We start from the raw sequence: 72,089 nt of genomic DNA, 5'->3' as shown, positions 1-72,089 counted from the left end.
TAATTATGTTGCAATAATACACATCACTGGAAATAAATTTGAACTTAGATCATTTAATACAAGCTTCAACCCTACATTTAATTAATGTTATACTTTAATTTTTACGAACTACCTCTGATGATGTTCCGGCATACATCCGAGGTTGTTTTGGATAAAAATGGCCGAGGAGTTCCGATTGACCTATCATGTTACCATTTAGAGCACCTTGTCCATTTTCATCAAAAACAAAATCGGTTGTATACCAGTGCAGTAGAAATTCGTAAAATTAATAATAATAATAATAATAATAATGATAGTAATAATAATAATAATAATAATAGTAATAATAATAATAATAATAATAATAATAATAATAATAATAATAATAATAATAGTAATAATAATAATGATAATAATAATAATATTGAAAAATGAATATGAACATTTTCATGTTACGGATATGGCAATAACTTAAAAGTGTATTTACTTCAGAGGTGATCACACTGGAGAGGACGATGTGATTGCTGGACAGACGGTGATCGCAAAGACGTGGGATTGTGATCCAGCCACGCCCCACTTCCTCTATTGTGGGAATAAGGGATACAACTATGATAGTCAATCGTGTACAAAAGTCGTAACTGTCGAATGTCGAATATAATTTATAAGATATTTTGATAATGCCACAGTAACCACGCCCAAGAACCTGTTTTATGTGAAATACTTACTAGGTACCATCGTGTACAAACGTACCAAAATATAGATACAAAAGATAGTTTACGTAACTTTTCTTCACTTCTATAACACATAATATATTATAGTAAACACGCAAGGGCAATATTTCCGGTTATCACCCTGTGCCGCACTATTACCCTCTGACGTCATGAAAGTTTTTGTTCCTTATAAAAAAAATAGATATTGACTGCCTTGAGGGTGACAGTTCATATTATTATACCTCACTTTTGTCTACAATGATAAAATTCCATTACTCGAAAAATAGATATTGTGTCTGTCAGATACATTTTCAACCTTTTTGACTCGTGACCAAGCGAAAATTCACTGTCAGGTCATGTGACCGCAGTGATATTTTGAACGCCATATAAGGGCAAATAACTGCTGAAATATTTTAGCTAAATCATGACGTGATTGCCTCCATTACATACAGCAGTGACGTCACTATTCAATGTGTACACAAAAAGAGACTACAGGAACTGTCAGCAAGTAAAAATGTCTCGATTTGCAAGTACTTCTTTCTTATGTACTTATTTTTTTTGGGTATGATACGCATCGGGTGACATTCTGCTCTCTGGTTGACTCTATCAATGTCACACAAGCTGCCATATGATATTTTTAGATTCATTGTCAATCTTTGGAAAATACTGTCAACTTCGCCTCGGTCGCCTCGGTCGACAGTATTGACCTCAGGTTGACAATATGCACTGCCACCCTCAAGGAAGTCAATATTTATATAATACCTTTTGAACGGGGGTTTTCATATTAACACAACAACCATTGCACAGTGTCAGAACAAGCTATACTTTACTATAACCAAGTGTACAAAAAACTTTCAGATGTGAATTATCATAATTAATGACTGATTGGACATCCAAAGAGCGGCTAAATTATCACGGGGTCTAATGTCAGCGCAATGTTTCTACAATAAAAGCTGCGATTTGATACTGCTATGCACCGCATCCGCTGGAATAAATCATTGTTTCCATGAATTTGTACTCTGTGGAGTTAATGTATACTTCTAAAGCAACGCACACGAAGTCTCCATTATCAGCCTTGAATTGAAATGTATAATTCTATACGAACGCGCAAAGCTCCAATTCTCAGTCTGGAATCAAAGTATACCTCTAAAGGAACGCGCATAGTCTCAATTGTCAGTCTGGAATCAATGTATACTTCTATAGGAACGCGCAAAGTCTCAATTGTCAGTCTGGAATCAATGTATACTTCTATAGGAACGCACAAAGTCTCAATTGTCAGTCTGGAATCAATGTATACCTCTAAAGGAACGCGCAAAGTCTCAATTGTCAGTCTGGAATCAATGTATACTTCTACAGGAACGCGCAAAGTCTCAATTGTCAGTCTGGAATTAATGTATATTTCTATAGGAACGCGCAAAGTCTCAATTGTCAGTCGGGAATCAATGTATACCTCTAAAGGAACGCGCAAAGTCTCAATTGTCAATCTGGAATCAATGTATACTTCTAAAGGAACGCACAAGGTCTAAATTGTCAGTCTGAAATCAATGTATACTTCTATAGGAACGCGCAAAGCTCCAGTTGTCAGTCTTGAATCAATGTATACTTCTATAGGAACGCGAAAAGTCTCAATTGTCAGTCTGGAATCAATGTATACCTATAAAGGAACGCGCAAAGTCTCAATTGTCAGTCTGAAATCAATGTATACCTCTAAAGAAACGCGCAAAGTCTCAATTGTCAGTCTGGAATTAATGTATACCTCTATAGGAACGCGCAAAGTCTCAATTGTCAGTCTGGAATCAATGTATACCTCTAAAGGAAAGCGCAAAGTCTCAATTGTCAGTCTGGAATCAATGTATACTTCTATAGGAACTCGCAAAGTCGCAATTGTCAGTCTGGAATTAATGTATACTTCTATAGGAACGCGCAAAGTCTCAAGTGTCAGTCTGGAATCAATGTATACCTCTAAAGGAACGCGCAAAGTCTCAATTGTCAATCTGGAATCAATGTATACCTCTAAAGGAACGCACAAGGTCTAAATTGTCAGTCTGAAATCAATGTATACTTCTATACGAACGCGCAAAGCTCCAGTTGTCAGTCTTGAATCAATGTATACTTCTATAGGAACGCGAAAAGTCTCAATTGTCAGTCTGGAATCAATGTATACTTCTATAGGAACGCGAAAAGCTCCAGTTGTCAGTCTTGAATCCACGTATACCTATAAAGGAACGCGCAAAGTCTCAATTGTCAGTCTGAAATCAATGTATACCTCTAAAGGAACGCGCAAAGTCTCAATTGTCAGTCTGGAATTAATGTATACTACTATAGGAACGCGCAAAGTCTCAATTGTCAGTCTTGAATCAATGTATACTTCTATAGGAACGCGAAAAGTCTCAATTGTCAGTCTGGAATCAATGTATTCCTATAAAGGAACGCGCAAAGTCTCAATTGTCTGTCTGGATTAAATGAATACCTCTTAAGGAACGCGCAAAAAGTCTCAATTGTCAGTCTGAAATCAATGTATACCTTAAAAGGAATGCACAAAGTCTCAATTTTCAGTCTGGAATCAATTTATACTTCTAAAGCAACGCGGAAAGTCTCAATTGTCAGTCTTGAATCAATGTATACTTCTATAGGAACGCGCAAAGTCTCAATTGTCAGTCTGGAATCAATGTATTCCTATAAAGGAACGCGCAAAGTCTCAATTGTCTGTCTGGATTAAATGAATACCTCTAAAGGAACGCGCAAAAAGTCTCAATTGTCAGTCTTGAATCAATGTATACCGCTATAGGAACGCGCAAAGTCTCAATTGTCAGTCTGAAATCAATGTATACCTCTAAAGGAACGCGCAAAGTCTCAATTGTCAGTCTGGAATTAATGTATACTACTATAGGAACGCGCAAAGTCTCAATTGTCAGTCTTAAATCAATGTATACTTCTATAGGAATGCGAAAAGTCTCAATTGACAGTCTGGAATCAATGTATACTTCTATAGGAACGCGAAAAGCTCCAGTTGTCAGTCTTGAATCAATGTATACCTATAAAGGAACGCGCAAAGTCTCAATTGTCAGTCTGAAATCAATGTATACCTTAAAAGGAATGCACAAAGTCTCAATTTTCAGTCTGGAATCAATTTATACTTCTAAAGCAACGCGGAAAGTCTCAATTGTCAGTCTGGAATCAATGTATACGTCTATAGGAACGCGCAAAGTCTCAATTGTCAGTCTGGAATCAATGTATTCCTATAAAGGAACGCGCAAAGTCTCAATTGTCTGTCTGGATTAAATGAATACCTCTAAAGGAACGCGCAAAAAGTCTCAATTGTCAGTCTTGAATCAATGTATACCGCTATAGGAACGCGCAAAGTCTCAATTGTCAGTCATGAACCAATGTATACTTCTAAAGGAACGCACATGGTCTCAATTGTCAATTTGGAATCAATGTATACTTCTATAGGAACGCGCAAAGTCTCAATTGTCAGTCTCGAATCAATGTATACTTCTATAGTAACGCGCAAAGTCTCAATTGTCAGTCTGGAATCAATGTTTACCTCTATATTAACGCACAAAGTCTCAATTGACAGTCTTGAATCAATGTTTACCTATAAAGGAACGCACAAAGTCTCAATTGTCAGTCTAGAATCAATGTATACTTCTATAGTAACGCGCAATGTCTCAGTTGTCAGTCTGAAATCAATGTATACTTCTAGAGTAACGCGCAATGTCTCAATTGTCAGTCTTTTATCAATGCTCAATTCATGTGATTATGCACTCAATTTAATAGGGACTTGAAACAAGAACGTCATTTTGTTTTCTGGACATATTGATAATGTAGAAATACAGTCAAAACTTGCTATGTCGAACTTTGTTATCTCAATGTTCTGGTTATGTCGAACCCTTTTGACTGTTGTTCTTTTAAATTTTGCACTTGTTGTATTTCGTTTATTTTCCAATGTCCCCACGACTCCGTATTAGCGATTTTCAACTGTATGCTTAGATGTTCTTATTATGTAATCACACGTTTATCGACCATAGTTAATTGATATGTGGTAGAGTGTTTACTAATGACTGTCATATTTCTAATCATATTCTTTGATAGTTTGTATTGGTTACGCATGAAGATTGTTCGATATGCATTTGTCTTATTACAAATAGAGGTGATTGTTTGTTTCAACGTAGGATCGCAATTTATTTCACCGATTGAGTACAAGAAGCTATATTTCACAAGTAAATAAGGCACGAGTGAAATATTTACTTTTGGTGTTCATGAGATGGACAAAATGTTGAGGTATTGTCGTAGCCTTGGTTCTGTCGTCCGCGTCATTGTGTACAAACTTTAACCTTATCTGTCACTCAAATCCTTTTTAATATATTCAAATTGATCTTTATCCTGATGATTTCAGAGACAATACGCGGGCCTTACCATAACTCTGGCGTAAATTCTTGTCGAGTTATTTCCCTTGTTGGACTTGGGGAAAACATCAGACGAACATCAGCTACGCGACGCTTTGTTAAATGTTATATTTATGATGAAACTGAAATTGTTCAGAGAAAAAAACAACAACTTTCACGTGCTTGATATAAGATGCCGACATTTAATGACCAAGACGTTTTTAGGTCTTCGAGCGTTGGTATTGCTTGATAAATTGCCTTTATATCATTGTTATTAGCTCTACTGGAACAAAGCTCAGTTTCTTTCAAAAACCAGCCATATCCGCGTATGTATGATTGGATTATGACCATGGAAAGTATCAAAATCGCCAAGACCGAGATTACAGTCTAAGGGAGACAACCTGTTTTTAGAATGTGCAGGTGTTTTTGGTTTTACTTTCCCTTGCCTTTGCTAAAGCGATACAATATAAAGGTCAAGAGGGTTGTTTGACTTCAAGCTTTACTGGCCAAAGGCTTATTGGATGGCGCAGTAACTATCGTTCGTGCGTCCGTCTGTACACAATTGCTTGAGAAATGTATCTGATGTCAAAGCTGGCCACACCCCGGGGGTTACACGTTTACTTTAGACTTACGAAAGTGAATAGAGAAATCGTTGAAAATACTTTTGTCGAAAATCGCGAGGACCAGACCTGTATTGTATGTAGCATCATGTAGTGATCCTCTACCATGATTGGTCAAACTGTGCCCATTGCATCAAAACTGGCCCGGCCCCAGGGAGTTTCCTATAAACTTGCATTAGAACAACTTTCAAAATCTTCTAGTCTCAAAACACAAGGCCAAGACCTTTGATATGTGTTTTTAGCATCATATGATAAACCTCTACCTTGTTTGTTTGTTTTTTTTTTCAAATAATGCACCTGGAGTAAATGCTTACCCCACCCCTTCTTTTCATTTTTGAAGCTACAGAAGCACCAAAAGGCATAGAGGGTTGATGTGTAACATTGTCTAGTGTTAGCAAAGGTTTAAAACTTTCACTCGGGTGTACTATTTAGGGTCATCATGGCACTGTATCTTTTCTATCTAATTCATTTTGGAAACAAGACAGACTTATTCTGGTCTATGGCCCTTGAAATTGTATAGCCTTATTAAAGTATATTATATGAGAGACAACTTAAACAAATAGTTGTGTATTATTGTAGTGTTTGTCTCACTTTGGCATTGGAGACAAATGGTTCACTTTGAATGTGGGTTCAGGATATTTGCCTGTTACTATTATATGTATACTAAGGGTATGAACTTCTGTCACTGAGCGTTTTCAGCTAGCCCAAACACATTATGTTCCAAGTGAACTAAAGTATGTTGCCTTTTCATACATGCTCTGGATTGAAAATGACCACTTCAACCATGTCAGTAGATTTTCTCGATGTTATTTTCATCAATTGCCTATATATGTCTGTCGTTATTTTCTCAATGAGATATGTTCTGAAACATATATATATATAATGAAATAAAAAGAATCATCATCAGCCGCTTGCATAAATCTGGTTATTTTTGGCTTTTGTCAAAAATCGCATAATAGTTTGTTGATTGGTCAATAAATTAATCTAATAATTTCTGCTTACCAATCATATCATTTGAATGTGCAAACAGGGCTAAAGATAATCTATGGACAAGTTACACGTGTTGTATACAGTTTGCTGCTGATTTATGTATATATATATATATATATATATATATATATATATATATATATATATATATATATATATATATATATATATATATATATATATATATATATATATATATATATATGAGCTAATATACAGATATTATATATATGAAAGTTCTGAACTGTTCTGTTCTGCAAAAAATAATAATGTTTATTTTATATATGTGGCAATTCATGTTGTCTTTTGTAATAAATATACGCTATCAACTATTTCTACTTGTGCATTTGACATGTGGTCAAACGAAGAGGGTTCGTGTTGATGACGTAAAATTGCTGTTCATTTTTCTTTTAGTTTTTTTTTAATTTATAACCATATTATTACATAATCATTTTACTATATTTTTTCCAAGGGCCCCAATACTAAGACAGCACATTACTTAAACGATCTGTCCAAAGGCTCATTAGTTCAGATTATGTGACGTTACAGAAGGCAAATATTTGAGAAATGCAGGATGTTAAGGAAATGCAATGAAAAACTTTTCAAAAATATTTATTTATTTCGTTCATTGCATGAATAGTATGCGTTATAAATTAGCCATTATCCAGAGAAATCTTGATATGGATGGGTAGTCATTCTATGCGAAATGTAAATAATTGTTTCCAATTATCAATTTTATTAAAGAGACTTCTCAGAATTTAGACAGAGACTAATTTCTTTTAAAAAAGCGTTTCTGCATTAAAGCAATTTTACTTACCTTTATAAAAAAACATCATTCAGCAACTGGCAAAATAGAACATAATTTTGTAAAATCAGGCTTAACAGGTTCAATTATCAATAGCGTTAGCTTAATTCTGTTTTAGAGAGTCAGCTGGGATAAGTGTTGTCACTCATTTTAGCTCTACTGGCCATAGAGCTAATGTGTTGGCGCGGCGTCCATTCGTCTGTAAACAATAAATTGTAAGCGTGTTTCAGTAGTTCGATTTCCATGAGAGTTGGGTTCTTTTCGAAAAACCAGCCAGATTCACCCATACATGACTGGATTATGACCCAATATCAGATCCGCCCATACGTAACTGGATTATATGACCCATGGTATTATTAAAATTGCAAAAAATGGCAGTCAAAAATTACAGTCTAAGAGGGGCAACCTGTTGTTCGACTTTGCAGCTTGTTTCTTGATTTACTCTTCCTTGACTTTGTTAGAGGTGAACATAAAATGTTTCAAGCAACTTATATTATATTACCATTTATACAACTTTTTTTGTCTTGGAAAGAACCAATTATTGCGTAAATATTAGCAAACTAATGGTATAAGATTGCTGAAACAAAATCAGATCGCAGATTTTCATATGTCTGTTCATAAAATGAATGTTTTATGGCTTAAACCGTTACTTACGGTTTAAGAAAAATGCATAAACATCAAGTTTTGAACTTAAAAATAAAAATATGTGATCTATTTTTTTTTTTTGTCAGCAATCTTAATAACTTGATTTTCGCAAAACTTGGCTCGTTCCAAGACAAAAAAAGTTGTCAAAACGCTCAATATGTGAGAGTGCAGCTCTAAAAGGGTTGGTTGAATTTTAGCTCATCTTAAGCGATGGCGCAGTGTCGGTCATTCGTGATTCCGTCTGTACACAATGGCTTATGAAAGTTTGCCCCTGTGGTCAAAACTGGCCATACCATGGGGTTCATAAAAACGAATGATGCCCCTGGGGTCAAAACTGGCCCTGCCCAAGGGGTCACATATTTTGTATTAAATTTAAAACTTCTTGTTTCAAACTACAAGGCCGAAAACTTTAATGCTTGTTTTGTAGCATCATATGATAACCCTCTACCAAGTTTGTTCAAAGTATATGCCTTGGGTCAAAGCTGGCACCACCCATTTTGACTTTCATTCTTATTTTTGAAGCTACAGCAATGTCATTATGACCATGTGTACAGTGTTGAGAAGAAATATCAATTGTGCCCTTGTATGCCATTGACTGTGACATTTTGACCTATTTTCTTATTTTTGAAACAACAGCAATGCAATTTGGACCATGTGTACAGCTTTAAAAACAAATATCAATCTTATCTTCGGATGACAATGACGGTGACCTGTTGACCTTCTTTATTATTTTTGAAGCTATATCAATGAAATTTGTACCATTTATATAGTCAATCTTGTTCTTGAAATGACAGTGATTGTGACCTTTTGGCCAACTGATGACCTCATATTTTAAAGCTACAGCAATGAAATTTGGACCATGTGCACAGTTTTGCAAACAAACACAAATATTGACATTGACAGGTGACCGTTTGACCTACTTTGTATTTTCGAAGCAACAGGAATAAAACTGTGACCAAGTGTACAGTTTTGAGAACAAATGTGAAGCTTATATACTTGGTGTTTTTAACATTATCTAATGGTCCGCTACAAAGATTATTCAAAGTATGCCCCTGGATTTAACATGGCCCATGTGTTGAGGAAAAACACTGACTGAAACCGAAATTCTTAGAGAAAAAAAAATGGTTGTGTAAAATTGTCTAGTGGTAACAAAGGCTTAAAACATTTATTCAGGTGTGCAATTGTGGGTCATTTTTTTAATATAACATAAACAGTAGTTCGATATCCATGAGTGCTCGGTCCCTCGGTTCCTTTTGAAAACTAGCTTGATCCATGCATGTGTGAAAGGATTATGGCCCTGAAAAGTGTGTAGCCTTATTCAAGTATCTCTAAGGGAGACAACTTTTGCAGATAGTGGTGTATTAGTGTAGTGTTTGCCTCCCTTTGCATTCACTTTGAATGTTGGCTCAGTATATTGCCTGTTCCTACAATTCACAAATGAGCTATTGTCACTGACACATCAAAATAGTTCAATAAACTAATCTCCTTATTACATTTTCAGTCCTTATATGTTTATAACTTTTAACATTTTCAGCTAACCCAAACACAAAATGTTCCCAGTGAACTATTGCCTATGATCCATACATATGCTATGGATTGAAAATGAAAACAACAGGGTGAGGAATCGCGTGACTTAAAGGGGTTCTCATATGGGTCACCACTGGTCACAACCGATGTAAACAAACAATGAAGTGACGTTAGTTTCTAAATAAAAACAAATACAGAAATAATATATGAAACTATTTATTAGCCTATTAATGACTATGCTATTTTCTGCTTCTACACGAGTTAATTATTTAGATGTGCTTGTGTTTTAATTATGCAATCCTTGGCCAAATATTCAGCGTCCTTCAGAGTTCTTTATCAACAACAACAACAGTAATTGCCTTTATTGCATACGCGATACAAAATATTGCAATAGAATTAGATGCCACAACATTAATAATCACGTGATGATGTCAAAACAAGCATACACAGATGCGACATAAATAAACTAACTTAATACATTTTATCAACAAATGTAAAATCTACATACAGCAAAAGAAATATATGTAATTGCTCGGCCTCACTGAGTGGTTGGTAAAAAGTGAATCTTAACAAAATAAGCACGAGGGCCACGGGTTACTTTTAATTGTTTATAAATGATATGTATTAATGGAACACTGTGAGTTGTCAGTTTAGGATTATGATGAATTTAATCTTTATGCAAAGATCCGAATGATTAAAATGAAAACAAAAACATGAAATAAACAGAAGATATAAACAGAAAGATAATTGTGGAAGTAAACACATCCACGACGTTTGGTTGGGTTTGATGAATCAAGTAGTTTTTCATGGACACATGAAGAAGCAAATCTCTGTGTTGTAATATGATCGTGATATTGTGCTTTTGTTGTTATTGTTTTTTGTGTAAGGAACATCTACACGAAATTAAAGATATAGTGATAGGTAAGTGCTATATTTTTACATTTTAATAAAATACTCAGCAAATGCACCCAGTTTACTTAAAACTGTAGGATTATTTGATTGCAGTACTCCTCGATAGTTCAATATATTTGGATGCATACGAAAACATTAATATTAATGTACTTAAATCGTTGTTCATTCAAGTAGCTACAGACAAGAGGTAGTGGAAACGATCTCCCAAATATCTTTTGTCACATAAAGTACTCTATCTTTCTTCATAAGGGGAACTATTCAAGCGTCCTTTGTCCATGTAATGTTCATGGTTCTTAGTCTACAGGATATGGCTTGTCTTGAGGGGATCATTTTAAGTTAAGCTCAAGCTGCATATGATCCTTGATGACACAATGTTTCCCTTTATTTGAAATTGACATGGACTCTGACCATGTTTAAATAAAATGATCCAGTAAAGCTCGTTTAATTATATTGCTTCTGTTCTTGTAACGTATTGCGTGCCGACTTTCATACAGTTATGAGTATCCTGAGTTGTTAAGTATATATTTTATTGTATTTAACCATTTATATTTTATCAGGGAGTGGAGCATTGCATTATATACAAAGGAAGGGTTAATATTGGTATCACCTAAAATAAATTTATTTCAATTATTCTAGCATTCTAGCCAGAATTGAGAATTGGTGTAGTTCCCCATATAACATGTCCGCATGTGTAGATTTTCTCCATTTGAAGGCTTATGGCATTTCATATTTTAATAGTAGTTTCACCATCCAATATTATAAATGAAAACAAATTTTATTTTAAATATTCTTTTTTATGATAACATCAAATTAGAATTAGAAAATGTAAGTTGCGTACGTGGTATTCGCACTTTGGACACTGTATTCTCATTGATTTACATCAACGTGCTTTATTTCTACTTAACATACAGTTGCATTGCAATTATTTTTCATAAGGTTCATGCACCATCATTCGCCACCCATTATATCCCATTTCCTGTGAGGTCATACACCTGTTATGACTCGGCCTGATGATGTAACAGCTGTAAATATAACACGTGGAATCCTGCGCACAAACCCTACAGCTTCCGTTATGGGAATTGAGCCTAGGCATTTATGTGAGTAGTTTTAGCATTTTGGTCATATTAATGACTTTGCTATTTTTTGTTGTTATTGTTGCTCCTGCTGATTGGGTCGTTAATGGAAATGTTGACCAACTCTGTTGACAACTATGGTATTGGTGATGTTGATGTAATTCATAAGCTCATTTCAAATGATAATTTAAAAAAAAAACATGACCGACGTATTCATGTATAAAGGCCTGTGCGATGCCGATAACAACGCAAGCACTCGCAACATTTATTTCCCTTTTTTGACACTGCTAATTAAAATCTGAAGTTATGGTTAAAACAAGTGTCACATCATCTTTAGTTGTAAGATTCCGTTACTGACATGTACGTTACCTAGTATTGTTTTGGAAGAATTTTCAACGTTAATAAAAAAAGACGTAAATGACCAACATTATCCCAATTTTTCTACATATTTTTTTTTGAAATTGGGTTTAAAATTTATTCGCGATCCATATGTCATTGATGTTTTTGATGCTATGTTGATGTTGATGTTGGTGTGTGAGCGTCGATAAGACATGTTCGTTACGAAAAGGTAACGAACATGTCAGAATGAAACCACACTTTGTAAAGCAATTAGAAATAATAGTACTCCAATATCACATGATTTTATAAATGTATATTCAAACATGTATTGCCTGCGGGCAGGATATGTTTAATTCGATAAGACTTATTTGAACACAATATTAGTGTAGCTTTTGTTAACAGATCCCTGCTATTTATAAAACAAGTAAAATGTGGTGCCCATATTAGTTGAAACTTTTTTTAATTAGCGATTGATATGTCCCTTAAATCATCATACTATTATCGAAACGCATTTAACTTCTTAAATCTTCATGCACAGAATATATTCATACACTAAACTGTTTTTACCCGATACGTGTTGGCTACTGATCAAAAAGTGATGGTATCACTTTGTATACCTTATAATGTACAAACTACTGGAATTCACTTAAAAATGAATGGCCATTTGGTGTACAGGAATATATGTACACAAATTATTTCCGAATATAATTAAGGGTGTTTAAATTAATAACGTCCAAATATATGTGTGATTTAATACATGTTTGTTGTAAATGATACCTCTAACTTTTAAATACTATCTACTTATTGACTATAATCAATGAAGATTAAAACTGATTACTATTGATGTGAAGAACCTCCGCTGTCTGAAACATGTCCTCTCTTTTTTTCACCCAGTGGACATTTCTTTCAAAAGAAATTGTAAATCAAAAAGAAAAGGACTGGCCCAAAGATGTATGCATTGAAGCTGTGGGAGTTTGAATTACTAACGGTGGTGTTCACGTTGGTAGTACTACTGGTAGTGTTCACGTTGTTAGCCTCAAATTTGGTCTGAATCAAAGCTGTTCGATATTTGGTCGGGTCATCAACTTGTTCAGCCTGAAATATTGCAGGAATTATCAAGTGGCTTCCTTTGTTAGCATATTTAAAACATTCCTTCAAATATTTAACTTTACTTAATAGGGCAGTTTGCAAGGAATTTACCAGGCAAATACAAACAGCAAATAGTCTGCTCCACAGATAGTTTCAGAGATAAAAACAGACGCAATTAAGATGCCTAAATTAAAGAAATTAAAAATGTTCTGACATCGAACTCATACAGAGCATGAACAGTTTCCGCAGTGATATTTCAGTAGCCAACCTTCAACATCACAATGTCATTAAATGATAATGCGGTTTACATAAAAAAGCACACTGCTTAAATAAAGGCACATGTGTGACATAAAAATTGGCGTGAAATACTGGAATATTCTAATGAGTCTGGAATATTCTAATGAGTCAATAAAACAGGAATGAGGTAAATAAAAACAACAACAATTTAAGCCTACCCTCAAGATGATTTCGAGGCTTTTTAGGTCCTGTCGATTTATTGGCGAAATTTGCGTAACTGTTGCGGAATAAACATCTCGACCTGTAAGTCCAGATACCGCTGAAGGTCCCGACCTTGTAGCTGTAAATCGATTCTCGTAACCGGCTGGGATAGCTGTAGAAATAAATTATCTTTCTTGAAATCTTGCTGATAATTCATATTTTCTCTTTATATTTGTAGAAAAAAATGCATTGTAAATATTTCAAATTATGTAGAGCCAATCAAGTTCGCTCAAGTTCATATAATTTCACCTGACACTAGAGACGAATTGCTGTTCCAGTCCTTTCTTTTCTTTTTGTTATATCATAAACTTGTACAATTTCATTGAAACAAAAAGCATATGAAAAATGAATCTGTAAGGTTTGACATAAATAACTGAAATAATATGCAAAAGGCTCACTTTTCTCAATCACAAAGTTGATTTGGGCGTTCAGCCGATCCAAGTCGAAAGCCTGAATGGGGTAAGGCGTTGTCTCTGTTCCATCGATCAAGGGAACAACTGATAATGCTCCCTGAAAATGGAATTCTTAGTTAGAATATACTTGCAACAACATTTTAGCCAATAAATTTGCCTATAGTTCAAATATCCATTTTGACAACATCCCCTGACATGACCTCATATTTTGAAAACATCCCCAGTCATGACCTCATATTTTGACTACATCCCCAAACATGATCTCATATTTTGACAACATCACCCGACATGACCTCATATTTTGACAACATCCCCAGACATGCAAGCACTTATTTTAACCTGTTTATAACCAAGAATTTCAACTTGCCGTATGGTGGCAATTATTCCTACTATGTGTTTTTTTGCAACTTACCATCATTCTAGACGTAATAGAAGCTGATCATAACACTTGATACATAATAGTCCTGCAGGCATTTTTTTCCTTTTGTTTAAAAGTAGTTCAACTTGCTATATAATGGCAATTAGTTTTTCTGTATGCTATTTTTCCACTTACTGTATTTCCTGATGTAATGGAAGCTGAATATGTAGCAACGACGCAGGAATTGGCGAGCCCCTGGACTTGCCTACAGTTAGGATAGTAGAAGGTTGGGCTAAGATCATCGCTGTCTTCAACATTAACTGTCAAAGTTTGCGTTGATGTCTTTTGAAGATTTGCATCAGCATTGTTGTCCTGGAAAAGTTTGACTTTATTTAACCTATGAAGTTTATTGTTATTTTGCTGTATTCTTTATCAAAACAATAATTATTTTTAAAACTATGTAGTATTAGATTATAACTACATGCAAGAAAGCACATATTTACTAGAAAAACTTCACGTTTCTTTTTAAATTTTATAAATCTCATTTAAAATCATGACCAATTACAATATTGAATTTCAGGTGTTTTCCGTGTATAATTATGTTACAATGTATATTTTTTTAATAACACCACTAAAAAAACAAACAAACATAAACTTACTCTTGCAAGGATTTCCAAAAGAAACTGCGTCTTTCCGGCTTCATACAATGACTCATAGTCTAGAGCCCGGAAAAGATCAACGGCACCCAATCCACTGTCTTGTATTCGGAAAATATCATTGCCTGGAGGCTGAAAAAACAACAAATTGTTGTCCGATTGGCTGAGCACAGAAATATGACATAACTTAATAAATCCAATCATATTTCTCATCGACGATATTCAATGGCCCTTTTGTTAATGCATTGCTTAAAAGTAACAAATAAAATACTTTACCTTTCTCATATTTATTTTTTGTTTGCTTGTTGAAAAAAAAACTTAAATAAGAAGTTGCAAAATTTGTTGTAAAATTAAAAATCAAGTCTTCATCATCATCACCTCAACCTTCACAATCATGCAGAATTATACAAAAAATTATGACCCTGATAATATCGATAAAACATATTATTTGTACTTACATAGTCTTGCCCAGAACTAATCGAAAAACGGATTTCCTTGTTTTGGTGGGCATCTTTATCAGAAGCCACAATGTTGTCAAAAACTGTGTTGGAGATCGGCAGTGCCTACAAAAGTAATTTGATAAAAACAACAACTATATTTACCTACATCAATTTCTTCAAAATCCCAATAAGGTCATTATTTATTGGACGTGTTAAAATGTCTTAGAAGTAACAAGCTATCAGACTGTATTTTATGAAAGTTTCAGCTTAATTTATGTTTAATGGACAATAAAGTTAGTTTACCAATGCAGCGAATGGTAATATTAAGTCTTAATAGTCGGAGAATATGGATCAGTATATATTTCATTATAAAGAATTTCTTTTCTATTTCTTACACCGGCTCTTTAGCTCAACTGAAACTGACATTAAAATCTTTGAATGCCAAAAACACTTATTTATAAAAATAGTATTCATAAAAACTTATTTTATGCTTTCTGGCAAATCATACATCCAACGCATAAGTTTTGGAAGTTTTAACGATAACCCTGGACCGTCAGATATGTTTAATAACAAATGCATACCTCTTTAATGTTTACGCTGTATGGCGCACCTTGGAATTCAGGAGAATTATCGTTGGCGTCATCAACTAATAGATTCACTGTGAATTGTTGCTGTAAACGGAAATAACATTTTGAATAATTATAATATCTTTATTTAAGTTTATATTTATCTCAACTGAATTTAACAATGCAGCAATAAAATGCACATTTATGATGTAACAATAATAATTAAAATAGTTTGGCAGATGAAAATCATAGTAAAAGGAAAGACAAGACAATCTTACCGAAAAGGTATTGGTGCCATCATTGTATTCACAGTTGAAATTTAAAGCAATAATATCCAAGTCGTCGTTTGGTTCTGCATCAATTCCCTAGGATGTTAAAATATGTTAGTAATTTACAATTTGAATCAACAGTTTTATAGTCGTTACTTTAACTTTCAATGTGTTTGAAAAATGCTCTCATATGAACAAAAATGCAGAAATATAATCAAGCAATGAAATGATAATAATTAAAAATATATCAAATCTTGTCAGATTTCACGTTCAAATTTGGAATCAAAGCAGGGTTTCCAATTTTTTGGCTAAATTAGTAAAATACTGTTAAGAATTATTAAAACTTACATCCCTGTTGATCGCATTATCAATCGTAATGACATTATAGTCAGTGGAATCCCTGAAGAACTGTATACCATATTGGTCTACAGTCGCTTGATCTGCGGAACTCGGAGTTGTGAATATCAAACCGTTACCGTGCAGAGGCAGAATAATAGTCTGCCCCGTACTGGAAAGGTAGTCTGAAGTTTAAAAAGATTATTTTAGAATAGGGTTAATCAGTGATAATAAGACAGCAAACTATGCCAGATTTAACCAAGCTGTCTTTTGTTGCAAGATGTAAGCCAGCATATGATGGCAAAGTATGCCAGATTTAACCCTGCTGTCTTTTGTTGCAAGATGTAAGCCAGCATATGATGACAAAGTATGCCAGATTTAACCCTGATGTCTTTTGTTGCAAGACGTAAGCCAGCATATGATGACAAAGTATGCCAGATTCAATCCTGATGTCTTTTGTTGCAAGATGTAAGCCAGCATATGATGACAAACTATGCCAGATTTAACCCAGCTGTCTTTTGTTGCAAGACGTAAGCCAGCATATGATGACAAACTATGCCAGATTTAACCCTGATGTCTTTTGTTGCAAGATGTAAGCCAGCATATGATGGCAAAGTATGCCAGATTTGACCAAGCTGTCTTTTGTTGCAAGATGTAAGCCAGCATATGATGACAAAGTATGCCAGATTTAACCCTGCTGTCTTTTGTTGTAAGATGTAAGCCAGCATATGATGACAAAGTATGCCAGATTTAACCCAGCTGTCTTTGTTGCAAGATGTAAACCAGCATATGATGACAAAGTATGCCAGATTTAACCAAGCTGTCTTTTGTTGCAAGATGTAAGCCAGCATATGATGACAAAGTATGCCAGATTTAACCCAGCTGTCTTTTGTTGTAAGATGTAAGCCAGCATATGATGGCAAAGTATGCCAGATTTAATCCAGCTGTCTTTTGTTGCAAGACGTTAGCCAGCATATGATGACAAAGTATGCCAGATTTAACCCAGCTGTCTTTTGTTGCAAGATGTAAGCCAGCATATGATGACAAAGTATGCCAGATTTAACCCAGCTGTCTTTTGTTGCAAGATGTAAGCCAGCATATGAAGACAAAGTATGCCAGATTTAACCAAGCTGTCTTTTGTTGTAAGATGTAAGCCAGCATATGATGGCAAAGTATGCCAGATTTAATCCAGCTGTCTTTTGTTGCAAGACGTTAGCCAGCATATGATGACAAAGTATGCCAGATTTAACCCTGATGTCTTTTGTTGCAAGATGTAAGCCAGCATATGATGGCAAAGTATGCCAGATTTAACCCAGCTGTCTTTTGTTGCAAGATGTAAGCCAGCATATGATGGCAAAGTATGCCAGATTTAACCCAGCTGTCTTTTGTTGCAAGACGTAAGCCAGCATATGATGGCAAAGTATGCCAGATTTAACCCAGCTGTCTTTTGTTGCAAGATGTAAGCCAGCATATGATGGGAAAGTATGCCAGATTTAACCCTGCTGTCTTTTGTTGCAAGATGTAAGGCATCATATGATGGAAAAAAAATATGCCAGATTCAACCCTGCTGCCTTTTGTTGAAAGATGTAAGCAAGCATATGATGGCAATATATGCCAGATTTAACCCAGCTGTCTTTGTTGCAAGATGTAAGCCAGCATATGATGGCAAAGTATGCCAGATTTAACCCAGCTGTCTTTTGTTGCAAGACGTAAGCCAGCATATGATGGCAAAGTATGCCAGATTTAACCCAGCTGTCTTTTGTTGCAAGATGTAAGCCAGCATATGATGACAAAGTATGCCAGATTTAACCCTGATGTCTTTTGTTGCAAGATGTAAGCCAGCATATGATGGCAAAGTATGCCAGATTTAACCCAGCTGTCTTTTGTTGCAAGACGTACGCCAGCATATGATGGCAAAATATGCCAGATTTAACCCAGCTGTCTTTTGTTGCAAGATGTAAGCCAGCATATGATGGCAAAATATGCCAGATTTAACTTTAACCCTTTTGTTGCAAGACGTAAGCCAGCATATGATGGGAAAGTATGCCAGATTTAACCCTGATGTCTTTTGTTGCAAGATGTAAGCCAGCATATGATGGCAAAGTATGCCAGATTTAACCCAGCTGTCTTTTGTTGCAAGACGTAAGCCAGCATATGATGGCAAAGTATGCCAGATTTAACCCAGCTGTCTTTTGTTGCAAGATGTAAGCCAGCATATGATGACAAAGTATGCCAGATTTAACCCTGATGTCTTTTGTTGCAAGATGTAAGCCAGCATATGATGGCAAAGTATGCCAGATTTAACCCAGCTGTCTTTTGTTGCAAGACGTAAGCCAGCATATGATGGCAAAATATGCCAGATTTAACCCAGCTGTCTTTTGTTGCAAGATGTAAGCCAGCATATGATGGCAAAATATGCCAGATTTAACTTTAACCCTTTTGTTGCAAGACGTAAGCCAGCATATGATGGGAAAGTATGCCAGATTTAACCCTGATGTCTTTTGTTGCAAGATGTAAGCCAGCATATGATGGCAAAGTATGCCAGATTTAACCCAGCTGTCTTTTGTTGCAAGACGTAAGCCAGCATATGATGGCAAAATATGCCAGATTTAACCCAGCTGTCTTTTGTTGCAAGATGTAAGCCAGCATATGATGGCAAAAGATGCCAGATTTAACTTTAACCCTTTTGTTGCAAGACGTAAGCCAGCATATGATGGGAAAGTATGCCAGATTTAACCCTGATGTCTTTTTTTGCAAGACGAAGCCAGCATATGATGGCAAAGTATGCCAGATTTAACCCAGCTGTCTTTTGTTGCTAGATGTAAGCCAGCATATGATGACAAAGTATGCCAGATTTAACCCAGCTGTCTTTTGTTGCAACATGTAAGCCAGCCTATGATGGCAAAGTATGCCAGATTTAACCCAGCTGTCTTTTGTTGCAAGATGTAAGCCAGCATATGATAGCAAAGTATGCCAGATTTAACTTTAACCCTTATATTGCAAGACGTAAGCCAGCATATGATGGCAAAGTATGCCAGATTTAACTTTAACCCTTATATTGCAAGACGTAAGCCAGCATATGATGGCAAAATATGCCAGATTTAACCCAGCTGTCTTTTGTTGCAAGATGTAAGCCAGCATATGATGGCAAAATATGACAGATTTAACTTTAACCCTTTTGTTGCAAGACGTAAGCCAGCATATGATGACAAAGTATGCCAGATTTAACCCTGCTGTCTTTTGTTGCAAGATGTAAGCCAGCATATGATGGCAAAGTATGCCAGATTTAACCAAGCTGTCTTTTGTTGCTAGATGTAAGCCAACATATGATGACAAAGTATGCCAGATTTAACTTTAACCCTTATATTGCAAGACGTAAGCCAGCATATGATGGCAAAATATGCCAGATTTAACCCAGCTGTCTTTTGTTGCAAGATGTAAGCCAGCATATGATGGCAAAATATGACAGATTTAACTTTAACCCTTTTGTTGCAAGACGTAAGCCAGCATATGATGACAAAGTATGCCAGATTTAACCCTGCTGTCTTTTGTTGCAAGATGTAAGCCAGCATATGATGGCAAAGTATGCCAGATTTAACCAAGCTGTCTTTTGTTGCTAGATGTAAGCCAACATATGATGACAAAGTATGCCAGATTTAACCCAGCTGTCTTTTGTTGCAAGATGTAAGCCAGCATATGATGGCAAAGTATGCCAGATTTAACCCAGCTGTCTTTTGTTACTAGATGTAAGCCAGCATATGCATGATGACAAAGTATGCCAGATTCAACCCTGCTGTCTTTTGTTGCGAGACGTAAGCAAGCATAGGATGGCAAAATATGCCAGATTTAACCCTGCTGTCTTTGTTGTTAGATGTTTGCATATACTAGTATTTGATAATTTAACTTTCTGTCAGTTATGTTGCTGATCACAGATGAAAAATGGTTTCCACACCATGAAACTTACTTCTAGAAAATAACCTACATGCAGTCCGATTTCCAGTCAATGAAAATGCCTTTTGATTGTGTAGTGCCGAATTGAAGAAACCAAACCTAAATGATCAGTCAATGAAAATACTTATAGATATGCTGCCTAAGAGAAGGATTTTGACGATAAAACAATTGTGAGACAAGTTATCATTTTTTAAATAATTTTAGTGGTCCTGTGTTTTGAAGGAAACAGGAATACCCAGAGGAAACCCACTTGTCCAGGTTGGTGACCACAAACCAAACTCACATGCGCATGGATATATCAATACCTAAGTCGCATATGGGAGAGATGTCCATATGTCTTATATATGTAGGTAAAATATAAAAGATGTTAGAACAATAGATGTCTAGAAAAGGTATATGTATACTGTATATATATTCTAAAGATAATTTCATTTCAGTGCTGAGTCAGGGTTTGCATGTTTTCAGAACCAGAAAAGAAAATCCGCTTCAACATAACTGTAGGCAAATAGTTGTCCGCTGAAGTTAACTTTATTTTGTATAGGAAGTAATAAAGATGAGGTACAGTTTAATCGTACATTGTACAAGTTAAGAATGAATTGTATAATAACACGAGGGAAGTTATTTTTGAAAGTATCAGCTAGCATACAAGTACAAACATAACGTAGAATTTTGCAAAAGGACTTTTAAACATGACTGCAACTTTTACCGCACATAAACATGATGTGGTGTGCGTTCAAGTTTACTAACACATGTTTTTTGATACTTCTCTATTATCCATCAAAACATACCCGTTTCTTGAATGGTCAAACTGAACGTGTTTGTTGTTAATGTCGCTCCAGTTTCAAGGTCGTAGAGCTCACCTAAAAGAGTAAAAGAATCTCAGGTAGATTGAAGCTGCATAACAAAGACATCTTTAATACATTTGTTTTGTATCCATGTGCATTAGGAAAGTTTCAATGTTCTATTAATTATGTAAATGTAATATTTTTATATCAAAAGGCTATGTAGAACTGCAAACAATTGTCATATTTTCTTTACCAGTAATATGAATAACCACTGCCTACTAAATTTCAAAGATTACATGCATTTTTGTTTCCACGAAAAAATATTTCAATATTTTCTAGTGGTTCATTGAAAGCTGGGGCACATAACCAAGTCACACCACCTCTAACACCAAATCCTGGATCTGACCCTGATACTGATGGGGATCTTTTGAGTACACTACGATAATTCTGTACTTTTTGTCAACTGAAAATATCCTAAATATCCTAAATACCGTATCTTATCCAGACTACATATCTGCTTTAGTTAAATGGTTTACATTTCCTCCATCAAATATTCTTTCAAATTATATCAAAATAACATGGGGTTACCATAATAGGAATTCACCTACATTGAATTTTAGGTCAACTTCCTTAAACAAAAACTTACATTGCCGGTCAGCAGCGGGTTTAACTTGTGCGTGTGTACTTCCTATAAGAAGCAATGCAAAGCCTACAACCAGTGGACTGGCGAGCTTCGCCATCCTTTTCATGTTCGTCTACTTCTGAGTTCTGCCTATAACTATAAATGTACCAAATAAGACAAAAACATCATAAGATAAATTTAAATACGAAAAATGCAAGGTCTGAGATTTACTAATATTTTTTGAATGTTCAGAATTTTAAAAGTTTAAACATATCTAATAACAACTATGTGTTTCTTTGAATCTAAATCATATAAGATAATGATATTGGAAAAAATTCAATCATTAACTATTAAATTTCTTTGAATTAGAATATATATTGAATTTAAAAAAATAGCAACAAAATGATTACAATGACTTATATTTTGGTGACGAATTTGTAAGCTAGTGAGGACACAAACACCACAGGATTGAGCGAACATAAGCCCTTGTTATTTAACTCAATTGATTAACAAGGGCTCATGTTCGCTCAAGCCCGTGGTGAATGTGTAACAGATAAGGTGCGTATTCTCTTAAACACGCAATTAAAATTATAGAAAATGCAATTTTTATAAAAATCAATGAGTAACCAAACGTATTAGAAAAGGCAGAATACGCAATTAATTTAAAACTGACACGTAATGAATTATTTTGAAAATTGGAAAACTCATTTCGTCTAATTCGGCGAACTCGACTATGTCAATTTATCTAATCTGTTAAAAATAGATAATGATTTCCTTAATTGGCCGATCATTTTTCAGAAGCAAGCAGATTTCGGGGTTTGACTAAAGACGCTTTCCGTTGATTAACGAGTAAATAAGATGCTATACGATTATAGACGTATGCAGGCGGAAACTCAAGTGTTCATATGCAAGCTTTCCGGCAAACATGTAATCTTAAATGTGTTTGTTTTGAAAACCTAGAGTATTTTGTAATGTGAACTATACGCTAAACAGCAACTTTAAACAATCACTTTTAATCATGTTTAGTATTGAATTGTTACCAGTTATTGTTTCCAATCACACTTACACGTTACGCCTACAGTGTCACGTGGCACCATAGTAAGGTTCCTCCGACAAGTACCCAGAAGCAGACGATAATAATACAAAGGTTTTACTTGATAACTAGATAAAGAAATGCATGCCCCATGGTAAAACAAAGCAATAAAAGCAAGTTTAACATTAAATTAGTTCATGATCATTAATTGTATGCAATGTATGATTCAGGTAGAAAAAATGTCTAAACTTTAAAATACCTTGTTTCTAAATAACATCGGAATTTTGTTACAGTAGAATAACAGTGTCTATTGTAAAACTCAAATATAGTTTGTTTTCAAAAGTGTGGAGTAATACCCCAAAAACATTGGATCACTTACCTGAAACTCAAAAGTAAGAGGAATTATCTATTGTTAAATTAACAAAAGATAATGCCTCACATTACTTTTATCGCTTTAGAAAACTACAAAAAGCTGATTTTAAACATATCCGATAAATGTCTTCAGTTTTAAGGATAAACAATTGAATGCTTGTATTTCGACTTAAAGTTGATAAACTAGTTTACAATGTGTATGCAAATCTCTCTTTTACAATCCGTTCTTAGATTGAATAGACTAGATTTATCAGTATACATTGGCTCTATGTTATTCTCTGATTGGCTAAAACAGCAAGTTATGCCCGAGCATAAAAAAATAAATATCAAAACTTGCGGAGCAACATAAATTGTACACACGCTGCTTGCACAAAATTCTTCGTATCATTTTTGTTCACATACCTCCAGATATTGCATATAAAACATGTTCCAGATCTATCGCATGGCTTTAGAGTATTAAAATGTGTGTACGTAACCTTGAACAGGGTTATAAAATAATATTGAAACACGTATGCGTTGTATGAAATCAAGGAGCAAATACCTGATCTATCCTATACAAGCAAACGCATCTTTTCAATATGCAAACTTTTTTAACCAAATGATTGAAACCTTTTGCTGCATAATATATAAGATAATCACATGAGTAGATTAATATTGAATGGCATTTCGAAACAACATCTGTATTATCTAACGTGGGTAAGCTTTGTACAGACTACGCTACTATGGTATTATGTTCTAATCACCTTTAAGATTGACTTAAGGCCACACCAAATTGATATTTCGTTCCGCGGATTTACCGCTCCTATTTTTTTGAAAATGTAAAAAAAATATTTATATTTTTTTTGTGCGCCCGCACCTCCATTTTGATCGTCAAGCAGATTTTTTTTTCAGATTATAATTTATTAAAAGGCTAAAAATAATCTAGAATAATTTTTCTACGCTAGTTTTCGTGTTTTTGTAAAGGGATTTTACCGATGCGTAGTGTTTTTATACTGTATATCGATCGGTTTAGCATGGGTTTCAATAAATTCAATCAAAATGGCGGCTTCCGGTATAAACAATGTGGCTCGAAGTTTGGAAATTAAATTTTTAACAATCAATATGTTTGGAGCATGCTTGAAGTTATTGTTGATCGTCTCATGCACTAAAGGATCATTATTTAAAGCAATCATTATGCAATAAAGCATGTGTATCTGAGACTGGTAGCGATTATATTGCGTAATTAGTGACTCGTTTTGAATGGAAATCGGAATGATCAACTTAGTACTATTTTATTCAAGTCATAATACAAGGGACCAAAATTTTACCTCGTTACGACGATGCTGAAGATGACAGGTCAACTTAACTGGAACATGAGTCATTGTTTGGTCCAAATTGATGTATCAAGCTGATCAAATTCTGACAAAACAACAGTTTTGAACAAATATATTTTCACAAATAGCGGTATAAACAATGGTCTGGATATATCTCAACATAAGTAAGACTAAGTTTATCACCTTATATTTTGTTTTTATTTGCAGCATAATCCAGGATTGTAATGCACTTGTCAATTGTTACCACTGCCCCGCCCACCCCTCGCCCTTGTTCCAGGGGTATAACGGGGACAGCAGAGGCAATGGGCTGTGTTTTTACCTTTCAGGTGGCCCCGCAGTGCCTAGTGAATGTGGTTTTGTCGTCATATTGAAAATAGTCGGGAATGGGCCTCACATAGGTATTCGGGGTTGGGGGCCATTTGGCAGGGATTTTACCAGCAGTGTGTCCCTGCAGGTCGGGTATTTTACCCGGGTTTTGAGAGACCGGAAGTCAAAGTCCCCGCTATTCCGGACTTAGAGGGGGGGCATATACAATTGGCTGGTGCATAAAAACATCTAAATAACCAAAAAAGTACTCTGAAAAATACCCTTGTTCTTTTTGTTTTAATAAGCACATGCCATTGCATTTCCTGTGATAATAAAAACAAAATTTAGTATTATGTTATTTGGAGTCTGATGTTTGATGATGCCTGTGTAAGTGATCATTTTTTTACAAATCCAAAATCAATCCTAAGTTATGTCTTAATACAGTTGCATATGGTGTTAAACTGATTCAGGTAGATTTATATAAGTCGTTTCAAACTGTTTACTAAAAGCAGGGTTATTTATTATTATGAATGATCGTCATATTAAAGTACATTTTAAATATATAAGAAAATAGATTTATCCATATAATGTTTGTACTAAACACAGATGAATAAATAGTATGTATTCCGACATTTTCCCAATGTCCATTAGAGGTTCAGTTCAAGATAGCATGAGAATGGGTTTAAGGGCAATTATTTCTTTCTTATTTATATTGAATATAAGGAAAAATATATTTTTCGCTCTTCGCTCGCTTCGGTTTTTATGAAAACTGATAAAAAAAAATATTATTTTTTTCGCTCGCTCGCTCCATTTTTTTTTGCAAAAATCCGAGGAATTAAACATTAATTTGGTGTGGCCTAATGAACAGATAAACACCATGATTGCACAACATCGATTCATCGAAAACGTTATTCAATTTCTTATATGCGCTTGTACGATCAGGAAAGATGTTATTGCAGTGTTATAAAACAAGCTTCTAGTAACTATAATATAAATACTTCTACTTCCCGGTTTCCATTACTTGTTTCAATACTAAATCATGTTAAAGCTTTTTTTCTCAAATCATAAAACTGATTCATACCCATATTATTTACAAAAACTGTTTCAATACTTCACTTACCTTGTGTCCTTTATTTTTTGTTAAACACTTTAATCGGATCTGGATGCATTTAATGCAATGTATGTCAAAATACAAATGAACTTTATACGCCTAAAACTGTTTCAATATCACCTCACCTTTTGTATTCACATCTGACTGGCCGTATATAACACACTCTACTTTCATTATTGATTCAAAATAAAGCATTCAACTTTATGCGCATGCGCTTTACTGAAGTTTTTATTTTACTAATGAAAATGGACTTATTTATTTTTTTAAATCAGTTTTATTCTTCGGCTGTCTCCGTAGTCATGTACTAAATCAGTCTCGTTGAGTGTGTGTAGTTTGTATATGTTGAACAAAATATGTTTAAATCAAGACCCGACATACATGTATGTAATATGGAATTAAAATTCAATCTCTGACCTAGTCCTACCCTTAACCTTTTACGCAATACAAAATGTTTTTTATCAAACTGAAAGGATAACCTGTAGATATTTCATCAGTACGTTTCCAAGTACTTTCCTTTTCTTGCTATGAATGTATACAAATGTATTTTCCATAAAATGCTGTGTTGTTGACCTTGTTCTTTGACCTGGAATGCCATTGTCGTAATGTTCGACCATTGGTGACAGTGTTTTTATACAAACCATAATGGAAACAAATCTGACAAAAGATCCAATAGTCTCAAGTGTTGTGGAAATTTTAATTTTAATTCCTCGATGAAACTAGTTAATATTATGATTTGACTGAACAACATTTTATCCCCACATTGGAACTTTTGATTTAATGTTTTTGTTTGGTTTATAACGAATAAATAAATCACACATCCACCAACATTTTAATGTTATTATGTAAATGAATTATCCATTTCAAGGCAATATTCTAAAACGTTATAATCAGCATGAATGTTAATATCAAAAATGAGAACTCTCCCAATAACTGAAGTACTTTGCTAATAGTGTCATAAATCCTCAAAAGTCACTTTTTCGTGCAAATGCTCCGTCCGTCGTTAATTCTATTGAAGGTTAATAAATCGGGATATATATGAAAAACATGTGCATGTACTCCATTAAGGAAATTAAAGCTCCGCCACATGTTTAATACAAATCTTCGCCTGCCTGGCAAGTCACAGTACCCAAATTAAAACGTAAGTTCCTTCGTTCACGACAAGCTTTTGCACACTTGAATGACACCGAAGGAATGAATAAACGCCGTTCCTGGACTGTACCGAACTGATACGCAAATACAGACCGTAGGTCGACCCTTTTTAAAATCAATATAATTTAAGGGGCGGCGAAAAAAGGGAACAGGTGTGAATGAAATCTAGCTGTTAAGTTTTAGTCTCCAAATCCCTTATCACGTAAGTATGATCTTTGCAATGTTGTGTACTGATATTTTAACAGTAATGTCGTTTGGTGGAAAGTTTGAAGATTTAGGCCAGAACGGATGTGTACATATGTCGAACATTGCCGTAAACTCCTGACAGTATATCATATTGTCCGAAGATCACAAAGGAAACACCCGAGCGGGAACTGCACGCGAGATAACTCCGTATCTAATATATCTTTCTTATATTAGGTATCACTTCTTTTTAAAACATTTGACTGAAGCCGGTTGTAGAGTAAGTTATAAAAAAAATCCGAAAAGAAAACTGTGTGTGTAATTAGTAAGTTTTGTTTAATAACACAATAATAAAATTATTTTTACCACTTTCATACTTGAATGATATAAAAACTATTTATATAAGATTTTCCTAATATTGTCTGTTATTTGTGGCCAAGGTAAATAAAATACTTTGAGCGAAAACTAAATTACTATAACACTTAAACATTTACATCAGGATTATACTTGAGTGCTTTTGGAATAAAATATTTATTTTTGAACTTTTATTTTCAATGTTCATTTTTTATAACATCAAAATCAAATAAGCATTTTCTATTGGTTATTGTAATCTTGCAGTGAAAGTGCAAAATGGCCACTGCATCTTTCCCAAGATTTCTTAAACCGATTCTGGGTGTCAAAAAATGTAAGTTGCGTACGTGTTATGCACATTGGACATTGTAGGTTTTTAGTAACATTACCGTGCTGTATTTCTACTAACATAATGGTGGCATATAGCTGCCGTAATATAACCTGTTAATGTTCGCGATTTGTTTCGTGTTAACCACTTAATCTTCGGGCTAAATATCAAGCTATCCATTTAATATTCACGTTACTTTTTGGCTTAAAAGTGCCCAGAACTTCCACGTGTCACCTTTTTAGCTGTACAACACTAACAGGTTAACTAGTTATGGTTTACGAATTTCATTAAATAAGTAACATATTAACTCGTTAACGTTATAAGATTCGTGTTACCACTAAGCTATAAATGCGAACCAGATTCAGGCGATAACAGGTTATCTAGTTATGGTTTGCGAATTTCACTGCGCACAACCCTTACAACTTCCGTTATGGAAACTGGGCCAAGGCATATTCAAATTATGTGAGTAGTTTTAACACTTTGGTCATACTAATGACTGTGTTGGTGTTGTTGCTTACTGCTGATTGTGTCTATAATGGAAATAGTGAAAACTATGGTATTGGCGATGTTGATACAAGTCATAAGCTCATTTCAAATGATGATTTCAAAAAAAACATGACCTGTTTATCAAGTCTTCATGAATAAAGGCCCGTTCGATGCCGATAAAAACGCTAACACTAGCAACATTTCTTTGCTTTTATTACACCGAAAATTAACATCTGAAGTAATTGCCATGCATATAGTTTACATAATAAAGTCTAGATGCATTGCTGTAACCGTTGTCGATTAAAACGTTTCAACATCCGCCTAGACGCTTTACGTGTCAGGATAGGCCTGTTAAGAGCCCGAGTCACTGACGTCAAAGCTGTCGTACCACGTGACATCATTCGTCAACTTCCGGTGTGGGAAATAAGCGTCACGGAGGCACGTGTGAGTGTTTGTCATTCATATCGATATTTGTTGCTAAGGTAGATGATGATGATGATGATGATGATGATGATGATGATGATGCCGCTCCTGCTACTGCTCATCATGATGATGGTGATGATGCTACTGCCGCTCCTGCTGCTGATCATCATGATGATGGTGCTGATGATGGTGGTAATGATGATAATGATGATGATAATGATGATGTTCTCCCTCCAAGATGCTGCCTTGAAAGTTTTGTCCGCCATTCGGAAATTGAGGGTCGTTGTCATTGACATCCAACACAGTCACCTGCACGACCTGTTCTGCCGATCGGGCACCCGACTGGAGGTTTTCAGTCACTCGTACCTACAGAAGACACAATACCATGAAATCTTCCAATGCGTTTACACAAAAGTGTGACTTTTAAGTAAATGTATAATTAGTAGAAGTATATTGCTATTATTATAGTTTAATCAGGCCCTATTTTTACATGAGCTTTATAACAGGATCAAGCTTAGCATACTAGTTTTGATTTGGAATGAATGATTTTTATTCTCAGAATAAATTGTACAAGTATTCATTAGAAAAAAAACTTGCAGTGAAAGAGTACGCGGGTACAGTTTCCCTGTCCAGTGACTGTGTTGCGTATATTTTAACCCTGTTGGGTCCAGCTGGTTCAATGCCAAACGGTACATTGTTTCCCACAATTTCGTAAATGAAGCTCTGGTCATCGCCGGCAGTCTAAACATTTGTAAAAAAAAATGTTTATTTTATAGAATCCAAGGGGGAGGACGTTATTTCATTTCTGGCAAACATTAAGTGAAAAAGATGTTTCATGGCAAACAAAATGGCGTATTTGGATTGATAAATACCGATTATGGGACCATTTTTTTAAGAATATGTTTTCCCCACACACTGGACGCATTCATTTTTCAAAATTATAAAAAAAGTCAACTTACCAGGGAAAAATGGTCCCAGAATCGGTATTTATCAATCCAAATACGCCATTTTGTTTGCCATGAAACATTTTTTTCACTTAATGTTTGCCAGAAACGAAATTACGTCCCGCCCCCCCCCCCCTTGGAATCTGACTTTCAATTAGTCGGAAGCTTGATTGATTGGCTATAGCCTTCTGGTGAAAGCTTTACAATTTACTGATATTAAATTGAAACTTTGGAAGAAAATTAACAAAACAAACCAGATGCATTCCATTTAATCATTTAATTTAAAAATTAAGATTATTTTATTTGTCTGAAAATATCTACCTGCAAAAGAATAAGCAATAAAATCAGGGAATACAAACCACATCAAGATCAGTAACGAAAATTTGGAAGGCAACTGGACTGGGCGCATTGCTTATAGCCCGCACAGTTTCCCCGATATCGTTCCCCCCAAAGATGTATGCATTGAAGCTGCACGAGTTTGAATACATCTCGGGATCATTCACGTTGTTAGCCTCAACCTTGGTCTTTATCAAAGCTGTTTGATATTTGGTCGGGTCATCAACTTGCTCGGCCTGAAATTTGCAGGAATTATCATGTTGCTTCCTTTGTAAGCATATTCAAAACACAAAACATTCCTTCAAATATTTAACTTAAATCGTGTATATGTCAGTTTGCAAAGAATATTGTCTGGCTGCATTGAAAGATGTACAGTGACCAACTATTGTCTCATAAGGTAGAAATACCGTGTTTTCTGCACCTTTCATTCAAAATAAACACGATATACTTCATAAGAACCATTGATTTGGATATGTATTAATCCTTTTCGATAAATTGAAACAATTGTATTAATGTTGGTATATCTTGTTGGGCAAATACAAACAGCAAATAAACTGGTCCACAAATAGTTTCAGAGACAAAAACGTAGGCGCCATAAAGACTCCTAAATTAAAGAAATTAAAAATGTTCTGACATCAAAATCACCCTGAACATTGACAGTTGCTATAGTGATTATCCTATAACCAACCTTGGACATCACATGATCATTTTAAATGGCATGTTTTATATAAAAAAAACACATGACTTAACAATAGGCACACGTTTGACATAAACATTGGCCTCAAAAATGGAATTATCTGTCGTGCCAATAAAAGAGAAATGAGGAAATTAAAACTTAAAAATAACTTTTAAATTAGTCCTACCCTCAAAATGATATCGAAGCTTCTGAGGTCCTGTCGATTAATCGGCGAGATTTGTGCAACTGCTGCAGAATAAACATCGCGACCCGTAAGTCCGGTTACCGCTGAAGGTCCCCAACTTGCTATTGTAAATCGATTCTCGTAACCGGCGGGGATAGCTGTAGAAGTAAATTAAAGTGAAACTGTATTAAAAATCAATTAATACACATGTATACCATACATGTACATAAATTTTGAGTGATAAACCTTTAACTACTTACTGAGTAATATTTTATGGAAAATATTATACCTACATGTAATAACATTATTAATATGCTGGTGTGTCTTAAAAGATTTACAGTGATCAACTACTGCACCTTTCTTTCGAAACAAACACACTATCCTCCATAAGAACCATTGTTTTCGATATATATATATATATATATATATATATATATATATATATATATATATATATATATATATATATATATATATATATATATATATATATATATATTTCGGTAAATTAAAACAATTGTATTACATGTGTTACATCTTATTTGGGAGTTAGAATGCATCTTCAAAGCTTGCTGTTAATTCATATTTGCAATGCAAACATCTCAATTTGTGTACAGCAAATAAAGTCAGCTGCAGTTATATTATTAAAGCCAACACTAGATATTTATGTATAACTATTTCACTTTTAAGTTATTTTCTTTTTGTTATATCATAAACTCATGCAAATTTGAAAGCAAAAACATGTGAAAAGTGAATCTGTGAGGTTTGAGATAAATAACTGAAACAAGATATATGCAAAAGCCTCACTTTTCTCAATCACAAAGTTGATTTGGGCATTCAGCCGATCCAAGTCGAAAGCCTGAATGGTCCCAGGCGTGGTCTCTGTTCCATCGATCAAGGGAACAACTGTTAAGACTCCCTGAAAATTATATTCTTAGTATTATGCCCAGTTCACACAGAGCTACGATCTCACTACGCTCGTGCCGCTTATCCCGACCTGAAGATTTGATCAGATCGGAGCGAGGACGGCGTTAAAATCTTGATAATCGATGAGTATTCTCCGCGGATCGCCTGATCTACACTAGTGCTAAGATTTCTCTACGACCACCCCGATTCCGATACGTTGCGTTCGCGCTTGTTCCACGTTTCCACCGCGACCATCACCGATCCAGTTCCGCTTCTACTTTGTTGTCACCACTTGATGTACACGACCCTATTACGTTTGTAGACAGACTTTAAGACTGCTCCACGATATCGCCGCGCTCTTGTCGGCCACACTACGTTCTCTTCACGATCAGTGCACGATTCGATTCGATGCGTATATTATATAAATTGGGGGATTTCAAACAGCGTTTTAATTGACTGAAAAATGATCAGGCCATAATTGGTACAACGTGGGTTCCTTCGGAATGAGCAGATGCTTGACGAATATCAGAGGGAAAATATTATTTTAAGAAGGAGAAGGCGAGAAAAAAGATACTGGGTCTGACCATGGCTAACTCCAGAAAGAAGTCTTGCGTTTTTGACATTTCGATAGACTGGTCAGTGAGTTAAGATTGGAAGACACGACGTCTGCGTGTATAAACCTAGTTTAATTATTCACCGATTGCACTTCGATGTTATTACGATCATGCCACGATGCTTCCACGATGCTTCTACGCTTATGCCGATCTTACTACGTTCTTACAACGCTATTACCCCGATTATTTAAGCCACGCTCCTGCTACGCTTGCTTTGAACATGTTCAAAATCAGCGTGGCGAGGTCGTGGAGTTCACGATATTCGTGAATCTACCGCGACCCTACCAACGTTCATGAAGACCCTCTCTCGATCTGCCACGATGATACTACGTCTGGTAACGTTTCGGTACCAAGTTTAGAGCGTGGTAGAAGCGGGCCCTGTGTGGACGGGGTATAAGAACATTTTAGCCAATAAAAATCTATTGACTTTCATTATAGGTACCATGCTAAATCGTTCACATGCCCAATTTAACAACATCACAGACATGACCTCAATAGATTTGTTTCCGCCTGCTAAAACATAATATTCTAAGTTGATTTACATGATCTTCTCACTCAATTGTTTCTTTGATTAATTTGTTAATTCACAATGATCCATGCATGACCCCATATTAAATGGAAGCTCTGAAAAATAATTGAGTTTTTTAAATCACCACATTTTTGGACATATTTGACGCATGCAGATTGTTCCTCTCAAGTTCAACTTGGGAATTTCTAGATCATAACACTTGATACAGAATAGTCAGGATTTTTCCACTTGTTTAAAAGTAGTTCAACTTGCACTATGCTAGCGATTAGTTCTTCTGTATGTTATTTTTCAACTTACCGTATTTCCTGACGTAATGGAAGCTGAATATGCAGCAACGACGCAGGAATTGGCGAGCCCCTGGACTTGCCTACAGTTAGGATAGTAGAAGGTTGGGCTAAGATCATCGCTGTCTTCAACATTTATTGTCAAAGTTTGCGTTGATGTCTTCCGAAGCGCCGCATCAACATTGTTGTCCTTAAATTATTTTTTTGGCTATATTTTCTTTAACATGACAATATTTATTTTTTTAAAACTATATAATTATAAAAAATAATTATTTTATAAGACAAACTTGTTTTTCTTTGAGTCTTTTTACATTTTATAAATCTGGTTAAAAACCATTACAAGTTGCAATATTAATGAATGTCAGGGCGTATTTGGGTTATATTATATAAATCCACAAATTAAACACACAGAAACATAGACTTACTCTTGCATGGATTTCCAAAAGAAACTGTGTCTGTCCGTCATCATACAAAGCCTCATAGTCCAAAGCACGAAAAAGATATATTTCACCCAACCCACTGTCTGGCATTTCGTATACGGGATTGCCCGGAGGCTGAAAGAACAAATTGTTGTCGATTGGCTGAACACCGAAATATGATATAATTTAATAAATTCCATCATATTCCTCAAAAAATTATATTCAAAAGCCCTTTCGTTCATATATTGTTACAAAGAAAACACTTCACTTTTCTCTCATTTTTTTGTAAGCTGGCTGCAGAATAAATTGAAATAAAAAGTTGCAAAATTTCTTGTTAAATTAAAAAAGAAGTTTTTGTCATCATCATCGTCGTCGTCACCACCATCAATATCATCATTATCATCATCATCATGCTGAGTTATATAAAAATTAATGCGCCCAAATATATCGATAATACACATGTATACTTACGTAATCTTGCCCAGAACCTATCGTAAATCGGATTTCCTTGTTTTGATTGGCGTCCTTGTCAGAAGCCTTAATTTTGTCAAATATTTTGTTGGTGATCGGCAGTGCCTGCAAACGTAATTTAATCAAAAAACACAATGTTAAGATTTATACATTTCTAAACTACCCTGATAAGCGTTTGTCATGGTTTTTAAATTTAATTGGCCTTTTTTTTTTTTTACTACACAATTAGTTGACGAATGCAGCGAATGAAAAGTCATACCTAAGAATATGAATGAGGAGTGATCACAAATACGTGGACTTTTCTAATAGCTCGTACATTGAATTATCAAGGAATTCCTCGTGTATTTATGGGTCATATGTAATATTAGCGCAAAAATTGTGTAAATAAAGAGTTCCACTGATTTTAAAAATCTGAAAAGCTGGCAGAAATTGGCAGTTAAGCATTTGAAACGTAATGTAAAGTCAAATGAGTTTCATTATTTAAACTATCAAAGAACGTGATAAAACTATCCGAAAGTGAACTCGATCCACAAATAAGCCTACTTTCTGATAGTTTTATAACGCTCTTTGATAGTTTAATAAATCATTTGTAATCAATTCGATCCACAAATTAGCTTACCTTCTGATAGTTGTATTACGCTCTAAGATAGTTTAATAAACCACCTGTAATGAATCCGATCCACAAATGAGCTTACTTTCTGATAGTTGTATTACGCTCTTTGGGTGGTTCAGTTAATCACTTGAATGTAATAAATCCGATTCACATATAAGCTCACATTCTGATAGTTTTATTACGCCTTTTGATAGTTTAATAAATCACTTGTAAAAAATCCGATCCACAAATGAGCTTACTTTCTGATAGTTGTATTTCGCTTTTTTGATAGTTCAATAAATCACTTGAATGTTATGAATCCGATTAACAAATGAACTTTCTTTCTGATAGTTTATTACGCTCTTTGGATAGTTCAGTAAATCACTTGTAATAAATCCGATCCACAAATAAGCTTATTTTCTGATAGTTTATTACGCTCTTTGACAGTTCAATAAATCACTTGTCATTAATCCGATCCGCAAATTAGCTTACCTTCTGATAGTTTTATGACGCTGTTTGACAGTTGAATAAAACACTTGTAATGAATCCGATCCGCTAATAAGCTTACTTTCTGATAGTTTTATTACGCTTTGTTATAGTTCAATAAAACACTTGTAATGAATCCGGTCCGCTAATAAGCTTACTTTCTGATAGTTTTATTACGCTCTTTGATAGTTCAATAAAACACTTGTAATGAATCCGATCGGCTAATAAGCTTACTTTCTGATAGTTTTATTACGCTCTTTAATAGTTTAATTAAACACTTGTAATGAATCCGATCCGCTAATAAGCTTACTTTCTGATAGTTTTATTACACTCTTTGTTAGTTCAATTAAACACTTGTAATGGATCCGATCCGCTAATAAGCGTACTCTTTGGTATTATTGATGCCTGGCGACCCTCTCTAAGTTGGTATCATTTGAAAGTTTTATGGTATAATAAAATAAATCCCATTCAAAAGATGCAACAATGATAAAGGGTCACTCAAGGCTTCCATTAAGAAATTTTAGATGGAATTGGAAATTATATTTTTCACTGAAATGTGGAAGTATATCTTTCGAACAAAACTATTAATTTCACTATGTTTCAATTATATTGTTAATAAAATAACTTATTTGTAACAACACAGGTATAACTTGCCAACTTCATAAGTTCGTATGATAATAATTCATGTTGTTTCAAGACTGACTGAATTTTTCACAACAGGTTTTGATTATTTAAACCTCTAGCCATTTTTCTAGGGAGATTTTTTTTCAAAACGTCCTTTATCAGAAGTTCTGGACCGTCAGATATGTTAAACAACAAATGCATACCTCTTTAATGCTGACGCTGTATGGAGCATCTTGGAATTCAGGAGAATTATCGTTGGCGTCATCAATTAATAGATTCACTGTGAATAATCGCTGTAAACGAAAATAACATTTTGAATATAATATCTTAATTTGAAAACTTAAATTTATCTCAACTGAATTTAACTATGCATTAATAAAATGCATCTTTTTGGTGTAATAATAATAGAAAAAAATAGTTGGCAGATAAAAATCATAGTTAAAAGAAAGTCAAGACAATCTTACCACAAACGTATTGGTGCCTTGTGTGTATTCACAAAAGAAATTTAAAACAATAATATCCAAGTCGTCGTTTGGTTCTGCATCAATCCCCTAGGATATTAAAATATTATGTTAGTAATTTACAATTTGAATCAACAGTTTTATTATGGTAACTTAAACTTCCAGTGTGTTTGAAAAAAAAATGCTCTCATGCGAACACAAATTTGGATAATAATATCGCAGCATGACAAATACGATCTAAATTTGTCATATTTCGAGTAAAATTTGGTAAAAAAGCGGTTTTCAATATCTCGCTGATTTAATAAAATATAGTTGAGATTTATTAAAGCTTACATCCCTGTTGATCTCATTATCAATCGCAATGACATTATAGCCAGTAGTATCTCGGTAGAACTGTATGCCATATGTATCTGCAATGCCTTGATCTGGCGGATACGGAGTTGTGAACGTCAGTCCGCTACCGTGCAGAGGCAGAATGATAGTCTGCAACTTATCAGCTAGGTAATCTGAAATTTAAAAAGTGTGTTTGTCATTATCTAATATTCTTTAAGGTATGTTCAGGGTGAGGAATCACGGGACAAAAAGGGGTTCTCACGTGGGTCACAAGAGGTTTTTTTTTGTTTTTGAAAGAGCAATTTTTTGTATATATCTGCAAACCAATGATATATGATTGCTGATAAAAAAAATCAGATCGTAGATTATCATATTTCCGTTCGAAAAATAATGTTTTATGGCTTAAACCGTTACTAACGGTTTTAGAAAAATGCATAAAACATCATTTTTTTAAACTTAAATATAAAAATCTGCGATATAATTTTTGTCAGCAGTTTGACATAACTGTTTTCCATGGATTTTCGTAAAAATTGGCTTGTTCCAGGACAAAAAATAAAAAAAGTTGTCAAAACGTTCAATCTGTGAGAGTTGCAGCTTTAACGGTTGACTCCGTAATGTAATATGAGGCCAGCGGGTATCAATGCGGGGTTACAGTGAAAATAGTTGCCCGCTGAAGAATACTTTATATCGTAAAGCAAAATAAAAAAGAGTGAGGTATAATAATAATAATAATAATAATAATAATAATAATAAAAGTAATCATACATTGTACAAGTTTAAAATGACGTTGTTTTCAATAGCACGAGGACAGTATATTATGCAAGTATCAGCGAACCTACAAGCAGAAGTGTAAAATAAATTCTCGCAAACGAATTCTCAATAGAACTGCAACTTCTCATATGGGTGCAACAATGCGTACACGTTTACGTAAATGTAGGTTATTGCAACCTCTCTTTCATCTATCTACAATAGGGGTGTGATTGACCTGGCAGCTTAATGGCTGAAACTAATTCGGCAATGCGTTTTGGGGGCGCTTTATGCCCCAAATGGGGGTTAAAAGGGGTGAAGCACCCTAAAAGCTAAACAAGCTTTTCAGAAGGCTCTCCTTTATTCAAAATTGAAGCAAGCTGAAGTGCCAATACTAACAACAAATAAAGTCACAACTGAAAGCAACCAGTTATTCTTTTTGTAATCAGTTAAAAACAATTTGAGCCATAAGATCCACGGAAACCCGCGAACAAATCACATCCCTTCTAGAACCATACCTGTTTCTTGAATGGTCAAATTGAACATTTTCGTTCGTCTTTTGGCTCCGTTGTAATGGTCGTATGGCGTACCTAAAACAATTTTAGCCATAAGATCCACGGAAACCCGCGAACAAATCACATCCTTTCTAAAACCATACCTGTTTCTTGAATGGTCAAATTAAACATGTTCGTTCGTCTTTTGGCTCCGTTGTAAGGGTCGTATGGCGTACCTAAAAGTGTCAATAAAAGTGCTGATAGCGTTGGAAGGCTTTAATTTTACTTTTTTTGAAAACTCATGTTCACAGGGGTTAAAATTAAAATAAAAAAATCGGTGTCCCTAAATTGTAGCCGATAACTTTAACTGTAGCCTGTCATTTCCTTAGAATAGGCTATGTAAATGGATTAATTGTTAATACAATTAGCTAGTTTCATATCAGTAACTGATAAACCTAGGATATATTCAAAATCAATACATAAACATGTATAGCAAACATTTTTGACTAATAAACCTTTAACTACTTACTAAATAATGCATTTATGGAAAATATTCATTACTTATAACAAGTCTGCAACCGTGTATTTAATAGCAGAAGACGCAAAATATTAAATGATTGGTGAATGCTAAAATATTTACTGTGCTTTAATATAGTCTCATAAGGTAGAAATACAGTGTTTTATGCTTATTTCTTTCAAATTAAACTCTGTATCCTTCATAAGAACCATTGTTTTCGACATTTGTTCCTCCTTTTTGGAATACTTAAACAATATTATTAATTGTGGTAAATCTTATCTGGGAGTAAGAGTACATCTTTAGTTCTAGTGTAAAGTAATTAAGAAAAACAGAATATTGGCTGAGTCGTTTTGACCTTTTTGTTTCTGGTAAACACATTTCCATATTTGAGTAATTATCTATATTTATTTTTCCCTCGTTTCATCACAAGAATCTCTTTAAAGAAAGGATTCCTTTTCAAATTCATATTAATGCTCCAATCTCATAATTGAAATTAAATAATGTGAGTGTGATTTTAATTCGCATTCAATGCACATTGAAAAAAACAAATGTATAATTTAAGCATTTTTATCCATGTGTATAAGAAAATCTTATATTGTATATATATGAATTTTATTGCTAACTTAAGGCTTTGTAGAACTGCAAACAACTTTGTTAATGTGTATACCAGTAACAAGAATAACCTCTGGCTACCAAACGTAAAGAACTCTGGGCATTTCTATTCCACAAAAAATATTTCAATTTAATGTATATTTCATGCCAATATGTTATAGCGATTTATTGAAAATGGTGGCTCTCCCTCGACCTAAGATTTGTTATTTTCTATATCAGTAGAGAAAACAAAATCACCATTTCAAACTAAAAGTAGCAAATATTTTTACGGGTGAGCACACCTAAACCCTTACCAACATTAAGAACACAAACGTTTTGAAGCATTTCTTCGCCCCCTATTCATGGGCAGATAACAAGCCTAAGTTACGCCACCCCTAAATCCAAATCCTGGATTCTATCCTAATATTGATATGATGTGGATCTATACAGAACACTACAATAATTTCAAAAAAATGAAATGATCATGAATAGCCTACTATCAAGGCTGCAAATCTGTTTGAGTAAACCTGTTAACATTTCCTTTTTCCGCCAATAAAATAAACTTTCGAATGATATCAAAACTATATGGGGTACTTAAAATTATGAATTGACCTATTGTTGAACAAATACTTACATTCCTCATTATCTGTCGGTAAAACATGTGCTTGTGTACTTCCTATAAAAAGCAATGCAAAGCATACAATCAGTGGACTGGCATGCTTCGCCATCCTTTTCATGTCCGTCAGACCTTCTGAGTTCTGCCTATAAATATACATATACAAAATTAGACAACAACATTATAAGATAAATGCAAATCTGAAAAGGGGATTTACTTAATATATTGTTTTAATGTTCAGAATTTTAAAAGTAAAAGCATATCAAATAACGACTTTTTGTTTATTTCAATCTTAATTACATTAAATAAGGATATTTGAAAAATCTTCAATAATTATCAATTGAAATTCTTTGATTGAGATTATTATGAATTGAAGTTAAAATAAATATAAACAAACTGATTAAAATTACTCATATTTTTGGTGACGAATTGAAAGCTAACGCAGGCGCATACACCAGGGGCTTGAACGAACATGAGCCCTTGTTAATCAACAATGGATAATGTCTTTATTTCTATCGCTTTAGAAAACTTTACAAATGGCTCGTTTTAAACATCACCGATGAATGCCTTCAGATTTCAGGATAAAAGAATTTAATGCTTGCATTTTGACTTTAAAATTTGTAAACTGGTTTAAAATTTTGATGCAAACTCTCTTTTATAATTCGTTCTTAGACTAGAATATACTAGAATTATCAGCATACACTGACTGTATGTTATATTCTGACTGGCTAAAATCAACGAGTTATGCTTAAAAAAATAAAGATCAAAATTTTGCGTAGCGCCATGATATATTGACACACGCTGCTTCACACATTTCTTAGTGTCTTTATTATTCACGTGGCATAAGATATTGCATAAACATGTTCCAAAACTATTGCATTAGCAAAATATATATGCTTCGTTTTGTATTGACCGTACTGGACACCCTGTGACAATAAAAATGTTAGGTCAGAATAATCACATGTGTAGATTTCTATTATATGGAATTTCGAAACCAATATATGTATTGTCTAACATTGGCTGGCCTTCATTAAAGAAAACTTTAAATATGAATGACGAATAAATTCTTTGTACATACTAGGCTACTATGGTATTGTTTTGTTCTAATCACCTTAAAGATTGCCTGAATGAACAGTTAAACACTCTAATTGTGCATCATTAATCAATCGAAAAAAAATATTATTATTCAATTATTTTTTATATACGCTGGTACGATCAGGAAAGATGAAACTTATTGCAGTATTATATAACAAACTATTGGTAACAATGAATACAAATACTTCTGTTACCCTATTTTTCATTATTAAATCATTTAAAAGATTTCATTTCAAATTTTTGCTCTGATTCATATCAATAACATTGATAGAAAATGTTTTAATAATTCACTTACTTTGTGTCCTTTATTTATTTTTCGAAAACACGTTATTTGAATCCTGATGCACAAATGCAATGTCTGTCAAAATGTTAATTAACCTCTTACGCCTTAAACCGTCTTGGTATCACCACAACTTGTTTGTTAACGTATGACAGGCCTATTGATTCAAATATACTCAGTATTTATCAGTATATTTAATATAGCATTCAACTGTAAGCACATGCGCTATGCTGAAGTTTTTACTAATGGAAATGGATTTGTTTTTGGACAAATCAGATTTATTCTTCCGCTCTTTACGTAACCATGTACTTATTCGGTCTCGTTAAGACCCGACATACATGTACGTAATATGGAATTAAAATTCAAGCTCTGACCTAGTCCTCCCATTAACCTTTTACCCAATTCAAAATGTTATATTTTATCAAACTGAAAGGATAACCTGTAGATATTTCTTCAGTACTTTTCCAATTTACTTTCCTTACTATTAGTGTATACATATGTATTTTCTATAAAATGCTGTGTTGTTGACTCTATTCTTTGACCTGGAATGTCATTGTCGTATATTTGAAAGCAAATCTGACCAAAGATCCCAGAGTCTCAAGAGTGTGTCAGCTTCTTTTGACTCACCATACTTACAGATTGGTCTTGCATTCGACATGGCTTCACGTGATGAACTATTTCATTTTCTGCAAAAAAAGTTAACCAGTTAACCAGTTTTTATCATGACACGCCCTCTTTCAGTGCTGAACTTTTTGCGCCAAGTTATTTTTAAATCAGCACATGCATAGCAAAGTTACATAATTTAAACCGTTTTGACGGTTCCCTTGGTATAATATTATGTTGTGAAATTAGCGTTTTCAAGCATGGAGATTTTCGTGCAGATAATAGTTCAGTGATATTACTATCATAAATCATTTGGATCTGGTTATTCCTTCAGAAAGATTTTCGTTAGACCAGAGCAACGTTAATAACTATGGTTATCGTCTGTTGGATTTGTATAATTCTCCTGGACTTTGCTAATGTAGATAGGGAAATGATATGTATTTGGGTCAATGTACATTTAAAATACAAGTTTGGTTGACTATGTGTCATTGTTACTTTGTAATTTCCCGAACGTTAATAACTTTGCTGGCGGATGCGCACTTTTCTATTTCTTTACTTCTTTGTTATCATAATTTATCAGATAATACTGATAGACAAGACCATGTTGAACACATTGATGTTGACTTTAAAGCAGAGTAAACAACCTGGGATACTACTGTTAAAGAAAGAGTTTTGTCTAGCTTTGATCAAGATACATTGTTGAATACACAGTCAGAAGTTAATTTTTAACAGAAAAATATTACAAAGATAGTTTTAATATTCTAACGAATAATATATCTGAATTCTTTGTTAATGCTGCTGATAATTGTAATCTAATTGTCGCTAAGAAGACCTCTTTTTACAAACCCGAATAACAACAGAGGTACTACTATTTCAACTTGTTTTTGCAGGTTGTTTACGAATGTAATAAATGATAAATTAAATTGTTATTTAGAAAGTCATACTTTACTTTGTGAATAACCAGCTGAGTTTCGTAAAACAGTATAATACAGTAGGTCATATATCCTCGTTAAAACTACTTTTTGACTTTGACTTAGGTGCTGGGGACAAAATATACTGTGTTTTTGTTGACTGCAAAAAGGCCTTCAATTCAAAAACTTGCACATAATATTGACGGGAAATATATCAGAATCATACATAATATGATGGCAAAGGCAAATTCATGTGTTAAGGTGAATAATACTTTATTTATTGTTTAGTAGTCATACTGGAGTACGTCAAAATTTGTCACCAATTCTGTTCTCTATATTTTTAATTATTTATCATAATTTATGTCTAGGATTAGCCACTTTGTCTAAGACTACTTTTGAATGCCTAAGTGTTGATGATAGTGAAGTTTACACAAACTTTAGCTCGATTGTGAAGACCTTGCTTGTTTAAATTGTTAAACATAATCAGTTTTGATTGTATCTAATAATCAAACTTATAAAGTAGTTAACTATCCATAAGCTCGGTGCCTTTATTAAACCTGCCAGATCCGCCCTTGCACTACGTGTTTAACTCAAAATTGCTATTGTTACCGAGTGAACACATACAGTCTAAGGGAGACAACCTGTATTCAGTGAGTGTAGTTTTTTCACTCCCTTGACTTTGTTAAAGTGGTGAAAATTAAGTTTAAAAGAGACAACTTGTACTAAAGAGAGTGCAGTGGGTTTTCTTTCTTACCTTTGTTTAAAGAGTTTTGAATGATTTTTAGCTCTACTGGCCAAATGCCAGAATGGCTTATTCCATTGCGTGATGTCCGTCCGTGTGTCCGTAAACAATTGCTTGTGAACGCGATACAGTGTTTAGTTTTGATAATATCTCAATCAAACTCATACAGTAGTTATATATCCATGAGAACTTATACAGTAGTTAGATATTCACGAGAGCTTGCATCTTCTCTTAAACCAGCCAGATCCGCCTTATGTATGAGTGAATTATGGCCCTTGAAATGATGTAGCCCTAGCAGAAGTATACTCTAAGGGAAACATATTGTACAGATAGGAGTGTAGTATTGTAGTTAGTCTTTCCTTTTGCCGTCTGTGAATCATACGCATCACTGATTGCTTCTCTTTGAATGTGGGCTCAGTAAAGTGCCTATTATTAGTATGTACATTCTTTGGTTAAAAAATACCAAAAACGTCAAGGACCTCGTGGGCATCTTGTTATACTATTACTTAAGATATATAGGCGCCTTGTAAGACGTTTTGTCTTTACCATCTGTGTAATGATGCATTTGTACATTCTTGTATTTTTGTGTGTTTTTTCTCTCAATCTTTTCACTGTTTTTACAATTTTCAATATCAAAAGGTTGTGTCCCTAGGATACGCCCCCTCTAACGTCAAAGAAAGGACACCATCTTGGCGAACTGATATGCTATTTGACATATTTCCATTGAGTTGAACAATACATTTTAGATTGCGATATGACGATTTCATCGTACGTCGAACTTTTCCACCAAGTCCAAACATTTCAAACTTGAAATTTGGTACTTTTGCAAAAGGATATCTTGTAGGTTTACTTTCGTAGTTGCACTAAGGCAAGGGGGCTTTTCAATAAAAATCTTAGTCGATTTTAGTCGTTAATAGAAATTAAGCAAGAAAAAGATCCAAATAATACAGGCATATGCATAAATTTGATGAAAAATAAATATTTTTAAAAACTTCTTTGCTGGAAATCCGAAAACTATGTTTAGATTTTTATGTTTTATTAATACGGTTCCCGGTATCATATATTAGTTAAATTTAATACTATTTTATTGCATGAGGTATATTTGACGATGAAAACATAAACGCAAACAAAATATGTAAAACCGAATAATAAAATTATCGATTGAAAAACTTAAATTAATTAACTTTGGTCAAGTTACACAAAAGTGCACCATTTAAGACTAAAATTATCTAAGACTGAAGTATCTTTTAGGAGGACCCCTTTAATTAATGCTGCACTCAAACAGACTGACCCGTTTTGATAACTTGTTTTGTCTCGGAAGAACCAATATTTGTGTAAATGTCGGAAAACCCGTGATATAAGACTGGTGACAAAATTTCAGATAGCAGTTTTTAATCCGCTCCCAAATATAGGAGTTATATGGTGCCCTACAAAGTTGCGGAGGATGCCAGTACGCTTAAAGGGGTATATTTACAAGCGCCCAAAATACATAAAACTGCGCCATATTTTGACCAAATAGAAGAAGAGAAAATGCTAGGGAAAGATCGTCGACCCCCCTACACAATATTTAAAGTGACGGCATGAGTTGTGTTTAGGTTTTGAATACGCTTTCCACCAGAAATGTATTAAAAATTATAAAATACAGCTATCTTCCGAGCTGGGAGTAGGATAACATGTATTTGGTCCCAGTTCCGAGCTAATGCAGATAGTTCCTTTAAGTGTGTTAACTAGGGATCAATAACACATCTTACTCCCATTTAAAACAAAAAAAGATCAAAATTAATACTAAAACATACAGGGGTTTTACACGGATCGCCAATACTTATTAAGGGAGGCCACTGCGTTAAAGATTGCCAAAATACGTTTGGGGTCTTTGTATAGTTTGACCTGTAAAAGTAAACTAGTTACTTCCCCTTGTAAACAAATAGTTAATTTTTTGTTCGGGCCAAACCGCGGGACAACCGGATGTCATCTTGTCGCAACGCATTGTGGGCTTTTGGAATAATACGAATATGACAGAACTTCCCGTCGATGCTATTGTCTATCTCAGATTATTATACGACCTCTTATTGGGCATCACAATTATTAATATACTGTAAACTAATGTAAAGTAGCTCGACTACCGTAAATTGGTCGTTTTAGGTGATACAACATGATATCTTATCATACTCGTGATGCAGTAGTTACATCACACAACCAGACCTTAACGAAAACTTCAACAGCAGCAACCAACATTACCTATTCCGATAGGGTGCTCCGATCAACTAGCGGAGGAATCTACAATAACAACAACAACAACAACAACATGGCGGCGACCATGCAAAAACGTTTATTGGAGGCTCTGGATGCAATTCGAACACATGAAATTGAAACGACAACTCGTTTTGTGTCATGGTCTTCGCCTAAAGGATTTGGAAATTTTGTTATTGTTTTGGATATTGCTCTAACTTCGAGTTTATAGACGAAAGTCAACAAAGGAGAAACACATTTTTGGTGTCTATCTTGAAAACAAATTATGAAAATTTTGTAGTTGAAGCATAAAAAAGTGGTCTTATTTGTCATATTTTCTATCATTCATGATCAACGCAGTTCCTCTTGTCTATCGTAAAATATCATTCTTGAAATGTTGAACTTTAGCTGTTTATCCAGATTTTTTCTTATTATCTATCGTAAAATATGTTGTTTTTTTAAATTTATGATAGACAATAAGAATTATTTATATTTTTCTTATTTGTCCTATAATTACATGAAAACACAAGTAGTAAGTTTCTTACAGTCAATCATGATTTTTGCTTTACTGTAATTATGTATAATTTGTTTTCGTATTGTCTATCATAAAATATATTTATTAAAATTTATGATAGACAGTTAGAAAAATATTTCATGATAGATAATAATGAAAATAATTCCTGATAGACAGTAAGAAAAAAAATCATATTAGACAATAAGAAATATTTTAATTTAAATATATGTATTAAAATTTATGATAGACAGAAAAATATTTCATGATAGATAATAATAAAAATAATTCATGATAGACAGTAAGAAATATTTTTCATGATAGACAATAAGAAATATTAAAAAAAAAATTCTTATTGTCTATCATAAAATATGATAATATTTATGATAGACAGTTAGAAAAATATTTCATGATAGGCAATAATAAAAACAATTCTTGATAGACAGTACGAAATATTTTTCATGATAGACAATAAGAAATATATATTTCATGATAGACAATAAGAATATTTTTTATGTAAATGATACATAAGAAAAAATATTCTTATTGTCTATCATAAAACATGGTTTTCTTAATTGTCTTTCCTAAACATATATATTTTATTTATTTTCTAATATAAAATGAATCTTTCATACTGGGATTAATCTGATCAATAAAAAAAATAGAAATGAACATTACTGTTCATTTAACTTTAACCATTGTTTATCTGCCATCACATGGCTTCAAGATAAGTTTAATGAATTTTATTATAATAATAAGGTAATAAGTGATACTGGTTATGAAAGTTTATCTTAAAAGCAGGGGAGAGTTCAGGAATAGACGTTAGAGAGGGCATACCTAAGGGGCGTACTCCGCTCCCCAAGAAAGGGCATACCTAAGGGGCGTACTCTGTTCCCCAAGAAAGGGCATACCTAAGGGGCGTACCCCTCCCCCCCAAGGGTCCGCTAGAAGTAAGCATTTTGTGAAGAAATCAGAAAGACATACAAGTGAACATAACACATCGGTGGCCTTCAAGTAGTGGTGATATTGACTTCATGGCATATCTTGCACATGTTCAAGGATTGCGTTCTGCTACAAGACTGGAGAAAATAACTTTTTTCTCAGTTTTATGGCATGTATGCTTTTCTTGTTTTCAACAAATATCACACGGATGATGGATACATTTTCACCAGTATTGGAAATTGTTGGAAGACGTGGAAACTGTTGTTTACATACGGATGAAGAAACATCAAGAGGACATAATTAAAGGAAGTTGCGCTGTTTGAATTTGTTGTTTTTATGAGTTCACATCGCCTGCACATGATGGCATTTGAAAGGTGTAGTTTATTAATTTCCACTCCTTTGAGATAGAATGCAAACTTTGACGACTTTAGTGATGGGGCATGTGCCGGGTGTGCCATCCCCCCTCCCACGGAAGCGTTTGTGTTAACTGTTGGTCATTGCAATTGCTCATTGATCTGTGATAGACTGCAGACTGTGAGCAGAAATGTGAGCAGAAATTACTGATTGGCAATTGAAGCCAATTCTATTTCTTTCTCACTTACACTTGTTTGATCAATGTACTTTTCTTTATATTATCAAAGAACATATTTGATGCAAAAATTAAAATATATCAATTGATTTTGTTAATATGTACCTTCAAATGTCCATAAAAGAAATGGTATATGATAGGGTTATTTTTGTATGACATACATAAATATCAATTAAAATATTTCTTTGATAGACACTAACAACTTCGTATTAAAAGGTACATATTATTGAGATGCAACAGTTTCATAAACGTGATACTTTTAAGCCTAAAATCTGTTTGCTCAATAGCCTATTCGTCAAGCTAAATAATCTGTGATAGACAACAGTTTCAACGTATTTATTAACGTTGCATTAAAATAGTTCATGATAGACTCCTAAAAAAGTATGGAATATACTATAATATAGTAATATTGCCATTCCTTTTATAACATAAAAGTAAAAAAAATATCACGACAAAGATGAACGACAATAATAATTCTGATGGCCTCAAGTAGGTCCGATCATAATTTAGGATAGACAACTGGGCCGACCAGAACTTCCCTCCAATATTTATTGAAAGTATAGATTATATGGTAGGTTTATCGGTTTTGGTGTATCCGTAGGTCTGAAACTTTCATAAAAAGGTGAAGAAACTTTTGCTCTGAAGCCAAAGAAACAGAAGCGTTTATTTTTACCCTCAAATCCCGTGGCTGTGTACATGTACTCTAGGGTCCATTTTTATTTAAGTCATTTTATAGGAATGAACAGCTGACTTCTTTTAAACTGCAGTAAAGCATAGTTATTGTATGCTAGATCGTTGGTAGGAGTGACCCATTTGATACATCTGAAAAAAATAAAAAAAAAAAATAGGTAAAATGTCACTAAATGTATTTCAGGTCATATGACACCAAAACTGTTCATTCCTATCATTATCAAATGAATGTGTTTTCATTTACTGGCTCCATAGACTTCCCCTCGGTTGAAAAGAACTTTTAGATTGCCAATATTGAATTTAAAGTAATTAAATCGGGCGACAAGTGTGATCAGAGCATGGCCACTGCTGGAGCACTAGTTAGGCTACTAGCATGGTGCTTGAGTAATTGAGCTATCAGGTGGCTTTTTTTTTACCCAGGTACCCCAATAACTTTTTAAGCCTTTAAGCTGATCCAGGCACTCATGCCCTTGACAGGTTGTTTTTGTTTTGATGAAAATTCAACATATTATCACAGCTTTGTGTCTTTTTTGCATTTTTTGTCAGCAGTCTTTTATCACTCAGGTTTGCAGATACATGTATTTACGCAAAAATTTGCTCCTTCCAAGACAAAAACTAAAAAAGTTGTCAGAACATTCAATCTGTGAGAGTGCAGCTTTAAAGGTTTTAAACTACCTATTAAAACTCACACTTAATTTTATTCTTTTCTTTTTTTTATTCTTTTTTAACAACAGGCTATAAAATGGTAGGATTGGCGCCTATTTCGTAGGTTTCTAAGGGTCGGGTGACCCTAACCAAATGTAGCTTTTTAAGCCCTACGGAATAGGCATTGTTTTAAAGGCTGTTGGAAAAAAAGAGAAAAAAATATAAATACTTTATTAGGTGTGTGTTTTAAAAGGAGTAATATAAAGCCTTATAAAAATAGCATACCTACCCAAGATGTTTTGGAAAAGGCTGTAACACTACCCAAACAATTATTTGTTTTGGTCTAATCGCTGACAGCGACCCAGTGGGCCACACATGAAAAACATTCAAAATCTTCAAATTAAATTTTGAACACATAGACAATACGCAGATGTTTAAGCGAGGCCAATAACTCTTGTTAAAAAAATTTCCAAGTTATGCAGCTTGTTCATTTTTCGTACCATTTGATTATAAATAATTGCATATTGAACAGATTTATCCCAGATTGATTCGCATAGTTTCCTTCTTTCTATTAACAGGTGAGACTGGTGGCATCTTAAGGCATGTGACCACTGATTGCATGGTGCCCAACAGCCAGCCGGTGGTGTTCGAGTTTAATGGCTGAGCATCTTCATGGACTTTCGATTCGGGAGAGTATTATTTTGACTTGTAATACTCAGTTATACGTTTTGTACGGTGCATGAAGAAATTTGTGAGGCATCAAGTTGCCACTTTATCCGTCTGTCTTGCTTTTCCTGTCTGGGCTACACATGTATTTCCAAATTAGTTTGAATTGTGTAATTGTCATTTTAAAGTTACAGGTGATGCACACACATTTATTGACAGCATTTACTGCCTAGAATAGCCCTCTGGTTATCTTGGAATGCCCCCCCCCCCATTCCCTAAGGTCCCAGTTTACTTATTATGTGAATAATAAAGAAAAAAAATAATGAAATACGCTCAAAAGGCACTATTTCGGACTAGAAGTTGTGACTTTTTTTTGGGGGGGAGGGGATATAAACCCCATAGTCCCTGCCAGCATTTGGCGAGATTTAAATTTTGGTTCTGAGGGAGGAGCAAATGTCATAAATTTGTGCCCTTAAGTTACACCCCCTCTTATTTCAATTCCTGGACCTGTCCCTGGTCTGCCAGACCATTTTTAAAGAAGTCTTGTTAGTAATTATCTCACATCATCGAAACACATGTTTTGGTCAAACATTCTCCAGAGTTACTTATTTTTGATGTGTTTTTCTTCTTTTTTCATAATTCGGGGAACATGACTGCCTAATAAGCTTCAAGAGTTATGGCCTTTGGTTTCCATAAATATGTTTTTTCATGAAAGATATGGTTATTATACCTGTAAATGGAGTGAAGCGACTAAATCAGGGATAAGGATAGATACACATCTAGAGTTAGGAAAAGTAATAGCTTTTTATGTATAAAGATAAATGTTCAAAGGTGTCAGTTCACAACGAAATGCTTCCGGGTCGTTGAATCCCTTCAAGTAGTTCTTAAAACAATGCTTCTCCCATCTTAGGTAGCATTTGATAATGTGTTGAACAGTTCAATATTGCAGGTGAGGCAGCAGACTCATGGCCAGCAGTTTAAAGAAATCCAACTTGAATAGTTCAGGGCAGAAGAAAATAAATCCATTAAACAGCTTGATGACCATCCCAAACAAGCCTCTGAAACTGTGCTCAAGACAGCTGATGAAATTGACAAGGTATGACATTTATTGCTTGATTTGTGAAAAGGTTTAAAGGCTTTCTAAGGATCTGAGAGGAGAATCCCTTTTAATTTTATGAATGTTTTTAGCTCGACTATTCGAGGATAGGTGGGCTATACTACTCGCCCCAGCGTCGGCGTCCGGTTAAAGTTTTAGGGCAAGTTGGGATTTTCACTTATAAGTCCAATACCCTACATCCAATTGACTTAATACTTCACAGAGTTGTTCAGGGCCATCACATGATGAGGTTAGATAACTCCATATCATTCTTTACACAGATTATGGCCCCTGATTGACTATGGAACTCAGGTTAAAGTTTTAGGGCAAGTTGGAATATTTATTTATAACTTATATATCCTTTGTTCAATTGACTTAATACTTCACACAGTTGTTTAGGACCATCACACAATACGGTTACATAACTCCATATTATCCTAAATACAAGTTATGGCCCCTGATTGACTTAGGTTAAAGTTTTAGGGCAGGTTAAAGTTTTAGGGCAAGTTGGGATTTTCACTTGAAACTCCAATACTATTCATTCAATTGACTTAATACTTCACACAGATGTTCAGAGCCATCACATAATGAGGTTAGATTACTCCATATTATCTTTTATACAAATTATGGCTCCTGATTGACTATGGAACTTAGGTTAAAGTTTTAGGGCAGGTTGGAATATTGTTTAATAACTTCTATACCCTTCATTCAATTGACTTAATAATTCACACAATTGTTCAGGACCATCACCCAATGAGGTTACATAACTCCATATCCTTAATACAAGTTATGACCCCTGATTGACTTAGGTTTTTAAGTTTTAGGCAAGTAAAAGTTAAAGGCCAGTTGGAATTTTAATAAAAAAAATTCTATACCGTTCATTAAATGCACTTAATAAAATTCAAAATTATTTACGACCATCTTACAACAAGAAACATAACTCCGTTTTAAGCCTAAATACAAATTATGGCCCTTGATTATGCCCCCACAAAGTGGCGGCATATAGGGTTGCCCTTGTCCGTACGTACGTCTGTCTGTCTGTCTGTACGTACGTCCCGAAGATTGTTTCCGATCTAATTCTTGAAAACCGTTTGTCCAATCCTCACCAAACTTTAAACACATGTTTGTGACCATAATATCTTGATCAAGTTCCTTAGCCATGGAAATCGCTTTTGTCATTTAGGAGTTACGGCCCTTTATTTGCAAAAAAAGACTTGAAAAATACGTCCCGAAGATTGTTTCCGATCTAATTCTTGAAAACTGTTTGTCCAATCCTCACCAAACTTTAAACACATGTTTGTGACCATAATATCTTGATCAAGTTCGATAGTCATGGAAATCGCTTTAGTCATTTAGGAGTTACGGCCCTTTTTTGCCAAAAATACTTCAAAAATATATGTTTCCAATCTAATTCTTGAAAAGTATGTGTCCAATCCTCACCAAACTTTACATACATGATTGTGACCATAATATCTTGATCAAGTTCGATAGCCATGGAAATCGCTTTAATCATTTAGGAGTTAGGGCCCTTTATTTCCCAACAATACTTAAAAAATATCATCTCGATGTAAATGAGATGTGGATCCAACAAGTTTTTTCCTGCCTGAATGGCGCCATATAACCTATACAGTCTTGCGATGCCGTAAAACCCAACTCAACTCAACTTATCCTATATGTGCAGATTATCCTGAATAATCATTATGGCTTATTTTCTGTGACAAAAAATCGAAGTGGGGGCATCCGTGTCCTATGGACACATTTCTAGTTTTTTTTTAGTTTTTTTTAATTTCCTTTGAAAGGCATATTGTTTTAAGCCTAAATACAAATTATGGCCCTTGAATTATTTTTTTTTAATTATTTTTTTTTAATTTCCTTTGAAAGGCATATTTGTATATTCTTAACCACATTTTCATAATCGTAAATCAAGTTATTTGAATGACTTGTGTCATTGTTTGGGCGGGCTGGTGGGAGGGCAGCATCAAAGTCACCTTATGTATCGAATAATTTTAGTAAGTTTGACATAAAGAAACCAAACTTGGTATTATTACATCGTTATTGTATTCTAATACAAAGCGGCGTAGTCGAGCGCGCTGTCTTACGACGGCTCTTGTTTTTATTAGATAATGCTTTGTATTGCAATTATTCCTTGAAATTGAATAAGGCCTAAAAAAACCATTTGGTTTGGGTCTACCAAAGCCTACCTACCTTACCTGTTTTTGAAAAGAATGTTACCCTAATCAAACCATTTTTTTGGCGTAAGTACAAGTTAAAAACAACAATAACAACAGTGAGTAATAGTTATTACACTTGACTGCCTGAGCAATTGAAATATTACACAATGCAGTGGTGTATCTAGCAGGGGGCAGAAGGGTTGTGCCCCTCCTGCAATTGGCTGGCAAATAAATGAAGTTTATTTTAACCTCAAATTGATACTTTTACAATAAAAAATAGTTGCTTTCCCCAAATGTTTTTCCTCTTTTTAAGATGTAAAAAAGTATTCTTGAATGAAGGGTTGAAATGCATCAATGATTATTTAGTGTCATTTCAAAACCTGAGTGAAAAAACAGTTTTCAGGGAGTCTGAAGCATTTTATGTAAAATGTTATAAAAAAGAATAAATAGCCTACCTTCCCTTCCTGTTTTTAAAGAAGATCACCCTTACCACACACATTTTTTAGGCCCAATCAAGTAGGTAAATTGAAATAAAATTGTATATTTATCCACACGCTACTTACTGAATGTAGCTTGCTCTACCTACTGGTTACTGTTTTTACATGAAAATTAATGTTTAACTAAAACGAAGATAACGCTCTCCAAAACTGTACTTTCACTGGTTGCCTAGCTGTTTTGCTTATAGCCAGAATTAATCATTAACAACTTAATCAGTTGTATACATTTCCATGTTATTCTTCTAGACTTGTGACGAAGGTACTACAACAATCCCTAACAGTTCCGGAACACCGATCCAGAGTGAGACAGCTGCTGTTAAAGCCCTCATAATACTGTCAAAGCTATCCACCGGGTTGGCAGATGGGGCCCAGCCCAAATCCTGAGACTGAAAAGACAGAGGGTGTAGGTCAGTGGAATTCGGTTTTGAAAAGGTTTACTTAATGAAAATTAGTCTTTATCCATTCTGGCAATACAAGTTGATTTACTAATTAATAAGACTTGCATTATTGAATGTTGTCACATTAAATATTTTCAGATAACTATACTCCCACCATGTAGTGTTGTGGTCTGTATATGAATCACCTTGTCTCTTCCTTATGTCTATTTGTTTGTTCTTGGACATCGGGACAAGTATACTTTTCTCCAAAACTCAATATGTTTTGTGGAATTGACTTCAAACTTCATCAACTAGTGACTGCGTTGTAGATAAGTGCTGTGCAAAAAAATATTTTCTGTAGGGTATTTATAGAGTTATTGCCCTTTGATTATTAATATACTTATTTTATTACTTCTATCCAAAGGGCAGTCTTGTCAAGAACACATATAAAAAGTCTTTGAGATATTGACTTCAAACTTTATATAGAGATAATTATCTCATTTACAAGAAGTTCAGTGAACAGACACCATAGCTCTTGCTTCAGTATAGTTTGAGCTATTGCCCTTTATTATTTTTTATACTTAATTTTTGTCTGGAACATCACTTGAAAAGTCTTAAGAGTGATTGACTACAAACTTCATATACAGATAGATCTCATTAATGAGAAGTGTAGTGCACATTAATCATAACTCTGGGTGCAGTATTTTAGCTCACCAGAGCACAAAGTGCTCAAGGTGAGCTATTGTGATCGGTCTTTGTCTATCGTCCGTCCATCAACAATTGCTTAAAAACATCTTCTCTGAAACTACCAGTCCAAATTCAATGAAACTTTACAGGAAGCTTCCTTGGGTGACCCTCTACAAAAATACAACAAGGGGTCACGATTGATCAACAACAACAACAACAGCAACAACAACAAAATGGCTGACTTTTTTGCTCTGGAAAAAAACACCTGAAACTGCCACTCCAAATTCAATAAAACTTTACAGGAAGCTTCCTTGGGTGACCCTCTACAAAAATCCAACAAGGGGTCATGATTGATCACTAACAACAACAACAGCAACAAAATGGCCAACTTCCTGTTATGCTTTAAAAAACCTCTCCTCTAAAACTACCTGTCCAAATTCAATTAAACTTTACAGGAAGCTTCCTTGGGTGACCCTCTACACAAATACACAAAGGGGTCATGATTGATCAACAACAACAACAACAAAATGGCTGACTTCCTGTTTTGCTTTAAAAAACAACTCCTCTGAAACTACCAGTCCAAATTCAATGAAACTTTACAGGAAGCTTCTTTGGGTGACCCTCTACAAAAATACAACAAGAGGTCACGATTGATCAACAACAACAACAACAACTGTCTATGACCAACTACATGTCAACTTCCCAATAAAAGTATATAAGCAGTGTTTTTCTTCACATATCTCAGGTGAGCGATCCAGGGCCATCATGGCCCTCTTATTTTAAAACCTTGAGTTTTGATATACATTTGTTCTTCATTTATAAGAAGATTACTTCTAATTTCATTGAATTATACTGAAAATACATACAGAGTCTCGAAAAAGTGTTACCTAAACAGTTTCTAAATTGATGTTTCATTAGACTAATTTATCACACCTGTTTTTCTGAAAAAGTGAAATAAAGGTACCGGTACCAGTATATTTGTTTTCAAATGACTGCTCCTATTTTTCACCTTCCTACGCCTACAACCTTATGTGTTGTAGTTTGATTTGTTTAAATGTATTTAAAACTGGAAACTGTGTAGTTCATTTGAATAATAAAATATTTTGTTCTGTTCTTTGATGCAATACAGTGAAAACATTCTGCAGCATTCTATTGCCAAAAATGCTTTTTTTGTGAAAAAATGTTGGGCGTAACAATGAAAAAAAAATCCTACAGTTTTATAGAACTGAGTACTTTAAATAACGCTTAAATGGTGAGTCAATAACTTTTAAGGATTTTCATTCTAAATATTTATTTTACAGATAAAAAGTGATTTTGGTTTTACCATGCCTACTTTTAGACTACTTGTGTAGTTGAAAGAAGCGTAGTTTCGTTTCACACCAAAAATATAACTCGTGTGGCATTAAATCGGACAATTCAATTCTACAGGAACCCTACCACCAGCCAAAAGAGACTTATGGAATTTGGAGAAAGAAGGCAGAGGACCTGTTGAGTTGGAAGAAAAGGCTGGATAGCGAGGAGAACAGGTCATTCAAGCTGGAGAAAAGGGCTTTTTAAGGTGCAAAATCCTTGCTTTGTCTATCATTCAGATTTTATTTCTTAGTCTTCTGGAATCATCATATATTTCTAATGGTCTTGAATAGAAATAACTCGGCTGTTCTTAAAAAAGATTTTTTTTAAACAGCTTACGGTATATTGTGTTATGAATTTTGACAGTGTTGGTTATTTGAGATCTTTCAATAAATGAATTGTCCCTGTTTAACTGAGACAGGTCATCAGCTTATTTCCACATGGCCATAACCACGGCCACAAGTGTACTTTTTCTGTTTTTGAGAAAGTCGACTTCAAAGGTCATGACTAGTAGATGACTCCTATTGATTTTGAGATCAGTAGGTAAAAGGTCAAGGTCACCGTGACCCTGAGGTGAAGAAACGGTTTCCGCTCAATAACTAAAGAACGCTTGCACCCAGGAACTTCATGACTAGTAGATGAACCCTATTGATTTTCAGATCACTAAGTCAAAGGTTAAGGTCCCCATGACCTTAAGGTGAAGAAACGGTTACAGCTCACTAACTAAAAACACTTGCACCCACGAACTTCATAATTAGTATGCAAGTTCGTCATGACTATTAGATGACCCCTTTTTATTTTATGATCAGTCTGTCAGTCAGTCATGCTTGTGCAATTACAGATCATCCAACAGCCTACAACTGCACAGACGACCCTTCTAGATAATATATACATTAAAAATGTGAACTGCAAAGAATCTGGTGTAATTCCAATACATTACAGCTACCATGACATCACATATGCAATTGTCAGCTTTCCACAAAACCATCAGTGATGATTGCATACTCCAGATTGAAAAAATTCAAAGGATTACTGATCTTATGCAGTAGATGTTCACTATTTAATACAGGTGAATAAACCGATGAATAAACCAAACTTCACTGTTGGTTCGTCTCCAAAATACAAATTTCATGTCCATCATTTATTTTTTCTCAGCTTCGACCACACAAGCGCTTTTCCGAAAAATCAATCTAGTTTTCATTTGTTTCAAACTAGTTTGTGCTTATTTGCTACATGTATGCATAATGCTCTTTCTTGTGAACATTTTGGTGAACGTGTCACGTTTTTGTTTTACAGGACAGATGAGCCTCGTGACATCACTACGACCAACAGCTACAGTAACGGGACGTTTAAAGACACTCGCTCACAGTCACAACCATCCACACCAAAATCTCTAGCAGGAACAAAAGAAAGATAAAAACATATTTTCTATCAACTTGGCTCTACAACTTGCTTTTACTGAATTTTCTTTGCAGTCATCTCCCTTGATGAAAAAGAAGACCTATGTCACAACAAAGGGAAAGTACTGAGTGTTATTGCCATTTTCTCTGTCTGTCTGGCCGTCCGGCTGGCCGTCCGTCTTTTCGTCCATCTGTCACACCCTTGTAGAGGCATAACTTCAAAAAAAAACAACCTTGTCTACAGATAGATAGCAATGAGAGGAAGTCAGTGCAAATGAACCATAATCTTGCTGTGCATATTGATTAAGTTATTCCCCCTTTTTCATAATTGATGCCTGCACACTCTTTGTTCTGAGAATAATATCAAGACAACTGATGGGATTGAAATAAAACTTGGCATATATCTATATAGATGGCATTGATAAGGGAGTGCAGTGCACAAGAATCATAATCAAATCATGCATCTTTATAAAGTTATTTCCCCTTGACCATTTAAAATATAGATAGATGGCAATGAGTGGAAGTGTGGTGCATCAGAACCATAATCTTGTCCTGCATATGATTTTTAGTTATATTCCTTTAATTACCTCCCCATAACCATATTGTTCAATAAAGGGGTTGAAATGAAACTTAAAATGTAGATAGATGGAAATTAAATGAAGTGTAGTATCCAAGAATTATAATCCTATACTTCATATATGGGTGCTTGTCCAGGTCATATTTTGGAATGTATTGGAGGGATTCAAATGAAGAAACTTGGTATAGAAATAAATGACAATGACAGCAGGTGTAGTACCAAGAAAAATGATTCTGCCCTGTATATTTATTTAGTTATCTCCCCTAGGCCTGATATTTTTCCATAACAGACGTTGTTCAGGCCATTTCTTGAAATGTTCTATAGTGGTACAAATGAAACTTGGTATAAAGATAGATGGCCTATGGCATTATAAAATGTTGCACATATCTTTCCATGTTAAGATTTTTTCCAACCTCTGTATAATAATAATACAACCATTCACCTTCTTCCAGCACATTGTATTACAAGTTCTGCCTTTTCATTGAAAATGGGCATATGGGGAGCATCCATTGCTTTCTGCGATACTCTGTTGAAATATTGTTTACCAAAGAACTGGGTTTTTTTCACTTTGTGATGATGTTATATCATTATTATTCATATTTTACAATAAAGTAGTATATAAAAGGTGAGCGAGTCCCTTGAAATGTATGTTAGTCCAACTTCTGTTGGTAAAATTTAATTATATTAACCATTAAAATATGATGTCAGGAAAATATTTACACTTGTACTAGATATTATTTTACCAATCACAAATAGAAAAATAAAATGTAGCAAATTCTTTTTGTAATCTGATATAAAAAATATAAAATGTTTTATCTAATTTTCAGATTTGATGTGCCCTCCTTGGTATTGACCATTTCCCACCTGCTATGAGCATCAACCACAAACAGTGATGTGCCCTCCATGGAATTGACCACCTGCTATGAGCATCAACTACATGTTCAAGCAGTGTCATTTGTTTATTTAGACAATGTATCTTGATTGTTATGTTGAATAAATTGAAGCAGTCTCCCAGCAAAAGGCTGGGAGATATGGTGCTGGATGAGCCATACCATACATTGTATGACAGGCCATCGAATCTGTATACGTAGTTAGGTGGAATAGCTGGTCTTTAGAAACGTACTCAACTGTGCCCAGGATGACCTCTTCTGTCGTCCCTCATATACCCATAGAGGCAACCATTTTAGATCAATTCTTTCACAAATTGGTTAGAATGGATGCTTGATATAATGTGGGCTTAAAAACTAGGTTGCATGGTCAATTTTCATAACTTTGTGAGATTATCGGAATGTATGCATTAATTAAATGTTTATTAAGTTCCAATGAGTCACTAGAACAAAATCTATAGTCGTATCTACGCAATAGTGGTCACAATGTGTGGAAGTGGTCCAGCTAGGCCTATATAGGACATGCATTATTAATATTATTTTCTAGCAGACCTTAAATTACTTTATTGTGAAAAAAATGACGCATTTTTGTACATTGCACCAAAAAAAGTGCGTGCGATGATGTTTACTGACGTCGTGACGCGCAGTAATTTTTATTCACTGCAAACGTCAAGAAGGTCCTTCAATATAACGTCTTTTACAGGTTATTTTGATTTGTTCTGTAATAAAATATAAAAACATAATTGAGTCACGGCGCGTGTCTCATCTACCTTGCGGGTGCTATAGTATTCCAGCACGGCTGAATTCACCGGAAATGCCTATCCGGTGTGCTAGAATTGTGGTCTTCTCTTTCTGAAAGACGCCTTATTGCTGATTAAAAAAACTTTTTTACGTCTTTTAAGAACAAAAATTGGTCTACTAAACAATTCAATTAAATAATTTCCTTTAAAACATTTATTCCCAACATATTTAGAATTGGCATCACTCAAATTTAATAACCTGTTTTGATTATTCATAAATATATCCACTACGAATTGATGAATGTTTTACATTTAAAATCGATTTAAATGTGTAGTAATGTATACATACATCAATATTTAAAATAAACTATTGAGATGTGTTTTCTTTGGACAGGCCTGCTTCTTTAAAGATGAAACGTCGGTGAATTGCTGAAACACACCAACGTGCACAAGTTTTCTAACACTAATACCTGCGATTCACTGATATAAAATTAATCTTTCATATTCACATAAATAGGTGAGTATGCATATACATGTGATAACCAAGGGAGGAAGATGGGCATTCAGCAAAATTGAAATTATTATTTCTGTGTGTATTTGCTTATGAATAAATGTATGATTTGTGAAATTATTTTATTATTGGTTTATTTATAGTTTTCGACTTGAGAGGGGGCGTAACTTAGGGGCACAAACTTGACATTCGCCTCTCCCTCGGAACCGAACATATTTTGGTTTTAAGTATTGGCAGAGGGGTGTAGTATTTTACACAAATTCTGATGACATATTTTACGTATCACGTGACACCAAATAATGACGTAAGCATTTTATGGGCACTATTTTACACATTCTGATTACGTATCACGTGACCCAAATAATGATGACGTAGGCATTTTATGTGCACTGTTTTACACAAATTCCGATGACGTATTTAACGTATGACGTGACCCCAAATAATGATGACGTAGGCATTTTATGTGCACTATTTTACACATATTCTGATGACGTATTTTACGTATCACGTGACCCCAAAAAATGATGACGTAGGCATTTTATGTGCACTATTTCACACATATTCTGATGACGTATTTTACGTATCACGTGACCCCAAATAATGATGACGTAGGCATTTTATGTGCACCATTTTACACATATTCTGATGACGTATTTTACGTATCACGTGACCCCAAATAGTGATGACGTAAGCATTTTTGTGTAGTTTTAACACAAATTATGATGTATTTTTTTGCATACCAAGTGCATACATATATCATTGTTCTTATGCCATCATATGTTCAGAGCTCATATGTTCTCCCATTATGAATAAAAAAGAAACCTGCTTGGGTGACTGCGAAATTCTTCAATCATTTGTTGATTTAATACATAACACTCCATATACATGTAGCACAATATTTATTATACATTTTTAGTTTAAAATGTATGCAAGTATATAATTATTATCATTTTAATAAACAATGGCATATAAAAAATGTTATTAAACATTTAAAAACATGTTATATGTTTTTAAATTTGTGATGTATCAAAAACAAACGAAAATAAAACTTACAATAGTGAACATTGACTTGGAGAGATGATAAATTCAAAATACTAATAATGATATATATTTTATATATTTGTACATGTTTTCAACCAAAGGGGGTGCTTTGTTGGTGAATCACTGAGTAGAGGTGTCAAGTGTTAGTGTTAGAGAACAACTAAAGTGTTCTTACTAAGTGTTAGAGAACAACTAGTGTGTTTCAGCAATTCACCAACGTTTCATCTTTAAAGAAGCAGGCGCCTCCCAATAGGTTAGAAGTTCAAAAATTTACATAAAATCAATTGTCTATGATCAAATTACTTCATTAATTTAGAAAATCTCTCCTTTTTCTAATTAAGGTGCCGTCTGGTATACAACGTTGTTGTAAGCAGTCAAGTTGCCAAAACAGTTAGCATTTTAATATCTTAGCAAAAGCAAACTCTATTTTGTGGTATAAAACAATAATCTTTAAAAGTGTTGATACATCGTAAAAATGGATTGTCTTCAGATTTCTAATCATCTTAAATTTCCTTCCATAGTCAAGCCACATTTTATCCTACTCAAAGCATGCAATGAATCAGCAGTTTAATTCCACATTATTATGTAGCACTTTTTAATCTGGTTTCATTTTGTAGAACAGTCTCAAATGGCATTATTATTCTGTAGCGATGTCTTTGCTGGTGTTATTCTGTAGCCCAGTTTCACCTGGCGTTATTCTGTAGCGTAGTTTCATCTTGTGTTATTCTGTAGCACAGTTTTATCTGGCATTATTCTGCAGTGCAGTTTCATCTTGTGTTATTCTGTAGCACAGTTTCATCTGGCATCATAGCCCAATCTCATATGGTGTTATTCTGCAGCGCAGTTTCATCTGACATTATTCTGTAGCGCAGGTTCATCTGGCATCTTAGCCCAATCTCATATGGCTTTATTCTGCAGGGCAATTTCATCTTGTGTTATTCTGCAGCGCAGTTTCATCTTGTGTTATTCTGCAGCGCAGTTTCATCTTGTGTTATTCTATAGCGCAGTTTCATCTAAGGTTATTCTGCAGCGCAGTTTCATCTAAGGTTATTCTGTAGCGCAGTTTCATCTAGACTTATTCTGCAGCGCAGTTTCATCTAGTGTTATTCTGTAGTGCAGTTTCATCTTGTGCTACTCTGTAGCGCAGCTTCACCTTATGCTATTCTGCAGCGCAGCTTCATCTTGTGTTATTCTGCAGCGCAGTTTCATCTTGTGTTATTCTGTAGCGCAGTTTCATCTCACATCTTAGCCCAGTCTCAAATGGTGTTATTCTATATAACGCAGTTTCATCTGACGTTATTCTGCAGCGCAGTTTCATCTAGTGTTATTCTGCAGCGCAGTTTCATCTAGTGTTATTTTGCAGTTTCATCTGGCATCTTAGCCCAGTCTCAAATGGTGTTTTTCTATATAGCGCAGTTTCATCTAGTGTTATTCTGCAGTGCAGTGTCATCTTGTGCTGTTCTGCAGCGCAGCTTCATCTTGTGTTATTCTGCAGTGCAGTTTCATCTTGTGCTGTTCTGCAGCGCAGTTTCATCTAGTGTTATTCTGCAGTGCAGTTTCATCTTGTGTTATTCTGTAGCGCAGTTTCATCTTGTGCTATTTTGCAGCGCAGCTTCATCTTGTGTTATTCTGCAGCGCAATTTCATCTTGTGTTATTCTGTAGCGCAGTTTCATCTAGTGTTATTTTGCAGCGCAGTTTCATCTGGCATCTTAGCCCAGTCTCAAATGGTGTTATTCTATATAGCGCAGCTTCATCTAGTGTTATTCTGCAGCGCAGTTTCATCTGGCATCTTAGCCCAGTCTCAAATGGTGTTATTCTATATAGCGCAGTTTCATGTGGCGTTATTCTGTAGGGGAGTTTCATCTGGCATTATTGTGAAGCCATTTCTGAGTGTTATTCTGTAGTGCAGTTTTATCTGGCAGTTTCTGAACTGTGTTTCATTATTTTGGAGCTCAGTTTCATCTAACGTTATTTTGAAGCGGTGTTTTATCTGGCGTTATTCTGTATGGCAGCTTTATCTGGCGTTATTCTCTAGGGCAGTTATATCTGGCGTCAGTCTCATTTCTGTAGTGGTGTTTTATCTAGCGTTATTCTGTAGAAGATTTGGTCATCTGAAAAACAGTAATCTTCCTAATAACAATGTGTATCACCTTTATTCTAGTATAATTGTGATACATTCAAAACCAATGACAACAAATGAACACGGAATGTTTTGTCAGGAAAACAATATTGGACTGATATAATATTATTGAGAATCAAACCAGAGTTATGGAATATGCCCGTATTGTTACAGTACATAAGTTGGCCTCCCTCCCCCACCCGACAAAAATAGGCTGTACATTTGACCAACAAGTCAGTGGTAATAAAGGATGTTGCTGCTTGCCTAGTTGATAAGTGGTTTCCAAGTAAGTTGATGGTTAATAAGGAGGTTGGTCCTTGTCAAGGAGAATTAATAGTATTTCTAGGTAAGTCAAAACATTGTCAGCTGGTTGTTCACAGGGACAATGGATATGATGGCAATGGAAGCAGACTGTGCTTAGGAAGTCAATGGTTGCTGGAAAGCCATTGGTTGATAAGGAGGTCATTGGTAGTGTAAGAAGACAGTGATTGCTGATGAAGTTATTGGTTGCTGAAGAATTCATTGGTTGCTAAGTTAGAAAGTGGCTGAAAAGGGAGTCATTGGTTGCAAAGGCAATCAATAGTTGCTAAGGAGATGGCTGGTTGCTTAGGAAAAAAGTGGTTCCTAAGAAAGTCATTGGTTGCTAAAACAAGAGGCCCAAAAGGGCCTATGCTCTACTGGCATGGCTTTTGTGGTCATATCAATCCAGAGCATGTATGTATGGGTAAAAGGCAACAGACATATAGTTTATGTTTTGTGTTTGGGTTACCTGAAAACGTAGCACGTTCAACATCTGAGCCCAGAAAGTATTGTAAGCAGATTAGTTGCATGAACTATTTTAATATGTGCCAAGTAAAAGTCATCTGACAAAAAAAAATGCTTTCAAAACTGGACTCATAGTAAAATTTTCTGTAGTTTTAAAAGTTAAAAAAAGTTGGTCAAAAGGTCAAAGTCAAGGGCATCCTAGGACAACATTGATCAATTTGAACAAACATTCACAATCAATTGTGCTGTCTGAGATGGATGCACGAACACACAAAAAGATTTTCAAACCTTTCCAGATATATGTTTACCAAACCTGTGAACCCTGGGTGTTGCCAGTAATGACACCAGGTGCATAACTTAAACATTCACAATCAATTTTGTTAAGATGAATGCGCAAACTACAGAACCTAAAGCTAAAAAATGGCCTTTGGGCTTTCAACAAGAACAAGGCAGAGTAATTCACAAAATCAACTGCAGAAGCAAAAAGCAAATTGTCTCTCAAAATCCTAGACTTGCAAATTGTCTCCCTTAACTCTAGATTTGAATTAACATATACATGTAAACTTGGCTAAAAATAGAATTCGCTCATGCAGACCTGGCTAAAAATAGAAAGCATTTCTTTAAAACTTTCATGGCCCATTTCGTGTTCACAACCAATTGTTTACACAATAGCATTTTTTTATACTATCAAGGGCCATAATCTAGGCATGCATGGGCGGATCTGGCTGGTTTTCAAAAGGAACCGAGCTCTAATGGATATCTAGATACTGTACAAGTTTCATCGAGATACAATCAAAACTGAAGACTGTATCGTGTTCACAAGCAATTGTTTACAGACGCACGACCGCACGGACGCACGGACGCACGGATGCACATACTACGTACACATTACCATCGCATAAGCTCTTCTGGCCTTTGGCCAGTAGAGCTAAAATCATTGGTTTCTTAGTCAGTTAGTGGTTAACAAGGAAGTCATTGGTTGCTATGAATGATTTTACTATAGAAGTATATAAAAGAAACATAAAAGGTCTGGGCCATGGGGTTTTAGATAAGATTTTGAAAGGGATATTTCCCTTGAGATACCAACTGACTCTTCCAACTGGAGTTGTCTTTCTTACTGATACAGCACCCTTAACTGGTACAAATACTGGTTGAGAAGCAAAAGGAACCTAATAGTGTAATAGTTGTGCACAACTGTGTGAAGTATGAATTCCAGTGAATGAAAGAAATTGGAGATCTGAGTTAAAATCCAAAGTTGCCCTCAAAATTAAACCCAACTTTCTTAGTCGATCAAGGGCCATAATTTAGATTTAGGATAACATAGAGTTTTATAGCTAATTATATGATGGTCCTGATTAACTGTGTATGAAGTGAATTGAATGAAAGGTATTTGAGTTACAAGTGAAAATGTAAACTAGTCTTTAAATTTTAACTGGATGCAGACAGGCACAAACGTGAGTAAATTTAATGCAGCCCACATTATCTCTGAATAGTCCAGCGAAAAAGGGAATGACAGAATTCTCATTGGAACTGAAGTTGCAAAACGTATATGCACTTTCCACTGATCAATATCTGAATATGTGTATCAAGTTTGGTATAAATATGTTCAAATGCTTTGCCAAGGGTGTAACTGTTTTGAAAAAGGATAATAACGTTTAATTATGTTGTTATGAATCATTGTCGTGAAAAACGAGAGAAGGGCGGGCAGACGAACGAACAGTTGTATGGACGCAAAAGCATATGAATTTTATAAAATGAATTTTATATAATTACTTTTTATTAATACAGGCATAGGTATCTCTGTAAAACTTGCATGCTTCTGTGATGCTCTGTCTCACACCGGAAGCTGTTGGGGTTGAACGAATGATGTCATGTAGTACAATAGCTGTGACATCAGCACCCAGTAGTCTTGAACAGGTATGTGATGCCACAGGAAGAAAGTCGGGGAAATTGGCAGGAACTGAAAGAAATAGTCAGTATTTATTCATTATTGCTTGATCAATAATACAAAACACAGGTGCCCTTCTATTCCTCAATCCTTTTCTAAAAATCACCTTTACCTTGTGTAAGCAATTTTATATCTGAAGTAGAATCATATATACTACCTCGTTCGAAATAAATATCAATTTTACTTTAGTAATCGCTGAAATGTCATATACATTGTAGCATTATTTAAAATCTACTTATTTAATGTATACTACTTCAAATCATTGAAAATGACAAATGACCACTAAATTATCATTATAAGTGATCATCATCATTATCATCATCATCATACAATTTTTGAAGTTAATTAGTATATAACTTTCTAACCTGAGTGACTGGCCACTGTTCTTGTGGCTATGGAGATATTTATGTGACCCTGTATTAGGAAATATGTCATCAACTACGAGTTTGTTGTCACGCGCACCGAAACTCTTTTGGGATGGTATTGACGTTCCAGCTTAAGAAAATGAGGACTTCTGAAAACAATAGGGTTATTTGCAGATTGTAATACTTGAGATATGAAACAAGTGCACTGCTATTCCTATTGGTTTTATTAATATATTTCCACACCACGATTTGATTTAAATTGTGTTCAAATAATTAGTGGATGAGTTATACTATAGGCAAACCCATGAAGGACAGGCAGACAGTAGGATCATCATCATCATCATCATCATTGTTGATATCAACATCATCATCATCATGAATGTAATAAATACAAAAATAAATATCTATGTAAAACAATCACTTACATGCTTCTGTGACGTATTCCTACACAGGAAGCTGTCGGGTTGAACAAATGACGTCACATGGTACGATAGCTGTGACATCAGCATTCAGAGGTCTAATCAGGTCTGTAATGACAAGGGAAGACAAGGGGAACAGGGAGGATGCAGAAACCTGAAAAATAGAAAGTAAATAATTATTGCTTGATCACCTGTTTTAAGTAATACAAAAAAAACTGCCTTACTATTCCTAAATCAGTAAAGATAATTACTGTTTTCACTGTAAATAATAAAAGAATCGAAAAACATTTCGCCAATATTGAAATATCAAGTTTATCAATGTTACAAAGGAATCTTACACTACTTATCTTCTTGTTTATTGTATACTTCAAATTATTTAAAATGACAACGACCACTTAAACATTATCATCATCAGCAGCAGCAGCAGCAGCATAACCACTACCAACACCACCACCATCAACATCAGAAATATGTGTGTATAATATAATAAAATGATTACATTTCATTCCAATCCAGCCCCTTGTGGCTATGGTGATATTCAGGGATCTTCATTCCAGCAAGATTGTTGTAACGCCATCAACCTGAATCATCTGTTATCATATTGCATCTGGCTTTTTCCTGGGTTATGTTGACTTCCAGTTTCATGAAATGGGGGTTAAATTCTGAAATAATAGCGTTATTTGCAGCATACACGTTATAAAACCTTTTCTTTAATTTCACATGTATGTGTCATCCTAATCATCAAGGTTTTTTGTTTGTTTGCAAAAACAACAACCTCATCTGTATACGAGTTCATACTATCATGTACCAAATAATGATTGGAAAAAGACAAACTATATAAGAAAAATGACATTTTCTGCAACGCCCATATTTTATGACTTTATTTTAAACACCCTATTTTAGACAATACATAACAATAGTTGTCTTATACCTTAGTTTCTATTTGTTGTATATATACATTTTTAATCAATTTGTATGTTATTAATTAATTTGATAATAAAATTTGAACCAAAAACAAATTTGAATAGTATATTTTGTGAACAAGGTTTGCCTATCGACTTGTCAATATTTTCTTATAACCTTAAAAAGCCCCAATTGTGTGCCAACAAAGATGGCAAATAACATGAAGATCAAACAAACATTTTATGCTACCCAGGTTCGGTTTAAGCAATCTTGGGAAAAATGCTGGCGCCTAGCACATTCACTGTAAGATTGCAAAAACCAGCAGCAAATGCTTGATTGGTTTTAATGTTATATATATGTAGCATTTGAAATATAACAAATTTAAATTGAAAAATTGTAAATGTTTTTTTTTCCATCTTGTTTTGTTAATAACAATTCATTTATCCCAAATTTGTTACCCACGATGTCCACAAAATACAAATTAAATGAATAAAACTTCAATCATATAAATTATTTTATGATATGATTTTGATTTGCTTGTTTCAGCCATAAAATATAGTCCAAATAATTGTATGTTGACGATTTTTTTTTAGATTTTTGATATGGCAAATCCCGTATAACACGTCTATTATTTTAGACTACCATAAAATATAAATGTTGTGGTTTTTATTTTAATAAAGTATGTAGTGTAGTATAAATATATTGATACAAACAAGGTTCTGACTTGCGGAAGTTTAAAACGATTATTTGGTAACTTCTAATTTTCTCACAAGAAATGTCGAAAAAAGAAGTGATTCGTATTTACCGCATTCATAAGGCATGTTCATGAAAAAGGAAATATGATATATAATATAATAATATAAAGGTATAATAACTTATCTTGTGCAGTTCTAATATTAAGATGTTTCTGTGGTCACGTTCGGTCAAATCGTACATACATGTACTCAGGCATTTCCCTCATTATTGCACATCTCTGGAACAAAGCAGTTCTGAAATTCAAAAAGTTAGAATATAATTTCATAACACTGCAGAGTATACAGTATACCTTTAATATTCGGTGCAAAAGCTCAAACAAGCTTATGATGCATTGTTGATAGTGTCACGATACATTATATGGATCGACTGGGGTGACAGGCACGAAATATAATGCAAGAAATTCTTGTCTGTGATTGGCCTGTTTCAAGCAATGAAGCAGGGGCGGATCCAGGATTTAACGTTAGAGAGGGCAATACTTAAGGGCGTAATCTTTTGACTATAATGCACCCCGCCACCAGAACCAAAATTTATTTGTATGAAAATGTTGGCAGGAGGGTTTTGGCTTTCACCACCAAGAAAAGTCTAACAACTTTTAGTGCGAATTCGTGCAATTTTGGCATTTTAAAATTCTATCTCCTTTATCAAATAAAAGATAAACTTGGACGACTCCCCACCCCCTTCATTTGCTTGTGTGAACTATACAGACTGAGAGTATGCTTGCTTGTCAAAACAGTTAGAAATGCTGGAATTAAAATATTTCATCAAAAGATTACCTGAGTGAACAGGTGTAACCCACTTAAACCCAGCTATCTGCCACAATTGTTCTCAATCTCAGGACTGCAGGAGTCCGCACACCTCTTGTGTCCACACTCCCAGTTCAAATGGATGTTTTGTCTGAACAACAAATTGGGGGAAAAAATCAAAAGAACTGTCAGTGTTACTATCAGTAATGATAATCCTTAGTCATTCTAAAATGCCGTCCAGGCTTTTTTTTAATGATGGTTAGTTCCAGGCTAACCATCATTAAAAAAAAAGCCTGGACGGCATTTTAGAATGACTATGATAATCCTTACCTAACCTAGGTCAATAGGTGGACTACATGTACATGCTGTAATAATAGCCCACACTCAATAGAAAATACATTGACAAAACCTTAATGGGCTTTTAAAGATCAGCAATACTTCAATTACTTGGAAATTAAAAGCTAATATATTTCAGTTAAATATACACAGATGTTCAGACTTAATACATACCAGTAAGTATAGTTTCCAACGCCAAAAATGTATCCATTTTTTTTTCAAACACCTGCATAACATGGCCGGGAACTCCCAAGATACCGTTTGCACATGCGCAGTGCGAATTCGGTGACTGTGATGTATGTCACACCGATCTTTTACTAATACACATGTCCTGCTGGGGCGTTGTTCAGTGATGAAAGATTATGATTAACAAAACAGTGTCACAATTTTAACGCATAAAATACTACAAAAATAACATGTACTGTTAAATATGATTCATTATTTAATATTTAGATATAGATTAATAGATCTACTACAGTATGAACAAATATTGAATTATGAAAGTGTGTAACAACCGGATGCCGGGGCACGCCAGTGTTTCTGATAAACTGCCTATTTTGTTGTCTACATTTTACTCCTCGAGCAGGGCTTTTGAAAACAATAATTGCGCCAGGGATGTTCCACGCATCCTAAATTTTTGGGAAAAAAATCCTGCCAAACCTATTTTCTGGGTGGCGCATAGTGTACTTTATGGACATTTGAATAGAATGATGGGGAAAATACAATGCCAAAGTCAAATGTCCGTGCTAATAGGAGTATAACGTCACATTTTCCTCTATGACCTTCCTTACCATCGAGCTGCTGTTGTTTATTTACCAGCACCAGAATTTACATTGCTCAGATGAATGCCCCATCGACTCAACTGTACTCCTCGTATGCTGCCTATATGTATGTCCATCTGTCATTTACATAAAGTGCATGTAGTTATAATACAAATAGTAAGCTATGGATCTTGTTTTTTTTTCGTACAAAGATTCGATTGGAATTTTGTAACACTTAAATTCCTATAACGAAATCTTTGATAGATTTTGGTCAGTAGATTTAAATTGCCTTAAATGTCGTCCAGTATATTAATCTGGACACCATCATTTTCGCCCGTACGTAAGAACATATTGTTTTGTCCAGATAATTATATCAGAAATACATTTTAACACATGCAGTACAATGTCTGTCTGTCTGTCTGTCCGTCTTTGTCTGTCCGGACATGGGTCAGCTAAATTTAAAGAAAACGTTTAGAATAGTGTCTTGTGGTGAAAACAGTATTTTTTATGAATTATTTCAATTGTTTACTACCTTTCTTTTATCATTGACACCTTTCGCTTGGATGAGTCCCAAACCCCATTCACAGCGCGAGAACGGATGCTTTGAGCATGTAGGGTTACCCACCTCTCCGTCTCAAGGTCACTTTTTGTCCGCTCCAAATGTGCAACCCATTGATGGAAATTCATAAAATTTTGGAACATTGTTCACTTCATTGAAACGATGTGTAGAAGTTATGTTTCAATTCCGTCTGCTCATGGTCAAGGTCACAGTTTACGATCAAAGTTGTAAACCTCTGATTAGATGTCCGCTCTAAATGTTTAAAAATTGGTGCCGCGTTCACTTCATTGTTCTAAACGATTTGCGGGACTCATTTCTCAACCCCGCCTGGTCAAGATCGCAGTTCATGATCAGTTTTTAACCTCTGAGTTCGTGCTCGCCCTTTGAAGGAATTTCATTCAAATGTTTACTTCGTTTTAACGATATGAAGAAATTCTAGTTTAACCAAGCGCAACTATCAAGTTTTTAGGTTCATATCATGAATTTCGGGGGACCCCAGGAGCACCCGAGTTTAAACGAATTCGAAGTGTCAAAACTGCATTTTTTTGTGAATAACAAGAGCTGTCACAGTATGTGACGAATGCCCCCGAATGTGACATTGACCTACGAACAAGTTCAGTACATGAAAAGTTGATCTTGCCTTTACGTGTCAAATACATATGGCAAGTTATTTTAAATTGCCTCTGAACATAAAAAAATACCACCCATACTTGACAACCTACACTGTTATGTCCTTATATTCAGAATTCCCTTGTGAATAAACACTTAGTGTATCTTTCACCTTAGAGGTAGGGACACGGGTCTTGCAGGCAACATGTCGTCTTGGTGTGTGGAACACATGTGGCAAGTTAATATTTAAATATCTGTCCATACATGGGAAAGTTACAGCCCGGACACGACAACCTAAACTCTATGTCCTTATATGCAACACTCCATTGTAAATACACACTAAGTGTGACCTTGACCTTTGAGGTAGGGACACGGGTCTTGCACGCGACATGTCGTCTTGGTATGTGGAACATATGTGGCAAGTTATTTTAAAATCTGTCCATACAAGAGAAAGAAAGTTACAGCCTGGACACGACAACCTATACTCTATGTCCTTATATGCAGCACTCCATTGTGAATAAACACTAAGTGTGACCTGACCTTTGAGGTAGGGACACGGGTCTTGCACGCGACATGTCGTCTTGGTATGTGGAACACATGTGGCAAGTTATTTTAAAATCTGTCCATACAAGAGAAAGTTACAGCCTGGACACGACAACCTATACTCTATGTCCTTATATGCAGCACTCCATTGTGAATAAACACTAAGTGTGACCTT

The 72,089-nt window shown here is 34.6% G+C and overlaps 3 protein-coding genes and 2 long non-coding RNA genes across 11 annotated transcripts in view; 2 read left to right on the top strand and 3 right to left on the bottom strand.

Annotated features, from left to right (window-relative positions):
- Positions 1 to 637, top strand: part of LOC128213993 (deleted in malignant brain tumors 1 protein-like) — an 11,363-nt gene extending 10,726 nt beyond the window's left edge. Inside the window, exon 8 of the mRNA XM_052920150.1 lies at positions 472 to 637. Coding sequence (XP_052776110.1) covers positions 472 to 637 — 166 coding nt within the window. The remainder of the gene's footprint in view (positions 1 to 471) is intronic.
- A 9,227-nt stretch (positions 638 to 9,864) lies between these two features.
- On the bottom strand, positions 9,865 to 26,293 carry LOC128225187 (cadherin-99C-like). Of its 2 annotated transcripts, none has more exons than XM_052935248.1 (12): positions 26,232 to 26,293; positions 21,996 to 22,127; positions 21,353 to 21,424; positions 16,626 to 16,798; positions 16,287 to 16,373; positions 16,024 to 16,113; positions 15,461 to 15,565; positions 15,006 to 15,134; positions 14,542 to 14,718; positions 13,974 to 14,085; positions 13,533 to 13,687; positions 9,865 to 13,083 (listed from the first exon to the last, which is right to left on the bottom strand). In XM_052935248.1, the coding sequence occupies exons 2-12, from the start codon at positions 22,096 to 22,098 to the stop codon at positions 12,895 to 12,897; spliced, it is 1,392 nt and encodes a 463-aa protein (XP_052791208.1). In that variant the 5' UTR covers positions 22,099 to 22,127; positions 26,232 to 26,293; the 3' UTR covers positions 9,865 to 12,894. The 2 variants fall into 2 exon arrangements, with proteins under 2 accessions (XP_052791208.1, XP_052791207.1); XM_052935247.1 differs by having other exon boundaries at positions 26,116 to 26,251.
- Positions 26,294 to 28,862: 2,569 nt separating this feature from the next.
- LOC128241609 (cadherin-99C-like) lies at positions 28,863 to 42,002 on the bottom strand. Of its 2 annotated transcripts, none has more exons than XM_052958631.1 (14): positions 41,862 to 42,002; positions 39,869 to 39,996; positions 38,291 to 38,362; positions 36,886 to 37,058; positions 36,556 to 36,642; positions 36,295 to 36,384; positions 34,390 to 34,494; positions 33,925 to 34,053; positions 33,513 to 33,689; positions 31,974 to 32,085; positions 31,170 to 31,324; positions 30,330 to 30,542; positions 29,624 to 29,767; positions 28,863 to 29,392 (listed from the first exon to the last, which is right to left on the bottom strand). In XM_052958631.1, exons 2-14 carry the CDS (start codon positions 39,969 to 39,971, stop codon positions 29,168 to 29,170), a joined length of 1,785 nt encoding a protein of 594 aa, XP_052814591.1. In that variant the 5' UTR covers positions 39,972 to 39,996; positions 41,862 to 42,002; the 3' UTR covers positions 28,863 to 29,167. The 2 variants fall into 2 exon arrangements, with proteins under 2 accessions (XP_052814591.1, XP_052814583.1); XM_052958623.1 differs by lacking the exon at positions 41,862 to 42,002 and adding an exon at positions 41,241 to 41,366.
- A 6,264-nt stretch (positions 42,003 to 48,266) lies between these two features.
- LOC128242700 (uncharacterized) lies at positions 48,267 to 60,167 on the top strand. Of its 3 annotated transcripts, XR_008262673.1 has the most exons (6): positions 48,267 to 48,323; positions 49,666 to 50,849; positions 53,764 to 53,924; positions 55,184 to 55,326; positions 56,010 to 56,139; positions 57,228 to 60,167. It is a non-coding gene; the product is annotated as an uncharacterized LOC128242700 (long non-coding RNA). The 3 variants fall into 3 exon arrangements; XR_008262671.1 differs by lacking the exon at positions 55,184 to 55,326; XR_008262672.1 differs by lacking the exon at positions 55,184 to 55,326 and having other exon boundaries at positions 48,311 to 48,374.
- Positions 60,168 to 60,928: 761 nt separating this feature from the next.
- LOC128246539 (uncharacterized) lies at positions 60,929 to 69,729 on the bottom strand. Of its 3 annotated transcripts, XR_008263274.1 has the most exons (8): positions 69,617 to 69,729; positions 69,137 to 69,257; positions 68,546 to 68,596; positions 67,204 to 67,366; positions 66,711 to 66,858; positions 66,286 to 66,434; positions 65,746 to 65,932; positions 60,929 to 63,199 (listed from the first exon to the last, which is right to left on the bottom strand). It is a non-coding gene; the product is annotated as an uncharacterized LOC128246539 (long non-coding RNA). The 3 variants fall into 3 exon arrangements; XR_008263270.1 differs by having other exon boundaries at positions 67,204 to 68,596; XR_008263272.1 differs by lacking the exon at positions 69,137 to 69,257 and having other exon boundaries at positions 67,204 to 68,596; positions 69,617 to 69,694.
- Between the last annotated feature and the right edge of the window lie 2,360 nt (positions 69,730 to 72,089).

The sequence above is a fragment of the Mya arenaria genome, chromosome 2 (genome assembly GCF_026914265.1).
Source record: "Mya arenaria isolate MELC-2E11 chromosome 2, ASM2691426v1".
Taxonomy (NCBI): Eukaryota; Metazoa; Mollusca; class Bivalvia; order Myida; family Myidae; genus Mya; species Mya arenaria.
Note: the sequence above shows the minus strand (reverse complement) of the source record. Positions and strands in the feature narration are given on the sequence as shown.

Coding starts and splice junctions, on each gene's coding strand:
- LOC128225187 (XM_052935248.1), bottom strand. CDS start 22,098: ATGAAAAGGATGGCGAAGCTCGCCAGTCCACTGGTTGTAGGCTTTGCA. Junction 15,135..15,460: donor TTAGTTCTGGGCAAGACTAT/GTAAGTACAAAT, acceptor TTGTTTTTTCAG/CCTCCAGGCAATGATATTTT. Junction 14,086..14,541: donor CCATTACATCAGGAAATACA/GTAAGTGGAAAA, acceptor TTCCATTTTCAG/GGAGCATTATCAGTTGTTCC.
- LOC128241609 (XM_052958631.1), bottom strand. CDS start 39,971: ATGAAAAGGATGGCGAAGCATGCCAGTCCACTGATTGTATGCTTTGCA. Junction 36,643..36,885: donor ATAATGAGATCAACAGGGAT/GTAAGCTTTAAT, acceptor TTAATATCCTAG/GGGATTGATGCAGAACCAAA. Junction 30,543..31,169: donor GCTTCGATATCATTTTGAGG/GTAGGACTAATT, acceptor TGCAAATTTCAG/GCCGAGCAAGTTGATGACCC.